Genomic DNA, 69,307 nt, shown 5'->3' with positions numbered 1-69,307 from the left:
TGCATTAAGTGCTTTTTCATTGTCATGTGATTTTCCCATGGTCTTCTCATCTGCATTTATTTCTTTCTATCTGTGTGTCATTTTTTGTGCATCGTGTCATACAGCCCATTTTCACCACATCACTGAACAGCTGCGTTCTGGATGTGACACTTGGGGTGACATCTTAATTACTGCAGGTAACCACCACTTGCAAGTGTGGCTACCTGTTGACTTGTGAAAGTGTAAGTCTAAAGATATTTGACCAATTTTATTTTTCCTTTTCAGTTTTTCAGTTTGCTTACACCTATGTCTTTGGAATCTACTCTGCCTTCATATTTATCCGAACAGGTATACATTCCTTATTGGTAAACTATACACACAGTGTATATGAGACATTGTTTGTACTGTACTCATTTCAACCATTGCAATCATCATATTGTTAACATCATGGACCATTCAGACATAATGTTTACATTGTTAATTACGAACACATAGTTTTGTATATCCCACCAGTTCCGTTTAAATTAAAGACTGCTTGCTCTTCTCAGGCCATCTGCTTGCACCAGTACTGTGTCATTCCTTCTGCAACTGCATGGGTTTCCCAGAGTTCGGAAGGGCCCTGAAGCACCCCCTGCGCCCTGTGCTCCTGTTCTGTTACCAGCTGGGGGTTGCACTCTTCCTGCTTTGCCTCCTCCCCCTGACTGACCCTTTCTTCTATGGTGTGACACCCATCTGCACATTATTCCTTAATCCCCGGGCCTTCTGCTCCTGACAAACATGAATGAAAGTAAAGTATGACTGGATTTGAGAGAATGAGATGTGAACTGTCCAGAAGATAAAACAGTCGATTAGTTACCTGATGGTTTTACCACCAGGTCATCAATAATCCATGTACAGGAAAGTACAAAAACACATTGGTACTTTTGTAGCTTTTGTATTTTGCTATGGTTGAGCAGTTACAAACATTTTTCTCTACCTAGGCAGCCCATTTCAATAGATGCAAGTCAAATTAGAGCTAGAAATGTCATTGAATTAGTCAGGGTAGTAGTCAGGGTAATGATGAAAGTACTTTTCTATCTTCATTTTACATCCAGAATAGTTATCTATTGGATGTTGACAGATACTGGCCTGTATCCCTCATATGACTTTTCAGTTAACAGTTATGTCTCTCTTCCTTTCAAATAATACGTTCACCATGAATCCAATTACAAATATATAATGTATATAAATAAAACTATGTGTTATTCATGTTAGTTGAAAGATATTTTCTTTAAATGTTTTTTATTTTTTTTGTCCACGCCTGTGAATGATGACCATGATATACAGAATCTCAGTTGTGATTCACAAACTCTCCTGGCATAAAAAACAATTCAGCTATGTTTTCTGTATTGAAATGATTTTACCACCAGGTCATCAATAATCCATGTACAGGGGAGGTAATCAGTCCCATTTTTTCCTATCCTAGATGTCAAATAGAGCTAGAAATGTCATTAATTGTCTAGTGTCCTGACATCTTCATTTTACATCCAGAATAGTTATCTATATGTTGACGAGTATCCCCATATGACTTTTCAGTTAACAGTTATGCTCCAAATAAGGTTCACCATGAATCCCAAATATATAATGTATATGAGTTGAAAGATATTTTCATTCTGTATTGAAATATTTTGCATGGGAGGTAATCAGTCCCACCTATCCTGATGATTAGTTAATGTCTTGCCTGACATTTACTGATATATGGCGAGCCTGAGAGCTCCAGGGAACCTGAGTTCATCAGAATCACGAATCCTGTACAGCAGGAAGTTCTTGACAGACCTTTTGACAGATCCCATCCGCCGTTTAAACTGAAGCAAATGTAACAACTGCAATAATCAACGCTGTTGTTGATATTCAAACCCTCCACAAAAATGCTTTAAGATTAAGCTGTCAAGATAGATTCTGAAGACTTCTCCCATGGTCCTCCAGTCCAGGTTGATGGGTTTATTTTGGAACAGAGGCTTTTGTTCCATTCCAAGAATTTGCCAACACCATAGTTTTGCCATTCTCTGATTCTTGCTATGTTTCAGTAAAGAACAGTGGTATTCCATTTGAATCACATTGATTCTAACAGGAATTTAATGTGCTGCATCTGTATCTGATCTCCCAATATCAAGTTGAACTTCTTTTCATGTCCACAGAAAATATAAAAAAGAGTGAACATTTATAAAGAATTGAGCACATAAAACAAAAACATTTCCTCTCAATATATATATATGAAAATAATGTCTTTTGCAATTTGGAACAGTACACCACAATGTACAAAGAGCCTCATACATGCCTGGTTTTGCCAGGTACATGTTTTTCTTGATAGAGAGGAATGTTATACTTAATGAAGATATTGTTTCAGCCCTCTCCCTGGGTGTCAGGCATGTGCTGTGCAGCTGTCAGTGGCAAGCCCGGTGGTGCCAAGGCCCCTCACTGAACCGGTGCTCATCAGAAATGATGATGTGGCAAAAAAACAGACCAAAGACAAACAGAAAAAAATCGGAGCTCTTCTCTCACCGGAGTTGAGGACACACCGAGAAATGGGCATGAGTGGTTTGAGGAAGCGAAAAACCTTTTAAGCTGGTGTCGCCTTTTTGTTGTGTGTGTCTCTGTGTGTATATGTGTGTGTGTGTGTGTGTGTGCGCACGCGCACGACCTGAGAATGCCTCCATCTCCATGAGCTTTGGCAAACAGCAGCTCCTGCGCCGGGCCCAGAGGCCAGGAGAGTGTAATTCCAGAGTCCTCTGGAGGCTCTCTGGAAACTACTAAATTCAGCACATCTCGAACTCGGAGCCGTGTCACGGGAGCTGTGGTGGGGGACGCGGGCTGCTCTGCTGCACGAGGTTTATTACCATCTCACTCCGTGTGCATTTGCCCCTGGACTGATCCACACTGACCCACTCCTACAGGGAGTTGAGACTTGATGCAGAGAGTCGCAGTCTCCTGGCTATATTATACGCCTACGTCTATTGACAGAAAGAGATTATTTAAACTGAAAACACACATCATCACGTCGATTGCATATTTAGATAAACAAGGGCTATAGGTTTTGCAAAAACAAATGGGACTTTAGAGCACTGCTGGGGTGTCTGATATCAGCCGTATGTGCCTTGTTTCTTCTCCTCAACCACACTAGACTCCGTACAGCTAGATCCATACCATGATGAAAAGATTACTCAGGAGCTTGGTTCCAAAATTTCGGACTTTCCTGGAGTGCAGGGGGACGTTGAAGCTTTCATGAGACATTTCTCTTTTCTGGACCTTTGCCGGCCAGTAATGTATTCCTCATTCCAGTCATGCTATACACATGCCATTTTATTGTACTCATGTGGATATGTCATTTCTTTGCAGTTCACACCGAATGGCAGTCTGTCGATATGTGCGAAATATGAAATATGAAAACTCCATACTTCATACAATGAAACTTTTTATGTGGACAGAGTTGGTTTTGCGATTACTATCAACTTTTTTTATGTACATTTACTGAAGAGGAGTCTGCTTCCCAAGTAACATATAGTCAGTGCACCACAGAGCAGCTATCTATGAGTCTTTGCCACCCACTTGGTCTTAATTAAAGGCATTTTTCTCCCCTTTGGACAACAATGAGTTGGGAGTTGCTGATGCACTCCCACCATATCATCCCTGCTGCAGCCTTTGATGATAAACCAGCTACAGAGTAGTCTTCAGATTAGATACCATGCAGTGCCGCATGTTGCAACTTTCTTCTGCTATGAAGTGCAAGGCGAATCTTAACTCAAAAATGCTGCTAGAAGTTTCCATCGGGATGGATCAAGGGTCAACATCTGCTTGAATGGATCTGGCTGAAAGTAATTAGCCCTCGGCTATACCAAAAGTCATGGACTCATGGAAATACTGAGGGAGATTGGGCACCATCAGTACTTTACATCATTGCTCCCACTGTATCCCCAAAATGTAACTCCCCCGAGCCCCCCATTCACTGCCTTCTTTTATTTCCAGACCCCGTAAATGTGAGAGGTCTTATCATCCTTTATTTCACTCATTTCTTGGTATGGAATGTATTCACAGTGAAATCATTACTCGTGGGTGTGATTTGTTTATCACTGTCACTGAGCACTCTGAACAAGGCCCACAGAGGAATGGTAAATCTTAGTTCATTTTAAACTACCCATTTGAAATATTACATAATATAATTTCACCCTTCTAAATGCAGGAGTTGTTGTCAACGCTTGTCGGATTGCCAAACAGTCTCTCATTCCCCCAGACCTCTATCCTCCATCCTCTCCTCGGATGAGTGGATTTTATTGGAGGTTTGGGGGATGATTAGATCTGTTTGTGTATGTCTGATCTGGTAGCTGTATATGCTCTTGCTTGTGTTGACAGACCCCAGCGTTGATTAAGGTAGTGCTATGCATAACACCCAAAACACCCCTCTAGAACATTCTGCAGGGACCTCCAGGGGGTGCAGAGAAATAAACAAAGAGCAGAGCCAGAAAAATTCCACCACATTCTCAAGTGGAAATATTCTCTGGCTTCGAGGATAAGGAGAGTTGTTGAGTCTAATGACTGTATGACCGTCTCTTGGATTTCCTTTTGGTAAGAGGATGTGAGTGTTGTTACAACTTTTTTTCTTTTTTCTTTGTACAAGCATTTCCTGAGCTTTCAAATGTAGTCTACATAATCCCAAATCACTCGCTTTAGTTGGTGAGGTTATTACACTATGTACACAAAATGAAAGTCCCTCTCAATGATAAACATTGTTGGTTTATGAAAGCACTCTTGTTGAATACTATACTTCAAATCTTTCTTTTCAGTATAACAGCACTTGGGATGAAAGAACCACAGTCCAATCCAGTGCTGGCCACATCTCATATGTCTCTGTACTTAACGTTGTGTAAGACACTGGTAGCCGTGACGTATGACACGACACTTCAACTAATTACAGTGTTTTGGAGCTTTACTGTGTGGAGACTCTATTTTATTTGAGCTTTTCTTCTGACCATGACCCAAACACCAACATTGGTGGAATAAATCACCAGAATTCGGCCAAATCTCGTGTGCAGACAAATTAATCTGGTGTCCATATTTCAACAAGGTATTTGTTGTGAAGAGCAAAAAGAAAAAAAGAAAGAAAGAAAATGAGACCTATAACATTATCCCTGCGGGAGCATTGCAAAGAGCTCTTTGGTCAGTAGGCAGGGAAGAAAAGGAAAGAAACTGTGGATAATTGAGCAGCACTCTCGGCTAAGAAGATGAAAAATCCATGGGAATGTGGGTATTTGGAATTAGTTAGCCGCATGGCTCTCTGGCTAATAGCTTCAGCATGTCTAATGACTCACACACAGTGGCCAGTGCCTTCTGCACGGGGGCCCGTGCGAGGCAGAGGGAGAGGGAGAGAGAGAGAGAGAGAGAGAGGAGAAGACAGGGTCGGGAGAGTGGCGCGCTGCTGGCACTTCCAACTAATAAACAAACGGTGTAACCTATTACATCTGTATAAATACTGTAAAATTAGACCAGAGTTTAGTCCTTGTTTCACAAAAACAAAACAAAAAATCCTAACTTTAGTCATGTCGTTCAAGCTTCAGTCAGTGTCAGCAATTTAGTGGGTTACAGGTGACAGATTACTTTGATTAGGTTTGTTTAAACCATGTCTATCACTGACAAGGCTTTTGCTAAGGAGGCATATCTATATAATTGAGTATAGGGAAAAACAATATCCACTAAATCATTCCGTGGACTTCAAATGGGTATGGTTTGAATTAACCTTGGTCCCTCAGCTGGTGGTCGAAATACTTCAGACGGTGAAAATTGTGTGGGGACAGACGTGTGGTATTGCATCACAGGTGAGGATTTATAACATAACGAAGCAAGCTGTTTCAAGGTGCTCGGTGAAGGTCGGAATCTAGTGGAATTTCAGATTAGGTTTTAAAAACATCCCTTCACTACATCAGATGAGCTTTTCACAGCCTACTCCAAAGCAAAAGGGTAACATCACGCAGAGAGGAAACATCCTTCATAGTAGGCTATCTACTTATGGGTCCACAGAGACCATTTCAAACGCTGGCTTAAACAAACAGGGAAAGCTTGCAACTAAGAGCAGCAGAGCTGTTTGAGAAAGAATGGCATTTTCCTCCTTTACTATCCCCAAATACAGTGAAACTAGTACATGAAGTACTAAGGCCAGCATACTATCCAGGGATGGAATGAGAGAAAATATGAAATGCCTGGTCTATGATGTGAGACATTACCCTTTCTCTTCAACCATGGAGGAAAAGCTAAGTCATTTTTCTCCCATCCCCAAGGCTTGCCATACATGCTGTTACTTCAGCACGTCGAGTGAAAAAAGGCCGGCGTATGTGCAATCCCCCCAACAACCCCCCACCTCCCCTCAAAAAAGTGCCCAGGTCCATAGAGAGATGGAGCACATGCTATGTGCATCAGTTCTAATGAGGGCAACATATGCTATAGACATTAGCCAAAAGAAGGGCAGAAGTAATAAAGAAACTGCTCTGAGAGGCCATCCCAGACTCTTCAGTACCTGGCCTGACCGCCAGAGTGAGAGAGTTTATAGATCAAGGTTCCAGGCGACCTGATTGAAAAGCCAGGCCGTGGTAGCAGAGGTGAAGAGAAAGAGAGCGATTAGGGAGGGAGAGAAGGAAATTTTAGCCCTCTGTCTGCAGTTAGAAAACTAGAGGAGGGAAAAAAAGTTTGATCTAAATGGATTTTTGGTTTTCACTTCTGGCACAGGGGCAAATTTATGATAGTCAGGAGTCTGCTCGATCATAGCAAAGACTCGGGCCATTGGTCCCTTTGTTCTCTCTGCAAAAAGAGGAAGCAGAATAGAATTCATTGGGGAATGACTTAAAAAAAACATATTTAATCACTTTAGAGTGGCATTTCACCTCAGATTAATTATTTTGTGTTTTCTATAATGGGTGATTTTTAAAATGAGCATTGTACACCATGAAAATAATTATTATGAACTTTAAGACATCACAATTTGAAAAGCTAACAACAATATGCAGAAGCACAAATCAAACCATCAAGCAAGGCTCCTGGCACGTTTGCGTCTCTGCTTGCAGAAAAAGAGACAGCGGGAGCATTTGTGAGGGTAAAAAGGTTGAGCTAGGTCAGGGAGGTTACCAAGAAGCCCTATTAAATCAAACCGTGGATGACTTTAAAAACATTCCACTCGCAGGGACACAGGATGTTGATATTTCCATTCACACCCTTAAAATTATAGTTTCCTATAGCATTCTTCATGAGATTCCCATGGGGCACCGAGCTACGCATGGCTTGAAAGAGGCATGAGTTCAGGGTTGGGGTCTATTTGTGTGAGAAGGAGGTCAAGGGCAGCTTGAGTAAAACAAAGTGACACTTCCATTAATAAACCAAATTTTAGTCAAATCTAAGACAAACAGCATATTTTCCTCTGAATTACCGTCATACCATGCTCTTTATAATATCAAAAAGTCAGAATGATTTAGACAAGGAAACAAATAGGGCATGCCATTGGCAGTGGGGTAGTATGTGTGTTTGCCAAGGCAGCTGTGGGTGGAGGAATCATAACAGATGAGAGAGTGGACAGTGGGAGTACCATCTGATAACATCTCCAGAATCTGCACGCTTGGGCCAGCTTCAAAACACTAGAGTTTATTTTTCTAAATCTGCAGTTCACGGTGTGAGTTGATCAGATATCTGCATTTCCTTTGTAGACACCCCTTGGGGCTGCTTTGGAGCTTTATAGCCATTATTTAGTCCAGCTGAAAACACAATGATGTAATGCAGGTATATAAGGCAGAGGAGGCCATGCAACATTGTCTGGACCAAAAGCTATTCTTCAGTGTCATCAGTCATTCTTCAGAACCGTTAAACACTAGCCTGGATGCCAGCTGAACTTAGCTCCGCCCACAACATTTGAGGTCGGGAAGTTCGGTCTGAACTTGTTCCGTTGTGGAGCAACTGTGCCCAGAGCGGTTCAGACTAGAAGAACTCCAGAACGGTTTTGTTCAGAGCTGAAAATGCAACTGTTTGACAGAGGACAGATAACATAACAAACTGTTCCAGCAAATCACTGATGAGGGAGGGAGGGGTAGGGAGTAGCGAGCCAGCGTTCTGTTTTGCTTGAACGTCAACAGAAGCGACATTAGAGCAAAGAGTGCCTTTAACGTAATAATATTGAATTACAATGGGATCTTATGCAACCTTAAAGGTGCTCTAAGTGATGCCGCACGTTTTTAGGCTAAAACATTTTATGTCACTTACTACAAACATCACCTAACCAACCGCTAGCTGTCTGTGTCCTGAATACACTGTAAAAAAACGCAATCTCTGTGGACAGCCCAGGCTCAAAAAACGGCAACAAAAACAACCTGGGCAAACCTAGCCCATGAAAACACAACAAACTGTTCCAGCATTCACAGACGAGATGCGCGTTTAGGAGAGTTTCAATTGCACGGGGAGCAGCACGAAAGGGAGGGGGAGGATGTAGCGAGCGAGCTCTTTGTTTTGTTTGAAAGTCAACAGAAGTGACGTTACCCAGCATCGCTTAGAGCTCCTTTAAATGTACATATGAAGGGTTCAGATGCAAAAGCCTCTAAATGCCACCTATGTCAAAAATGAGATAAAGATGGTGAGGGGATGCTCTCCACACATAGTATACGCTAATCAAATAATTTAACTTCTAAACCCACTAAATACCACTCTCTTCCTGGTCTGAAATATCGATTTATGGGTAAAAACCTATAGGAGCCTGAATTTAAATGCTCATTTAAAAGAAAAGTAGTCAGACGGATTTAGAGGGTTTTGCATCTGAACTCTTCATATGTGCCAAGGAAGGAGTGATGCTCCTGGAGTGATTTTAAGGCTGCCTCCAGAGATGAGCACTATGATGGAGTGCTGTTGAGTATGCACTCTGACGACCATACCAATTACCCCTCTTGTCCCTATAAAATGAGAAAGATGCTATGTCTGCCATTTTGAAAAGAAAGTTCAAGTTCAAGTTCAAGTTCAAGAAAGCTCTGTTAAACTAACCACACACATATAACTATGACATCACCAGGAAGTCCTCTTGACAGTGTAGTAGGACTCAAATAGATGCCATAAATGGTGCTTGATTTATATGTCTTAGACTCATGTCCCTCACAGAGGACAAAAATGAATTGCTGGGTCTTCGGAGGCTAGACAATGTCCCTGTCTCTGAAAGGTTTCTTTCTTTCTTTACTTTTGCATTTGGCTGCTTAATACAAGTATGTCCAAAAGACTGTATTTCTGCATTAATGTGTTGTGCAATGTAATTTTCAATTTTCATGTCCAAAATTCCCTAAAATATAAAAAAAACTGTAAAGCTCTACCTTAAGGTTCTGACGTGTTCCCCAAAAGCTATACCTTCGGTAAGTCATAAGTTTGTACTTTGCACTGTCATGCCCATTAAACAATCACTCATGCTCAAAACTGTGTGAAAGACAATAATCTGCCAGAAATGTAGATTTAAAGCATTAATGTAGTGAAGGTCTCCATAGGAAAGAAGACTCTGAGGAGATAGTTTGGGAAAGACATAGAAGAGTAAAAAAAAACTTTACAGTCTTCTTAACACGTTAAAAAACAACGTCATCGGAAAACCTGACCTTGATAGTTGTGGGTTGGGGAGAGGGTTTACAGACTTGAATACTTAGAAACAGTAGGACACACAAAACAATGTAGACACACTTTGGGGCTGCTTTGAGCCTTTAGAGACCTTGTTTAGTGCAGTTGCTGCAAACATGATGATGTAATGCAGGTAGAGAGGGGCATATCCGATCCGAAAGGTAGCTATCCAATAGTGCAGAACCAAGTAGCCTACATATTTTTGCAATGGGATCAGTCTGCCACAAGGCACGGTACTCAACATCCCTTTGAAAGAATTTCTGGCCTGTTTTATTAACTGCCATAAACACTGTTTCACAAGCGAACAAAAATAGAATTATAGATCACTGCTACAATAGAGGTGTTGTTTATGGAGCATTACTTGTGTTGCACTTAAGTAAATCTGCTGCTGCTTATCACAAGAATAGAGCAGTCAGCCGTTTTTCTCGTTAAGAACAATAGCCAGAGTGGCAGAGACATTACTCAAGCCTCTCCCTGCCAAAGTTCAATTCCAGTTGGAAAGTTGGGACAGAGGCTGAGTCACAGGCTAGAGTAATGTCTCTCGAAAATAACTGAATTCTGGGAAGTCGCATGCTATACCCCTTCTTCCTCCTCCTCTATATCAGCCATACCTAACCCTGACAAGACTAGGTCAATAAAAGGTTACTAAAAAGTGTGAGTGATAGTCTTCTGTAGTCATTTTGCTTGTCAGTCACTCTTTGTGTTGCGTGTCTTTGTGGAAAATGGCAGTCACAGGAGACTGGCTGGATCCATACTCCAAAGTCAAGAGGTATTCAAGGAAACGGAGTGTTATATAACACCTCTCCCCTCATTGGGTTCTGTGTGATACCTTCTCTGAATGCTTCTTTGTGTGCCCCCTCCCCCATAGCCATTTTTGGTTACAATTTACATTTCGATATCTGCCATAATAACAGCAAATCTTTCTACACAGCTGAAATCATGAGAAACACAGAATATGTCATGTTTTTTGTCCATCGAGGAAGTTAGGTTTGCTGAGTTTGAAAAGTTTGCTGTTTTGGCACTTAATATGAAACAAATACTCAATTCCCATGCTCTCCCTTGTGTTGTCTCCCGGCCTGGTAACTGTCTTGAGTTGGACACATATTTGACAAGATCACTGTCTAGATCACACTTCCTGATTCGTTGGTTCGTATCCTGATTCGTTGGATTTTACTATAGAAGGCAATAAATAGCCTTCATTCCCCACATCACAGATCACGCTCTTCCCTCAGTGCAATATTGTTTTCATCCAGTGGAAAAAAAAAACAGATTAAAACCACACCAGATTAAAATTTGTGACCACTTTTGCTTCATAGTCCATAGTTATCAAGGGTTGGGTACATTGGGTACATTTAAGTAATTACTGAAACGTCTTGCCGAAACCTCTCTCTGTGTTAAAATTCCTTTCACTTTATGGACTAGTCATTTATTTCTTTCGTCATGTTTTCCCTCTGGCTAACTGAAATGAGTTCTCCTCAAGGATGAAGGGCATCAACTCTCTACAGCTACAAACCAATCCTTTTGCTTCATCTCACCATTGTCTGTGACATGGCTTTCTGTACCAATAGCTGATTTAAGGTATGCATGATCAACTGGCTGAAGTTTAAAATGGGGTTTTACATGGTCGGGGGAAATATTTTCCACAAAGAAATTCCATGTCTACATATATTAATAATTCTTTCCATGCAAACCATCAAAACTGTTACTTAATCTCAATGGTGTCAATGCCAATCATGTGCTCCCATCAAAACTGTACCTCATTGTGGAAAACCTGATTCAGTCTGTGGAAAGATGCTAATTCAAACAGGGTTACATGACAGATGTGGCCGCAGTGTGGTCTTGTGTCAACATCTGGGAGACAAAAAAAAAAAAAAAACGCTTTCCCTGGAGGAGCCCATATACTATGTCCTCGGAGGATGAACATGCACACACACTCATAAAGAAGATTTGTTGCCACTTTTGTTTCTTCAAACGGTCAGTGTTGCCATTATCAGCTCAGCTGCAGAGCCAAACTTCAAACGGCATAAATACATCCCCATATGTGTTAGATATCGTAATAGAGATGTGTGTGTTTAATGTACCCTACATGATAGTTATGGTTGACAGATCCTTTCAGCTGCATTGGTGATAGTGCAGGCTGCAGAGCCATAGGATCTGTGTCTGTACGAGATTTGCTATTGTTTAAATTGGAAGAGGGTAGGTGCTGTTTTAAACAAGATACTTTGGGGGGCCTTACCAGGAATGCTTACTGCTGAGAGAGAGAGAGGGAGAGAGAGAGAGAGGAAGAGAGAAGGAAGAGGAGAGAGGAAGAACAACCCTACCCGAAGGTTGTTTTGGATTTACAGACTATGAAAGAACAAAAGCAGCTATTGCCTCTACATTCTGACAGTTGGGCAGCCTAGTCTACTGGTTTCTGGCATAGACACGCTTCCGGACTTACAAGCCACAGTCTCTGTGTTTCACAGAAAATAATGTAGGGTCAGGTGTGCTTTAAACATCAAGCCTCAGCTTAAAACATTCAGAGTAAATACAGAGATTGCTACACCATATACAATTCTATATCCTCTCAGCTGGAATATGTGGAATCAAAATGTATTTAGTCCACATTGTAGCAGGAGTGTAGAATGTATGGATTTCACTTTAAAAAATCCTTGAAAATAGGGTAGAAAGACCAAGGTAAAAACTGCTCTGTTATTTTTGCCTCAGCTACAGTTTCTTGTCTGACTGACCAAACCAGGATATGGGGCCAGATTTATTGTGCTTAGCGTGATCCTTAATTATACTGCTTCCGGTCCAGACTGTCTGATAACCAATACCTCTCCTCCAGCAGTATCTCTTACAGTGTCCAATTACATTTTCGCCTGTCAGTTTGAAATCCAAACCACATATTTCTCTCAGTCTTTTTCCATGGCAGGCACCAGACTGTTTTTATTACTCTTGATTTCCCTGTATCCCTGTATCCAAGCTGCCTTTGTTCTAAATGTATAAAACACATTTTCCTGAATGCAACTTCTCTCTCCCTCGGTTTTTGTGGGGGTGACTGTTACCTGGATTTTCTGCATTTTAGTTTTACACATGCATGAACACACACCCACCCACACTCACACAGACACACACACACACACATAGACACAGGCCCACACACTTTAGAGAAGAAATGCAGAGGACAGATAGCACTGCTCTGGTGTTGGTGGTATAGATGCTGTTGGCGTGGCTTGGTGGCGTGGGGGAGGGCAGTCTTTGGCAGGGTCACAAGCTATTTCCTTAAATGGACTTATGAAAACCATACGGCACTGGGGAAACCACTGGCCCAGACCCCCCCCCCATCCTCCCCCCTTCCCCAAAAAACCTTGACTTGCACACTGTTATTACCCGCCCCCCTCTTCCAAAAACAAACGTCTGTGCCCTCCCTCCCTGTCTTCCTTTCTCCTCCGGAGGAGAACCAGAGGAAAGTTCCATCTCAGTGCAGCAGCAGTGCTGACGGCTGCAGGGAGGATTGGTCGCGGCTGTTAGACTACTTTGCTGAGGAGGAAGCTCCTGTCTCTCCAGAAGAAAAATCCAAAAGCTAGAAAGGAGTGAGGAGAGCCGAGAGGACCAGCCAGGACATTTTGGCCATTCGGAAGGACGCTGTTATGGAAAAGAGGAGAATGCATTGTCCGGTGTGCCCCTGTCTGCTGCTGCTGGCACTGGTCAGTACCTGGTGCCCACTGGGGACTCAGAGCCAGGAGCTCCAGGAGCAGGATGCTATCTGCAATGACGAGGGCTGCTACGCCGTCTACTTCCAGCGCAAGACCTTCCGGGACTCCTGGCGGACCTGCAGGGAGAAAGGAGGCAACTTGGCCACGGTGAAGAAAACCGAGGAGGCTGAGCTGATCCACGAGCTGCTGTCGTCCACGGAGCGGCGTGGGCCGCGCGTCCGCATGCGCCTGTGGATCGGGCTCCAGCGGCAGCCGCGCCAGTGCTCGTCCACCAAGCCGCTGCGTGGCTTCACCTGGATCACGGGCGACCAGGACACCGAGTACACCAACTGGCAGCGCGAAGACCTGCCCAGCACCTGCGCCGCGCCGCGCTGCGTGGTCATGACGCACAACACCGCCGACAAGACCCGCAGCAACCGGGACAACTTCAAGTGGCTGGACGGCTCCTGCGCCCTGGCCGTGGACGGCTTCCTGTGCCGCTTCGCCTACCGCGGCATGTGCTCGGTGCTGGACCAGGAGGGCGGAAGACCGGCGCGCTACACCACGCCGTTCCACCTAATCAGCACCCTGCTGACCCACGTCCCATTCGGATCTATGGCCATACTGCCCTGCCCAGAGGGAACTAAGGAGGACCAGTCCGTCCTGTGCATGCTAAAGGATGACGGCACCGTGGGCTGGTCAAGGGATGCGCCACTTTGCTCGGACGGCCCCAAGAACTGGTGCGAGGTGGAGAATGGAGGCTGCGCGCACCTTTGCCTGAACACGGAAGACCACTACTACTGCGCATGCTCCGCCGGGTACGAGCTGGGGGAGGATAGCCAGAGCTGCCAGGCGATGGACGCTTGCCTTGGCAACCAGTGTGAGTTCCAGTGCGAGCTGACGGCCACCGGCCACCGCTGCACGTGCTCCAACGGCTACCTGCTGGCGCCCGACGGCAAGAGTTGCCTGGACATCGACGAGTGCGATCGGACTCCCTGCCCTCAGGTGTGCGTCAACGCGCCGGGCACCTTCGAGTGCCGCTGCCTGGATGGCTACCAGGCGGACGAGAACGGCGAGTGTGTTGATGTGGATGAGTGCAGGGAGGACAGCTGCGAGCAGGTGTGCGTAAACACACCTGGATCTTTCGAGTGCCAGTGTACCGACGGCTACACCAAGGTACCCGAGGATCCCGTCCGTTGCCAAGACATCGACGAGTGCCAAAACTCGGACAGCTGTCACCAAATATGCCGAAATTACATGGGAGGATTCGACTGCCACTGTGATGAGGGATACGAACTTGAGGATGACTATTACAGCTGCAGGCCATTGCCTGAGGATGCGGAAATGACGTCAACAATGATGCCCAGTGAGTCTCCGGCCAACACTATGGGCCCCGAGACGCCCGACCTCTCCTGGTCTCCCAGAATGCCTGACTGGTTGACTGACCCCACACCTTTGGAGTGGCTGACCGAGTTACCTAATCTCGAGTGGCTTCCCACTGACCTGGCCTGGTTCACAGAGAACCCATCAGAGGAGCTCTCACCAACCCAGGCGCCACACGCCACACATCAGGAAATCCTCACTCCTTCCTTTGACTTTGAGGAGGCCCTATTGGACACACCTTCACAGGTGGCAGAGAGCGACTCCATTGACTCCTATGGGGCGCCAGACGACGTGTCGTCCAGGATAAGGGAAGATGTGGTTTTGGAGTCTGAGGAGGCAGGCGACGGAGCCAGGGCGTCTCTCTCCCCACCGCGAGACGCAGCGGAGCCTGCTGCAGGGGCGGAGCAACGGCCCGAGGGGGGGAAACGGAAGCACGACAAGAGCTGGCTGCTGGTTGCGCTCCTGGTGCCGCTCTGCGTCTTCATCGTGGTGATGCTGGCGCTGGGGATCGTGTACTGCACCAGCTGCGCCGTGGAGCCGCGTGGCAAAGGGACAACAGACTGCTACCGATGGTTCACCGCCTCGAAACCTGCAGAAGCAAGCACAGCCAAGTCACGGGCCTGAGCAGAGAATAGCCCAGAGAGAGAGAGAGAAAGAGAGAGAGAGAGAGAGAGATGTGTTTGCACAGAAACAGTTCGATAAGATGGAGATGCAGGGTTTACACAAACAGTTTCACAAATGGGGCTTTGTTTTTTCCACTGACACTCTCACCTGAAAAAATCCTGTGGAAATCTGAGGAGAGGAAAAGGGTATGGCCCTGACTATCGTTCTTGTAGGCTATCTTTCTCATTAGTTTAATTAGAGAAAAGTACATTTGTGTGTCTGAAATGGGTTGAATTCTTTATTTTCTGTACAATGTACAGACGCCAAATCAGTGATTCTGCATCTCATTGGACAGACTATTGACAACAAAGCCCCCGTGTTTAGATGTAGTGGTTTAAATGGAAAAATAATGCAAAATTGACTGATTTATTGTGAAGTAAACTTTTGTAAGAATATCGCTTTGAAACAATACATTGTATGTGTATCTACATGTTGTTTATTTCTAAACCCTACCCTGCATCCTACCTACAAACAAAAATATCTACTGCAGAATAGTAGGTCTATCTTTCAAGAAGCACCACAATGATCAATGATGTCTTCATGTCCAGAGAAAAGATATTAATTCAAACAAAAAAGCAAATGTGAGACCTTTATAACTCTATTTTTCTGATTCAGTCCTTCCAGGCCTTGAGAGTTCCATATGGAACTTGAAATATGTATGGAGTATTGGCGCCCTCTATCAGCTATTGCGCTGTAATGCATGCAACAGTTATTTGGGTCAAGGGTATAAAGGTTTTAATAGTGAGTAAAACAAAATGGTCCTAGTCCTATACTTGTGTAAAAAATATCATGCTTCACACCCATAGCACTGAAACAAATTTTGTCATCAAAATCTTGTTGTGATTTAAAAAGAAATAACATTTGGTTAAAAAATGAAAACACACGTCTTTTGTTTTTCTTGTCAGTCTCTTAACAGGCAAGTGGAAAGAATTTTGTCACACCACACTGAATGTATGCAGTGATGTGAAGCAGTGAAGCATGACACTGAATGTTCCATCTGGAAACTCTGAGCATATATTTTTGAGATGAGAGGCTGACTTAAAGCTGGTGTAATTTATGCCTCTTTTTTGCTTTCAGTTGTTTTTTTTGATAGAAACAAAACCAGAGAAAATATATAGTAACTTGATAATTTGGTACGGCAGACGTGTAAATACAATGGCAAGCAAATCAAAGACCTCACTGATATCATGGTTTGGTTTGTAGGGTTTTATATGGGTGTGGGTCACCCGAGTTGACCTGAAATGCAAAAGTGAGCTTTAATGTCATTTCTCTTGGCATTTGCATGGTGATGAAACACTGCCATATATATTACTCAAACCATTCGTCTTGTTTAAGTTTTATTTGTGGTAATTTTGTTGTGGTCATATGTCTACTTCCGATGTTTCCTTTCTATACTCCAACAGCTGAATCTATTTAGTGCTCCCTGTGTTACTGCCAGCAGGGGGTTGCCATTTCATTATCAAAAGGAGTTGACATTTTTATGAGCTGGCTGGGTCAGGGAGCTGGCATGGCCTTCGGAGGCGTAACGCCGGCTGCCAGTAGACTCTACTGAGTCAGAGACTGGCAACTCTCTGGAGTGATCATACTTCACCATCATATTTGTGACGGATGGATTTACCTTTAAAGCAACATTATGCAACTATTTCGCCTTAATATAACAGCTTCAACATCAATTTGATTGTAAACTGACTCATAACAGAGAGAATTTCATCCCTGTCACCGCACTACTGGAACTGTAGAAATGACCCTTTTCACTTTAGTGTCATTTATTTTACATGCAGAGCCACCGACAGACTTTCATGGAGCCCTGCAAAATTATGTTAAAGGAGAACCAATAAAGGTGATAAGTGAAGATAAGGTAAATAATAACTCTTGCTTAATGGGACTTTAATAATGATTCTTGCCCAAATGCAGAGGCATTGTTGGAGGGGAAATAATGGCCTATGGTTGCTGTTCAGTGAGTAGGCTTGATCCTTCCTATCTTCACACCCTAAAAGCAGGATAGTGGTCCACATGTGACACTTTTGGCCATAACATCTCATGAGCAAACAAGTATTTTAGGGCTTAAGGCTAAATTTTAAGGCTTAAGGCTATTTAGACATTGAAATATGCGGTGATACCACACTCACAAACAACAAGGAGAATGACATCTTTCACAGTAATTTCCTGTGTATTAGCCGCATTGTGTATAAGCCGCAGTGTTTTATGGCTAATAGTTGGGAAATTATGGTAGTTGACGCGTGCATCACGCAGGCTAGGCCTTTCTACCAACAGATTTCACAATAAGGCAAAATCATTTACATACAGTAGGCATCATTTTTATTCTCTGCTTCTCTGAGGGCCACCATGTCACCTCAGGAATCTAGATCTAGCAGTCAAAAAAAGACAAGAAAAAGCCTACTCAATTGTGGAACTGACAGCAATGTTAGCAATATTATTAGTAGGCTTATGGTAGGCTACAATACCTTAATAAAACACAACTGAATGTGAACTGAGCCTATCTGACTGAGTCTGAACTGAATTATGCGGTGCACATATTTTTAAGCCTACATTTAATGTTAAAAATTCATATTCTAATTGTAGCCTATAATATTCAGAAATCCATGTGAAAAAGGTTTAAGTTTTAATTCTATTTCCTTTCATGTGTTCAACTCACCCGTTTTTGATCACTTGGATTATTCCTCAAATCCTGTAGCCTACTCATCGCTTGTACTCATCCAATATGGCAGCGACCAACGACAGTAATAACAGTATGGCAGGGACCAAAGCTATCAACTCTGGAGGGAAACAATCCCCTACCTCTGCCGAACAGGTAACTTATTAACTGAGATGTGAGCTCATGTCTTTGCACTGAGAAAAAGTTGCCTATCGTGGGCGGTTGCATGTTGTTTTAGCACTTGATGTCAGTGGCATCCCACTACTGCCTAGCCAGATAACGCTAGCTTAGCATGATTTTGCTTGTCCTTGTGATAAAATTCAATGTCTAATCATAACGTGCATTGTCTAATTCTAATGTCTGTTAGCATTAAATACAAGAAATTCCGAGGTAACTTAGTCACAGATTGAGATTGATCGGTCTTGTTCTGTGTAGAACAATATGACGTATCAATATAGGAAACCTCGTAGTCTTTTCTGCTTTCCATCAGCTGGTCGTTACCTTGTAAGACAGGTAGTGGCTGGTTTTCAACGACTTCGCCAGGAACAACGGAGCATGGCCACAAAAGCAGCGGAACTGGAGATGGAAACCAATGAACACAGGTAATTTTGAGAGATCTGTAGTCTCTCTCAAGCATGTCAATCATCAGCTTTTTTTCATCATCAGATGCATGGCTTTCGAATTAAATTAATTGTGCCTAGCGCATTTAATTTGCATTGCCTTACCTTGCATACGTTTAGATAACTGATGTAGGCCTAGGATTGCAGCCTAGAGAACTGGCATGTGGTTACACCCTATGGCCCCCTAGGCCAAATATCAAGAATAGGTTGCATATGCACTAAAAACTTTCACATGTACTTTTTCTTGCATATGTTCTTGAAATTCTTGCGCACACACTACTCTTTCTTGCACATGAACATGAAAAGCTTGCACATACACTACGTTTTCTCATACGAGCGCCTCATACACTTAATTACTGAAGTTACTTGCAATTTCTTTCTCCTTCCACCAGTCTTGTTATCGATGCTCTCAGAGAGGCAGATCCAAGTCGAAAGTGTTACCGGTTGATTGGGGGTGTCCTTGTGGAAAGAACAGTGCAGGAGGTCCTCCCTGCACTTGAGAGCAATAAAGAACAGGTAATAGGTCATTGTGCACCATTCAATTCCTGTAGATTATTGTAGCCCTAACTTGACAAATCTGCAGACATCATCTCAGATACTGACCTCAGTGACATGTAGACATCAGTTTGCGTCTTTGTGTAAGATAGCACTTACCACATAGGGAATGATACTTCAGCAGTTGATTTTTTTTAAAGAATTTCACCCACACATTTTTTGAATGCAAATTGTATTTGAGGTGTTCTGATTTCAAAAGTAAAATTTTATGAATATTTGCATTTATCAAGCTCACATAAATGTTTTCCCACAGATGCAAATAATCACAACTGTGTTATAATTATTTTATTGCTGATGTTTAACATGCAGGTCATTCTTTTTTTTAAATCTTTAACAGTGAGTTTTACAGAAAATGTACAGGAACTATACAGAAAATGAAAATGAAGGGATATACTTTCATATTAGAGTTTTAACTTATTTGCTGTCTGCAAATAAAAATCATCGGGGAGCTTTGACTCAGTTATTATGGCACTGATGTTCATAGTCTAGAGTAGACAGCTGGTTTGTGCTCTCTGGAGGATATGGTCATAAACAATGCTTTTTATATTATACATATATTTTCTATTATCTATTAACATGTGTTTGTGGCTTTCTCTCTGCCTAGATCTCCAAAATAGTTGAATCACTCAACACGCAGATGCAGGCGAAAAGGCAGGAGCTGAATGAGTATCGGGAACGCTTCAACATCCGAATAGTTGGAGAGGAAGAGGCGTCAAACAAAGCCACTGAGGAGAGGGAAGGTGCTGGAACAAAGGGTGGAGGCACAGGGGTCCTAGTGTCCTAGTTCTGAGCCTGACTAATGGACACGGTTCCACATTCCGAAGTAAAGGTGGTCTAGTTTACTCTACTCTTGAGCACTTTTTTAAATGCAGGTTTTGTGAATGACCAAAGTAGGTAATCGTAAGTTAAATGTGAGAAATAATGCGTTCCTATTTAATGCTGAAGGATGTTGTTGTAGGGTTATAGCTTGGAGGAGTTATGTATGCTTAGGAGTGTTTAATGTTTACGTGTAACACACACTCTAGCAGCTCCCTGTATTTAGGGAGTGCACAATGACTGTCCATAACTATGTAGAGTTTAAATTCACAATAAACCATGTTGCAATAAATTCTTTCTGGCTAGCCTTTTGTGTAGCATCTTCTATAACATTGTACAACACAGCAAAATTTGGTAACAGAAAAGAAGAAAGATATATCAGGCCTAGTTTATTAAGTAAACGATGGTCCTGTCACAATGTTGCTAAGGTGAACACATATGGTGTTCTTAAAGTATATTAACTATACATTCATCCCATTGAGATCCTGGTAGTAGCCTGATCAAGAACAGAAGTGATTTCTGTACCACTGAGCAGGTAAAAGGTAGGCCCAAGAGGAGCATTAACCTCACATTCACTATGGCTCAGCAATGGTAGGTTCAATGAAAATGAGTCCACTTGTCCCTCGGCATAGTCCTTGCGCTTACCAGGCCTTTGGAGGTTCCTGATGTGTCCAGAACGCCTCTGCATTGACGTTGGTGAGTTATGAGTACCAGTGTATATCTCTCGATCTGCACAGAGATTATAGATGTAGAAAGATCAGACAGATCCCGTGTTAACAAGTCCATTTGTTTTAACAATGCAGTATAGACGTTTTGTCTTATTTGAAATGATGTACCTCTGATTCTCTGCCATGTGGGGTAGGGATGTGAAGTGGATTGTCTGCTGTTTGGGGGATGTTTGTACTGCGAAGACTGAACTGATGTAATTTTCTGTACAAAGAATAAGAGAAGACTTAGACAATTCATGTAGTTAGTAAATGTATTCAGTGCTGTTACAGTATGTTCACATAATGACTCACCACTCTCTGGGGATTTTGTGGCGTGTGTTCTTGTGGTGCGTTTGATTCCTGTTGAACAATTGGACTTAGAGAGTCCCAGACTGGCTGCAGATTTCTGCTGTTTGTGATTTTGAATCAAAGAGTCAGGCAACATAAAATATTGCACAATACTTTCAATACATTTCAGGTTTTTTACATTTGTTTAGGAGTTGGTTTTGTTTGATTCCAAGTTCAGTTTTTTATAACCCTTCACATTATTTGCACTCTCTGTGACGAGGGGTGAATACATCTACAGAAAGATACATTTACAAACACGAGGTATCATTTTTGTATGCAATACTATTGTGTGATGCTAATATTTGAACTATGTAGACAAGTACCTCCGTGTGTGAGTATTGTCTGTTTTGAGAATTTTGTGCCTCTGTGTCCAGGATGAGTGGGGCTGAGGTTGTCCCTGGCTGACAGGGTAGGTTGCCGCAGGGTTAGAAGAACACAAAACACATTCTGAAGCATGTGGTTTCCCCCCATGGTAATGGTGAACATCCAGGCCATTCCCAGAAAGACCACAGTCTTTACTTGACTCCTGTCTGTGCCATGGGTAGTCCTGTATGGGCAAAAGGACTGAGTCCTCCCCATCCATGGGAATGTAAGGGGCCAGAGCATCCAGGTCCCTGTACCACTTGTCATCATGAAACACATGATGAGAGACCTGGATTAAAACAATCACAAAACTTCCAGGAATCAAACAAAGATGGGTTTTTTTTTTCAGTGGAAATCAGCAAATTTCAAGACAGCAACTACTACTCACGTAAGACACTGATGCTTTCTCACAAAGATGTTTGTTGAACACTGTAGGGCTGTCAGAGAGTCTAGTGTGGCCAGTAGTGTCTTCAGAAAACGGTAAACCACAAACATTTATTTTTTCATTGCTGCCAAGATTTTAGGTGATACTAGATTTGTTCTTATTTTAATTCCCTTACTGGAGAGCAGGGCTGATCCGTTGGCTCGGTTTGCTGTGTCCTGGCCAGCAGTGTGGGCCAGTACAGGAGACACCGTTGTTTCAGGGCAAAGTCCATGTGACTTGAGGGAATATTCCAGCTGCTCCAGAGAAAACACTACCTCTGGTAGCTCTGCATCGCTGTGGTCACACAGAGGAGAAGTGGTCAGAGAGATGAGAGTGGAGAGGAATATGCTCTCACAATTATTTTTCTGTTTTTAATCTTTGAAAATGCAAATGTCAAAAGATAGCTGCACTCTGCAACAGAGAGGGTTGCGCACGCTGAACAGGTGTTACAAAAATGACAAAAATACATGCACGTGTTACTTGCAAGTGCCAAGTTCAACTTTCCATGTCCTTATATACTGTATTTTCTAGGTCTTAATATAGAACCAGGGCTTAAAGCTGTCAGGTGTGGGCCGTTTGAGATTTAAAGCAGATCATTATATAATGGCTTCAAGTTTCTGATAACTTCAGGCACAGCAATTTGCCTTGTTTTAAGCCCTGTAAAACTGGTAGTGTTTCAGACATTTCAGATTCAGTCAACCAAAATTAGAAAGTGTAATTAATATTGTGTAGCCTATTTACTTATTTACATATTTACTTCAGCCTCTCACCTTAGCACGTAATTGATACAGAAGATGGTCTGTGGCTGTCTGGTTTGGTTGTTGTACACCACAGATGCTTCTGTCTCTACCCAAACATATCCTCCGTGCTTGTGGTGTAAGCGGTACTTCCCGGTGACCATCCGTCCTTTGGAAAGCACTGTCGTACACAAAACCTTATAAAGTCATTGTTCAAAACACTGTTAATATTGATTATGAATTTACTCCAGTAAGTAAAATGAATGCTGTAACATCACATTGATAAATAACATTCGATCTTCTGCATAAATTTAAATACAACTGAAACTCATGTCACATAGTAATGTTTATGTAATAAACAACTTTGCAACTTAGTACAAGTAAATGTAAAAAAAAGGACTTTTTAAGACTCACAGCAGATATGTGACTGCATAAGTTTCAAGCAGTCTATGGTATGGTAGTACTTATAGACAGACTGTCCAACGAGTTCTGTATTCTGGAAACCAGTCAACTCCCAAACTCTGCATTTAGGAATGACATGGCAAGTATATATTGCACATTTCATACACAAAGGCAATTCAACGTGCTTTACTGTACATGATTAACAGCAAAATATTGTAAAAGCATAAAATATCAGATAATAGTAAACTAAGTATAAGAAGGCAAATCATTACGGTTCAGTGTAGTTAAAAATATGATAAATTGAATAACACTAAATTAAAATTCACCAACCTGGAGTCACAGGAAGTGAATCTCATGTCTGGGCTGTGAATGCTCTGGAAAGTCTTGTGGTTCAGACCAGCAGGAATATGGTCAACACCTTGCACAGGTAGAGGTTGACACAGCAGCAGAAGGGAATGCGAGGCCAGGGGATGGGATGGCCCCTTAACCCCAGTGCAGTGCAACACCTGTGGTCAAGAGGGGGAAGGGTGTCTGAGGAGTGAAGGTAATGGACCTTACCCAAAGATTGTCTAGTTACCAAGATGAATCATAAAAGAATTCTTCCATAGGAATTCATTCACTGGACCTCCCGCTAGACTCCTAAAGGGGCGTGGCAGTTGCAAACCCTACTGTACATCACAGTGATACCAGAATTTACCCTCTTATGAATCGTCTCGCTTTATCAACCGTCTCTGCCTTAGAGATTCACTAGACGGCAGGGAGTGTTCAAGTCCAATTTGTTATTAGTATTGTTTCAGCAAGCATAAAAACTCAAAATAGGTGGATCTCAAAATATTTGAACATCATGGAAAAGTTCTTTTTTTACCCCACAATTTATTTCAAAAACTCTTTTTATTACACATAAAGTGAAATGTTTCAAGCCTTCAAGCCTAATATGATTACGATTTACAGGTCATGGAAATCAAAAATCCAGAATCTCAAAATATTGGAATAAAGAATTTATAATAAAGAATAAAGAAATGTCAACCTGAGGAAGAGCTCTAATCAAGTAATTTACTGTCAAAACACTGGCAATGGTTTCCTGAGTCTTTAATCTCTCAGTCTGGTCACGGCAATGGATTTTCCACAATATTCATTTTTTTAGATGCACCTGGCTGTACATAAAATACATAGAATAGTTTGCATAACCTGTGAACAGGTACCAAAACAGATAAATAGGTAATAGTATATCTGGTTGCACTCACCGTCCAGGATACTGCCCTCAGGCTTACTGTATTCTTAGTTCTCCAGAAAAGGCTGCACTTCTGCCTCCCTACACTTCCTAAAGTGAGCAGAATACAAACATGTAACTATTTTCCCAATCATGTATAGACCCTTTCAACAATAAAAACAAAAACAATGCTTGAACGTTCTATTTGGGCCCCAATCTACTTCCTCTGCATTAAGATAACATATGGAATGTTAAAAAGGAAGTCTTGTGGGGCCAACTATGATGCTGATAATGGAACTCTCTTGAAAGGGTCCATAAGAATGATATTTCATACAAATGTGTGAAAGTTTTTACAATGTCAGTTTATGAGAATGTTGAGTACTTTTGCACACCTCCTTTGGACAGGTGCGTTGGAGAAGTCACCGACATAAAAAAAATATTAATAATTGCCTGATGAAGGTCATCTGACCGAAACGTTGCAATATAAAGTTTTAACTGCAAATGAAGACAGTCTGCGGGAGCTTGCTACTTTTTTTGACAATGTCAATTTATGCCAGTGTGTGTAATCATATTTACCGGCCAATTTTGCAAGAACTTGTTTGACCTCGTTCTGGTCATATGGGTGCATGATGTCAAACAGGCTTCGGCCAATAAGGTCTACCTATATTTATAAAGAATCATTCATGAACATAGTTGATCTATCAACATTCAAAATAATAAATAAAATATAATACCTTAAAAAAACTATACAAAGAAAGTAGTCAGATGTGAACCTGGTTGATGGCAATGTATTTGTTGACATTCTCTGTGGTGTAGAGAACTCGGCCATCAAGGAAGGTCACAAGCAGAAATCCTTCAAGAGCTAAGTCTAGAAGTCCCTCCTCAAGACAAATAGACGGAATGGCTATAAACAATAAAAGACGTCAACATGTCATAATGTTGCAATGGTATTGAATAGCTCCCAGTTATCAGAGCAAGTCCTACCTCTTTTGTAATAGGGATAGATGGACTTGAGGGGAAGTGGCCTTGCTACATCTATGATGTCCTCAGTGTTTTGTGTTTGCTGGAAGGTTGATGGGCCCAGAAGGGCTCTCACATGCAGGTATCCAGCCGTAAGCCTGATGATACAGGCCTTGTTTAACTGAGCTCCAGTGTTTGGGGGTAAAGGAAGCAGGTCAGCCAACTCATTGAAGAGCTCCCTCTCTCTTTGCCTTCGACCCCGTGCTGCTATGCAAGACTGAGCTCTTTTCCATGCTGTGCTTGTTCTATGAAAGGTTAACAGAATAATCATACCTCTGCCTTGAAATACCACAATCTTTAGACTGTCAAACCCCATTGAATTTTAACAAGAAAAACTGATGACCCCAATAGAAATTTAAGAAACTTAAGCAGGGCGCTCAAGTTTTGAACTTGGCTTAAAGTGATTTGTGGGGTTGGAGTGATGACTGATGGCTGACTGGCGATAATATGCATTATACGTTTTTTTTTTAAGCTTTATTGTGCTATCCTTGACAAGAAGCCGATCTGTATGTCTTCTACCAAAGTATCAAATTAAGTCAATCAATCAAGTTAGTTCACACTCTGCAGTGTCACATATTTTTTTCTGTGAGAGGAAATAAAGATGCTGGTATTAAATGTGGATACTCAAGTTCAAGGAGAACCACTTGATGGGCAAAGGACTAGGTTCCATAACAAACACACCAGTCATCAGAGATTCACGTGAGACCAATCTAGGCACGTCATCGGCCTACCTAAATTTATGGCAAGACTGACTCATTGCTGGCTGGAGCGTCATGATTGCATCACGCCAGCTTATCTACACTGGCTGAGGGGATCTGGCTCTCTGAGATATTATAAGAACCTACTCTCTTCATTCAAACCACAGGAATGCATATTCTGTTTTTTAAACTATTTCATGTGTATTAAAAAGATTAACCTAGTCTTGTATTAAAAAAACATATTTGTATCTCCAATGATGCAACCATAATATAGACTGGATTAAAATGATTACAATAATTGTGTTAGTTATATTCAACTTTGATAATGTATTGACATGTATAAACAACTCAGAAATGAAAAATGTACAATATTCCAATTACTTTAGATTATTATTATATTATTATTATATTTAGATTATTAAGTATAATATTTAACCCCTATGGAATTATGAATAACAAAATTGAGTGTAAATTCTAAAGATCACTCTTTAATATTTATGAATACATTTTCAGACATACCTCTGTTTCTTTGGCTCACTCACTTTCTCGGTGTTCCCTTTCTCATTGTTGAGCTGTCTGTTCAAATAATCTGTCAGAGTGGCTTCAATATAATCTTCAATCATTATGGTCTCCAAACCTTACAGTCAGACAGTACATTTCCATCCTTACTCTGCACATGGCCCTTGGGTATAGAGCAACAAACGTAGTCCTAGATGACAGCCGAGCATAAGTGGGGGCGGTCGCTCCGGGCCCACGACCGCAAAGGGGGCCCACTTTTGGCCAAATCTATCTTGATTAATTGTTATATTTACCGATGCTTAGTTGTACTGATTGCTGGGGAAAAATAATAATGAAAAATGTTAGGCCTACTAAAGATGCCACTGGTCCGTAGAGTGCGCTCACAATGGGAGTTCGTCTGTCATGCTGCAAATTAAATAGCCCGCACTCTCCCTCTCGCTACTGTTGCGTTTTAAAAGCGAAACTGATGCCACAACCTACACTGTGCACTTGCCGCGACAACAGCAGTCACTATCAGGCGCGCCAGCAGGAATGAATGGTAAGCGCACCATCTACCCCTCCGCGCGCAACAAAACATTGAAAGGCTTAATAATATTTGTCCGTTTCCCGGTTTCGTCCGTGCATTGGTCACCTAAAAAGTAGCCTACTGTAGTACAAAATCCATATGCAATATTCAACAACAAAGTTGTCCAAATTAATAGGTCGTTATTATAATAACGACCTATTCATTTGGACAATTTTATACGGCCCTATTAAGGGTAAAGTTACCTTTAGTTTTGTTCTAGTTCACCGTTGTGTATGGCTTTAAACAGCGTTCGTGCTTTAACATCAGTAAACATTATTCAGTATAATACAGATGTAATGCTAACGTTTTGAGCATTTTGCCTACCTTGTTTATCTGAAATAACTCATCTAGTTTTGCTGCCTCCGTCCTTTGCTACCTCCACCCTTTCATTGTTTCCAAAAAAACGTTTTATATCCATGATAGCCTTGAAGTCTTGAGTTAGTGAATTAGCTTAACATTGTGTGTTGATAACAGGCAACCATAGTAAAAGAAAGCAACAAGTAGCCTAGCCTACAACGTCTGTAATTGCTGCGTGTATTTGTTAGGCTATTATTCCCTCTCCTGCTCAAACAAAAGGTGTGTACATTAAAGTTGATTTTGACAACGTGTTTACAAATTTGAAAGAAAATTGTAAATAGCCTATTGTCGAGCAGTTAATGGGATACTGCACAGTTGTGAAGCAGTTGGGAAGTTATGGTGGGCTAACTTTGTGTGAACACACACAGGGAAAATTCTCTCTCGTTGAGTTGCCTGATGGTAATAATAATAATAATAATAATAATAATAATAATAAAGCTTTATTTGTATAGCACCTTTCATACACAGAATGCAGCTCAAAGTGCTTTACATTTGAAGCATGTAACACAATAATAGTCAGTCAGTCATTATCAATCACTTTTCTTTGCTGTTTATGATATACTCAGCAACATATCAAAAATATAGAAAATGACGTCATAAGACTGGCAGCCTTAACCCTCTTACCCCCCACAAGCACGCCATATGGCAACTGTGGCAAGGAAAAACTCCCATATTCCAGGAAGAAACCTTGAGCAGAACCTGACTTAATAGGGGAGCCCATCTGCTTCTGGCTGGCTAAGCCTCCAATAGTAGCAGATGTAGAATAATCTGAAAATGTAGTCTACAGGATAAGATGAGTTAACTAAAAGCTTTCCTGTACAGGTATGTTTTCAGATCTTTTTAAAATATTTACTGAACTTCGCCTGCTTGATGTACAGAGGCAGGGTGTTCCATAGTTTGGGGGCATAATGGATAAACGCAGCTTCTCCACTTTGTTTGTGGAGCACTTTGGGGTGCGATTAAAAGATTAGAATTGGATGATCTAAGTTTCCTTTGTGGTTGATAAGATATTAAAAGCTCAGAGATATATGAAGGTGCTATGCCATTCAGAGCTTTGTAAGTAATTAACATAACCTTAAAATCAATTCTATAGGAAATAGGGAGCCAGTGCAGTTCAGCCAACACAGGGGTGATGTGTTCTCTCTTCTTAGTCTTAGTTAAAAGTCTAGCCGCAGAGTTCTGTATGAGTGCCAATTTCTTTAGATGTTTTTGGGAAGACCAGTGAAAAGTGCATTGCAGTAGTCTAACCTGCTAGTGATAAAGGCGTGAATTAGTTTTTCTGCATCTTGTTGAGTTAAAAGGGCCGCACTTTGGCAATGTTTCTCAAGTGGAAATAGGCTGTCTGAGTAACTTTACTGATATGGGGCTTAAAACTTAACTCTGCATCTAAGATGACACGAGGCTTGTTACTTTTGGTTTGACCTGGTGTGCCAAGTTCCCCAGATTACTGAGAATAATATCTCGCTTTAGTTTTGGTCCAACCAGAAGTACCTCTGTTTTGTCATCATTTAGTTTCAAAAGTTTTTGCTCATCCACTGATTAATGGAGGTTAGGCATGCAGTGAGGGAGCAAAGGCCATCTAGGTTAGTTGGCTCCACAGAAAGATACAATTGGGTATTATCTGCGTAGCTGTGGAAGTTTACATTATGCTGATTTATGGCGTTTCCCAATGGAAGCATATATAGAGAAAATAGCAGGGGACCAAGGCAGCTCCCTGGGCCACACCAAAAGGCAAGTCATGTGTTTTCAGATCCATGATCTCCTAGACTGATATAAAAATCTCTGCCAGTAATGTAGGTTTGAAACCAGTTTAGAGCATTATTATCAGAGACCCACCCACCCGCTAAAGGCGGTGAATTAGGATGCTATGATCAATGGTGTCAAATGCCGACTCAAATCCAGAAGAATAAGGATTGAGACTTTGTTTGAGTCGGTAGCTAGTCTGAGATCATTGACTATTTTTACTAAAGCCGTTTCTGTGCTGTGATTTGATCTAAAACCTGATTGGAATTTTTCAAGGATACTGTTTTCGTTGAGGAAGGTAATTAACTGATTACAAACAACTTTTTCAAGTACTTTGCTCAAAAACGATAGATTTGATATAGGCCTGTAGTTGGAAATATACCTGTTTCTAATGAGGTATTTATTACCTTGAGAAAAAAGGGAGCTAAGCCATCATATACTTTTTTGAGGAATGTAGTAGGGATTGGATCTAAAACACATGTTGAGGAGCCGGTTTGAGTTATAATTTTACCAAGCTCAGATTGAGTAATAGTGCTAAAGGACCTTAATTTTGGGGGGCTGTTTTTGGGTGTACTATCAAACATATTGTGTTACCAATAGCCTCCCTTATAGAAATGACTTTGTTTTTGAAGAAGTCTGCAAATTCTTTGCATCTTAGAGAGGATGCCTGACTGAGTGTATCAAAAGGTGTTTGATGCAATAGCCTATCAATGGTAGAGAACAACACCCTAGAGTTTCCACTGTTTTCAGCAATTACCTTAGAGAAGTGGTTCCTCCTCTCATTCGAATAGCTCTATTATAATTTGCAATTTTTTCTTTTAGAATGCACGGTGAACCTGTAACTTAGTTTTTCTCCATGTTCTCTCAGCTTTCCTACATGATCTTTTTAGATCATGGATATTTTCGTTCATCCAAGGTGTCAGTTTGCTACAGGGCCTTTTTTTAGTCTTTAAGGGTGCCACTCTGTCAAGCAGAGCGCCTAATTCACGATTGAGAGCCTCTACCATTTGATCAATGGGATGATGTAAAATATCTAAATTTATGGAGTCTATAAGAGCTATGAGCTGCTGTTCTGCTCTAATGTCCAAGAGTCGCGATTTGATTGCAATTTCGGGATGAATTTTTGGAGTATGTAGTACAATATTAAAAGATACACAATGATGATCAGACATATTTATATCAATTACTGATAAGTCTGTAACTTCTATCCCTCTGGAAATGACTAGATCGAGGGTGTTGCCAAGGTTGTGGGTGGGTCCTGTAACATGCTGCTTTAGCTCTAAACTGTCCAACACATTAAGGAACTTACTGGCTTTAGCATCAGTTGTCTTATTGACATGAATATTGAAGTCGCCATTTACAATTATCCGACATAAGTTCAGAAAACTGGTCGAGAAAGCCAGTCCATAGTTTAGGAGGGCGGTATAAGGTTAATAGAAGTACAGCTGGGTCAGCCTTCAGAGTGAGGGCAATATACTCAAAGGAAGCGAATTAAGCCAAAGTTGACTTCGTGTGCAACTATATTTGTTTGAGAGAATGGAGGCAATTCCACCACCTCGTTTGCCTTGTCTAATTGAGTGGAAGAAATTATAATTTGGGGACAAGTCTCAACAAGAACAGCCGGGCTGTCTGAAGTCAACCAGGTTTCAACAAGAAACAGAAAATCCAATTTTTTTTCACTAATAAAATCATTGATTGCAAAGGTTTTGGTAGTAAGTGCACCTATATTTAGTAAACCCATGTTAGCTGAAAATGCCTCTGGCTTTTGAGGAATATGCTGAGGTATGGAAAGAATATTTGTTAGGTTTCTAGTTTTAAATTTGTCTTTTCTTTTTACTATACGTTGGGTAGAAATCAACGTTGGAATAGAACTATAAGCATAAGTCATGCTATTGCATGACACAGCTTGATCTATGGTAGTAGTATTGTATGTTACCCTGCAGAAAACATTCTCAGACCCATCCACATGTATAATGCCATTCGAATCAATACCTGGGGGGCGTGAATCTGTAATATTTTCTACAGAATGTCAATGTCTCAGTGTGGACGCTATGTTGTCAGAGAGTAGCCTGGCTCCATGTTGGTTTGGGTGGAGACCATCACGCTTCAGCATACTGGGCCTCTCCCAGAACAAGCCCCAGTTGTTGACATAGGGGATGCTTAGGGAGCGCAGTAGCGTTTGAGCCAGGTGTGGAGATCGAACAGTCTGGACCATCTCTCAGCACCTTTTTCTGTAGGTAGGGAGAGGCCCAGAGATGACAAAGCGTTTTTTCTGTGCCCATCAGAGTGGTGATGAGAGTTTTGTAGTTTTCCTGCAGTGCTACTGACTGCTTATCTCTGATGTCGTTCGTGCCCATTAATGCATGATGTTGTTGACCTTGGTGTGGTGGGCCAGGATGCTTGGGAGTTTCTGCTGGATGTCAAGGACCTTGGCACCAGGGAAGCAGTAGACCTTGGAGGGACCGCTACATGATAGGGAATGCAGAGGTCTCTAACCATGGAACTGCCGATGACCAGGGTGGAGGTTGATGAGGTCGGGAGGAGGGGGGTCGGGCGCCGACTTTGAGGAGGGACCAGGATGGTTGTCGGGGCTGGAGGGGCTCCTCATCCCCCGGTCAGAATGGCATAGCGATTTTCCAGTCATTATAGGTTGGGCTAGGCCTGAGTGCGTCCGGACCGTCTGCCCGTGCTTGTGATGCTTGCTTCTACGCCATGGCTCAGGCTGGTGTGGAGTGGAGCTGGCCAGCAGAGCAGGCTTGGTTCTCAGCAGAGGGCGGGAGAGGCAACAGGGACAGAAGTTGCATTAGTGCATGGCATGGTTAAAGTATTGGAGGACAGAGTGAAATCAGGGCATCTGGCATTTGTGTGTGTAAGAGAGGTAACGTTACTTACGGAGAGAATGGTGTCGAGGAACTGTTCATCCTTCTCAATCTGATGGAGGGTCGCTATTCTGGCTTCGAGTTCCACTATCTTTTCGCTGAGAAGGACGCATGAGTCGCAGCCTGGTGCACAGCTGAGGGGAGGCATCGTGTCGCGGCGAAGGCTCGCCGGTGTTTTTTAAACGTTTGTTTGCTAGTTGGCTAGCAACAGTGCGTACGGCCTACACCTGCAGGCGCGCCTGATCACTACAGTTCGCATCGTCGCAGGCCTAAGCTGCCCCGATGCACAGACTAAACGGTAGTCTAGGTCATCAGGACATAAACCAAATGCCTCAGCCTCTAATAAGCACAATATAAAGTGGACTAAATAAAAACATGAATTTGGGATAAACACAGACAGTATAGGGGCCCACTAAAGATCGTCGCACCCCCTATAGTGAACCATTAGCTCCGCCCCTGCAGCCGAGTGTTTCGAATCCACATGGCCACTCCTTTTTGTGCGCGCCCATTGAACATGATCCAATTAAATTAGCCTAAACACATTATTGCCTGTACCCAGGGATGGATTACTGCACGGGCCTACCTGGCCCAGGCCCAGGGGCCCAAGGGGTCAGGGGGCCCTGAAGCCCAAGCCTTTGCATGGAACCATTGCCTCAATATCAACAAATCAGGATGTAGGCTATGAATCTGATTGAGTTTAGTATTGGCCATCCCCAAAATGCACCAGAAAACAGGAAATCACATCAAACAAATTAAACATTTTCTGGGGGAGGACCCCCAACCCCCTCCCACATATACAACAATAAGTGGGGGGCCCTTAATACATCTGGGCCCAGGGGCCCGAAAGTTCATAATCCGCCCATGCCTGTACCAAAAGACCAGGAACGAAATGTGCTTTTAAATTTGCTAGGCCTACCATCGCAAGTTTTGTTCGGATCTATCTCAAAGTCCAAATAAAAACAGTAGCAGCCTATTGCTGTGCTGAATTAAGCCCAAGTCAGAAAGTTGGATTTGGTGTGTGACAGCCGGCTAACTGGAGTTCCAGCATGCAGTAGGCTATGCGATTGAAATAGCACTGGATTTATCATGGAGGTATTATATATAACTGGAGAGTGACTAAGTCCCGCCCCCATTCATTTCAATGGCCCATGCTAGGCTCAAAGATTCATTGTTAAGGCGGAGCTCCGCCTTAACAATCTTTGCTAGGCTAGCTACTTCAGCCAAAAAAGCATGAAATTGACCGCAGCCATCTTTACGAAAATGGCGTTTCATGGGTGTTCGTTTCCGGCACCAGCTAGAATTAGCCTATTAGATTCCACGTTACAGACGGAGACAACGTAACGTACAACGGTATGTCGTTGATGAAGATTGGACATTCCCTCAGAGGAAAAGAAGTTGTTCGGGAACGCGCTTCACCTCGTTATAAGCGCAAATTCATTTAATTGGTTGGGATAACATTTTGGGAATGGTGGTAAAGGTTGCCCTGTCTCTGAAGTCCTAGGTTATTTAATGTGATGTTCATATGTGATAATAAATGATGCGAATCAATATTGTGTCACTTTAGGCTTCACAAATAATGATCCCTAAATAATATATTTGGACAGGTTGTAGGCCTATTACGCAATAGGCTATCCAACGAAAATGACTATTAATTAAGTAGACATGGTAAACGTGTGGATAGCTGGCATTTTTGCTGCACCCAGTGTGAATTTGCAGCTTGTTAAGCCTAGGCTACATTTGCAGGCAGACGAAATGAAGCCAAAGCAAGTTAAACTTCCGATAGAAGCGCACATCCCTCGGGTATTGTGGTTCGAGCAGGCATAGAGTCTGCAACTGTTGTTGGACATTTGGCTTTTGCCTCGACTGGCAGCCTGAACATTTAAATCAAATGCATAGATAGCCTAATCATGTCAATGTTGCAAGAAAGCAAACGAAATAAGTCATTGACATTTGTTTCGTTTTAAATCACTTGGGGAGACAGGTTATATGATCCAGACGTTGCGTTCTACAGAACTACAGCCTGTGCGTTTTAAAATAGTCTTCATACACAACGCAATGAGTAGGCTAATAATTGGATATAGGTCATTGCTATGCATCTGCCAAAGTGTATGGTCATAGTCAGTTACTTTAAGGTAATTACTTGGCACCCCGCATATACGGCAAATAATAGCCTAATATGACAACGTTAACATTTTTCTTTTATTTACCACAAAGTCCGGTAATACAGCCATGTAGGCATTAAGTCAAGTATCAGTAGCTTAATCCAAGTAGTTAGTTGTTTTATTTGTCGTCTTCCAGAAATGCAAACCAACATGGACGCGCGAGGACGCTCGTGCCCAACACTAAACTCGTGCATGAGTTGTCATCTACCAATCAGCATGTAAAAACTGGTGCCGGAAGTTGCAACCATGTAACGCCATGTTTTCAAAAATGTCGGCGGCCAAATTTTTATCATTATTTATTAATTTATTTATTTTTACATCTTAGTGTAGCCTAATCGCATACAAACACCAGACTTGGTGCCTTGGTTCCAATAAAACAACACAGCAAACACAGACAATCTCAAATCAGTCTCGCCTGGAGGAGGATACAGATTTCAAGTTCAAGCTCAAGTAGCCTAGTTTATTGTCATGTAGCCTAGGCCTAGGCTACTCATAAAAGGGGAGTAGGCTATGTTGTGTGTTTGGGTTATTTTAGATAGGCTATAGCCTAAGACTAGATTATTCTAGGCATATAGGCCTACTGTTCAAAATATTTAATTAAGGCCATCAAAAATATGTGATTTTTATATTCAATTTAGTTCAATATTAGTATAGAATAATATTCAATATTATTTGAATTCATACATGGGTAAGACTCAAAAGAGGAAGATAGCTGACAAAAAAGATGCTATAATTGGTCGAGATATAGGTCAGTTATTTTGCCTGTACACAATTGGTCAGGAGGTGGGACTTGGCTTTGAATGAACAGAGGAAGTGTCTGAAGCGTGAGACTGCAAATCGAAAGAAGCCGGCAGAGACCACAAGGTAGCTACCTAGAAAGTGAATTTCAAATGTTCATCAAGAGACTGAGCTATCTACTGCGAAAGAGTTTTAGTAGCACACCACTGGGACTGTACTCTCAGGTATAGTTCGTTTGCTAGCAGGACAACAATATCTGAGGCTACTAACATACTTAGCTTGACAGTGTAGCTAAGTGAGCTAGCCGGCTAGTAGCTAACTGGAAGTGAAACCATGCATCTGTGTACTGGTGAAGTTCAAAACAATAGATTCTACTACAAAATAATGTAACGTTAGTTCATCAGTTAAGTTAGCCTGTTGTCGATTCACTTAGACTCGGACAGTACCTGATTAGAACATAATTTAGTATAAACACGTCATAAATATTTAATCAAGGTTTGTACTAGCTTGCTAATCTATTTGCCTGGTGGCTAAGGTAAAAAACAAACACTTGCGGCAACCAGTTAGGCTGATACAGGATGTAGACTATATTTTGTTCTGTATGTCAGTCAGCCCTTTCCCTGTCATGTTTAACGTTGCTAATGTCAAGATATCACTTGCCTGCAAGTCTATACATTTAGTTCTTATGATTGAATAATTTGAATATAATTCCAATTCTCCCTGCAGGTTACCTATTCAATTCAGCGAAAGCAAGTACACTGCCTAAAGATGGTGGACTCTCAGTACTACCTTCCAAACAGCATTAGCATCTCCAAGCTGGACTGCAAGGAGGCTTTTGGACTGTTATCTGCGAAGGAGAAGCTCTATGCCCACTACATCTCTCGGGCGGCATGGTATGGTGGTCTTGTGGTTTTGCTGCAAACTTCCCCTGAGTCACCTACAATTTATGTGCTTTTGCAGAAGCTTTTCCGCAAACAGACCCAAGCGGAGCTGGAGAAGGTGGCCAGTGAAGCTGGACTAAGTCCAGAGGAATACCAGGTTGGTACATCTGTCGTCATGCACATAACGTTCCCAGGGCTTCTCGGTTTGGCTCCAGGACCAACCCCTGCTCTGGGAACCCTCTGCCTCTCCATCGCCCAAGTGCACATGAAGTACAGTGTTGCTGATGAGTTCAGTCAGGGGAAGGTGCAGGCACCTGGACTGAGATTCTCTGATCTAGATGAATACATTATCAAAAGAGAATAGTTTAGTGTATCTTTAAAATATATGCCATGTTGTTGTTATGCAGGAACAGTTTACGTGTAACACAGTTCAATGTTGTTATGTCAATGTGATTTTTTGCAACCAGGCTGTCCTGGTATATGCTGCAGGATTCTATGCCAATATGGGAAACTACAAATCGTTTGGAGACACCAAATTTATCCCCAACTTGCCAAAGGTAAGCAGTTCTTCCTTTTTATAATGTGTAGAACAGGACCATTTTGTACAATGTTAAGATTATTATTGTTCCAAATAAATCTTAAAATTGTATGAAACATTGCATTTTACATGATGGGAAGACAAGCTGATCCACTACTTTTGTGATCTTGTTGACATGCATAAAGGGGCATGCCTGTAATATACTTTTTTAATCAAATTGACCAGGAGAAGCTGAAGGCTTTGGTGTGGCAGAGTAAGGCCTTCAAGGAAAACCCTGCAGAGATGGAATCACTGTGGAACAGCTGCTCCAAACTCCTCTTCTCACTGGAGGACAGACAGAAGCAGCTTGGACTGGGTCAGGATGTGAGTCAGTGGATCTCCAGAGATCCAGTGGATCTCAAACAATTCAATTGCACAGGCATTGACACTGTCCAACTCCAAGACACAAAAAAAATGTTTGCCGTTATAGATACCACCAGTTCATGGCAGATATGGCAATATTTGTATGGCAATATACGGCTGTACATTGTTTGTGCATATCTAAATGGTCTTTATCATATCCCCAGGGGATCACCACATATTTCTCAGGAAATTGCTGTTTAGAGGATGCCAAACTGGCCCAGAAATTCCTGGATTCTCAGGTACATCCTTTCTGCTACCTATTTTCCAAGAGATTGTTGCTAATGTTGTTTCTATTCTCACCTTAACCTCCTACTCTATAATTCATGGCCATAGTTCTCCTACCAACAGCCTTGTATTAAAACAAATCACATACAGGCTGACATGATCTCACATTTGACTTTAACATTACCGGTACATTAAAACCACTAGTTGGGTCTGTCATACTTCTCTTATTATTATGCAAAACCTCTTACATATATACCTGTGCAAAATACATTAAGTGTAGATGTGTATCAATGATACTTAGGCATTATCTACAGTGGGGAGAATAAGTATTTGAACCCATGCTAAAGTTGACTAAAATGCTCATTGGGTTCAATGCAAATCAAACCAGCTAATAGGCTAACTGAAAAACACACCATGCCAATCTCTAGGTATGGTGAAGGGTATGTGATGTGGGGCTATTTTAATTCCAAAGGCCAAGGAAACTTTCAGGATGCATAGTATCCTGGATCCATGAAATAAGTGGCCTTTAAAAATAAAAATTCTGCCTGCCTCTATGGGAATTTAACATAGGGGTCAAATACTTACTGCCCCTGTAATTTAAGGAAGAACATTTATTTATTTATTTACGATACATTCTTCATTCACTAAGAAAATTGGTGTCCTTAAAGGTTGGATTTTTACTATTTGTTTTAATTAAGGCATTAAGATCAATTTCTAACAGATGTTTTTATATTTGTCTTTTTAGTCAACTTTAGCTCAAATACTAAAATAATACGGTTCAAATACTTATTCTCACCACTGTATGTGGGTAGTAAAGGCTTATATGTGTTTCTGTGTAGAATCTGAGTGCCTACAACACCAGACTGTTCAAGAGGGAGCCAGAGGCGGGGAAGCAGGCCTATGAGGTTAGACTGGCCTCTGCAGTGAAGATGGGTAAGCACTGCTCTGTGTTATTTGTTATTAGCTTTGACAGCAAAAATTATATGAGTTAGTCCAGTTAAGGAAGGCAGTTGGTCAAGCTTGGTCTCCTGTTTCCCTCTGCTGTAGATTGTGTTTCTGATGGGGAAGGCCAGACCCGCTGTGGCCGTTATGATTTCGAAGACGCCGTGTTCAATGTTCATAGAGGTGACTATGCTCCCCTTATGGAAAAAGTCAGCCAAAATTTGGAGAAAGCCAAGGTAAGTGTGCAAAACTTCTGTCTACCTTATCTGAATTTTCCATCCCTGTGCAAAGTTAAAGAAGCCCTATGCAGGTCTGGTTATTCCTTTGCTGTTTCTGGGTTTTTGCCTGATTTGGGCTCGCATTTTTCACGTCATAGCTCCCCCTGCAGCTTTGGTAGCAAGTGACTGCTACGCTAAACCCCCACTAGCTAGCGGGCTAGCCATCAAGAAACCAAGCTAAACACATACAGTGCTCACAATAAAACGGTCGAGCAAACACATTGCTTAAGAGACTATCAAACCACATTACAAAAACGAAGTTCACCGAAGGGTAGGCTTCTTACAATTTCAACGGCAACAAAGCCAAGTTGGAGTCCGTTTTGCAGTCTTCTTAGAAACCACGATCTGACTAATTTTTCGAGGCGCGATTGGATACTTCCGCCGAGTCACATCCGGATTTGTTCGGACCGGGACCAGAAAGTTGCATATTCGGTTTTTCCGCGGAGAAGCACTAGGGAGAGACGAAGCACCCACCAAACGACCCAAAAAGTGTTGTAGAACCACCAGGACGACTCTCAACCTGCATAATTAAGGTCATTTTTGCCAAAATTGTTGCATAGGGCTTCTTTAATTTTCAGAAATTGGTAGAAAGTCAAGTTTTACATTGTCACCTGATAGCCTCTTCTGAGGGATATGTTATAAAAGTTTTTAACAAGAAGTGTGGAATTAGAATACATCATCCATCATTATCAGCTTTATTGCCAGACTCAAGGCCCATTCAGAAGACACAGACATGACATACAACATACATTAAAAAGACAAGGATATACTGTACATATACATACACAGATAAATAGAAATACAGACACTGCACAAACCCAATCTGTTCCTGAAGTAGTAGGGTTAGGAATATAATGTTTCTTTGATTTGTGATGGGATAGCATAAATTATTAATTTATGTTTGGGGACTTTAAAGGTGCCATATGTAATGTCCGCCAAAAAAAATCAATTCATACTCCACATTCCATAAAAGATGGGGGGAGTATACCTCCAGAAAGTGAGTTTGTCTACCCTAGAGTAACAACCGAGACGCATGTATTGCAGTTTGGCTGGCTGTTATGTTGCCCGCATACCGCCTCCCATGGCCGAAACTGGTATTATGACACCTGTCTGGCTGTGGCTAGTAATTTAGCATGCTAATTCAGGTTGATATCTCTGCAGCACTATACCTTGTCATTTTTTTAATGACATCATTGCCCTTATTTCTTCTCATTTTTATGATGCGTGTAGCTCATTTTTTGGATATCTTTACCTCAATTCTTACACATGGCACCTTTTTAATGGGGGTATTAATATATCTGTGTTCATTTGTTTATTTTTACACAAATCCATGTGTTTGCAATGAGTGCCAGATGTGTGTATGGATAAAGAAACTCAGTGGATATTGTAGTATTATTTTACTTTGCGTCAAAGGCATCAAGTGAAGGCCCCATATCAGATTTTCCCTGAAGCTTGAATAAAACAATTTATTTTTCCTGATCTTGTTTTATAGGATTCCAAAGTGCCACTGAAATCCAGTTAATGATTATTCCAGTGATTTTATCGCTTAGCAAATTTGATACCCTGCCTACTGAAAATATGGTTCTATACTCGTTACTGCATGGCCATGTGAGATCCACTGTAGATTTAATGTGTATGTTCCCTTTGTAGACCTATGCGTCCAATGAGAATGAGGTTCGTATGCTGGAGGAGTATGTTAAAAGCTTCAATTTTGGATCAGTGGATGCACACAAAGAAGGTTCCCGTTTCTGGATTAAGGACAAGGGTCCTATTGTGGAGAGGTAACACTACCTACATGTAGACACTGAATTGCCTTTTCAGTCTTTTTTGAGGTTAGAATTGTAGACTCTACCGTTAAATGAAAGCCTAATGGGCTTAAGGCCAACACAAACCGGCACCAACGTGAGTGCGGCGCACTCCACTTTTGACCTTCAACTCCATTGTAATAAGTACAACTCCACACACCAGCGTTGCACTTTGACGCCGCCCTAGTGTATATATTACGATTCAGTTCTATTTTGTCGGCGCCGCTCCATTGAGATCTCTCAATCCATTGTTTTTCCCGCTGTTTGCCAGTGAATACGTCAGGGCTGATGTATGTGGAAAGTGACCGCGCTCCTGTTGGCACCATTGTGCACTGTGCTTTAGTATTTTAGTGTCGATGTTGAGAAAGTCTATGAGTTGGTCAGGCTAACGGTTGTCCATTCTATGTTTAGTTACATTGGTTTTATCGAGAGCTACAGAGATCCTTTTGGATCCAGAGGGGAGTTTGAAGGTAAAGAAGTAAAATATACTTTGGGTCTCTCTTCCGTTATAAACTTATCAATACTCCTCTCAGTCGGTGTGGGAGTCTTGAAGTAGGGGTTGTAATTCAATTTTCCTTGTGTGGACAGGGTTTGTTGCCGTGGTGAACAAGGCAATGAGCGCTCGCTTTGCCCAGCTGGTGAGCAAGGCCGAGGTGCTGCTCCCAGAGCTGCCGTGGCCAGCGGCCTTCGAAAAGGACCACTTCCTGCGGCCCGACTTCACTTCCCTGGATGTGCTAACATTCGCCGGCAGCGGCATTCCATCGGGCATCAACATCCCCAACTGTGAGATTATCTTAATTCCTGTTGCAGCAGACTGACATGCAAACAGCTCCCATTTTCTGTACTTGTGATTTTTTTGTGCCCTGGGACTTTAGTGATTAATGTCTGTTTCTCCTGCCAGATGATGACATCAGACAGTCAGAGGGTTTTAAAAACGTGTCTCTGGGAAACGTGTTAGCTGTGGGCAGCATCACTCGTAAAGAGGACCTCACCTTCCTCGAGGAGGACATCAAGGTATCTTTCTGCACTTCTCCTGATGACAATAAGATATTCGCCGCAGTGCTGAATGGATTTATTAGATACAGATGGCTAAGAGCTCTGCTGTGTTCAATCCTTTATCTTCTCTGCAGGATTTGTACCTCAAACTGGTGGGCCCTGCCTTTGAGGTGCAGGTGGGGCTACATGAACTCCTGGGTCACGGCAGTGGAAAACTCTTTGTTCAGGTGAGAGCAACATCTGTTCTGGCTTAAAAGTGCACTCTGCAATTTATAACTAATAGTTATCTTTATTTAGGCTGAACAGCCAAAGAAATCGCCCCCTTCTGTGTTCCTGGCAAAGTGTTGATTGAGAAACACTCCATGGACAGCTAAACGGATGTGAGGAGCAGATTTCACAAAATGTTTATTGGATTTGAAGTGGATCATAACATTAAATGATTTGCCATTCTTATGTGCTCTTAATCTCCGTAGATGTTGTGAAAGTACATAAACTGGAATGTGATGTTCGGACAGCAGTGTTTTTTGAGCACACTCACTTAATGAATAGCCAAGGACTGAAACGAAAGTGTATGAGATTTGAATTACAGACTGCTCCTGTCTCCAGATGGCATGTTGTGCTTTTGGGTGGCATCTATGTTTGTATGTAATTAGTAATCAAATTATTTCTGTTATTTGTTTGGCTTTAGGATTCAAAGGGAAACTTCAACTTCGATAAGGGCAGCATTTGCAACCCACTGACTGAACAGTTGGTAAGTTATTTTGTTGTGGTTGATGGTTTTACCCTTTGAGTGTGTGTGGTATTTTAGCACACAGTTTCATTTGTCTTTAGATTGTTATTTCTAATTAATGTAACCTCCCTGTCATGTAGGTGTCGAGCTGGTACCAGGAGGGTGAGACGTGGGACAGCAAGTTCTCCACCATCGCCTCCAGCTATGAGGAGTGCAGGGCCGAGTGTGTAGGCATCTACATGTGTCTCGGCAAAGAGGTGCTCAGGTGAGAGTGCACACCAACCAATTCCCGACAACAATGGGTTTAAACTACTGTGATAGCTGTAAGAGTTTCTTAAAATTTCACCAGATTTGAATTTTAAATGTTTGACCTATGTTAAAAATGATTGTCAGACAAATACGCACTTGTCGAGAGACGATGTGTCCAATATTATGCAATACAATATTAAGCACAGATTACCGAAGGCTCTTTCCTCCCCGCAACATCTTTTTGTGTTATAAGTATCAAAGTGTGAAGTTGGTCAGCTTTTAGTATTTTTTTTGTCTCTCACAATAAGTCTTGGTACAGCAGCTTTTTGTAAAAAGCCCTGCTCACATTCTTCAGTTGTGCTTTTCTGCAGCATCTTTGGGCACGAGGGAGAGGATGCTGAGGACGTGCTGTACATCAACTGGCTGAACATGGTGCGTGCCGGCCTGCTCGGACTCGAGTTCTACACCCCAGAGAGCAAAACCTGGAGACAGGTAAGGACTGCTGTGCAGTCAGGGCACCCAGTCACAGAGAAAAGGACTGTTACATTACATTACATTACATTTGGCTGACGCTTTTTAACCAAAGCGACTGTTACTGTGTGTAACCTGTAAGGCATAATGGATGACACGGCGTTCAGGTATCAGAACTCGATGCACGTTCAAGGTGGTAATGCGGCCACAACACAAAGCGGATTGTCCAGTTAATTGGTATTCTAAAGAGTGCATCTCAATAGGGAATTCAACCAAGCAGTGGGATAAGTAAGGTATGAGCTACACCAGGTGCGTAACTGAAGCGTTCCTTTCGTGACGCGTAAAATCCATTTTATAAGACTGGTCTATTTTTTTCGAACGTACGCGCCGCTATCACGTCTGGTGTAGCTACTTCCATTGATTATAGTAGCAGCTAATTGTTGCAGCAGACACTACACGAACAGAACGCTTCCGTCAGCCTGGTGTAGCTCATACCTAAGGGATAATGGATGACACAGTGGTCTGTTAACAGAAATGAATGCACAGTCGAGGTTGTAAAACGGCCCTGACGCGCAGCGTGCATTAATTTCTGTTCACAATGAGTTCGCCGAATTAATATACTAATAATATACTATACTAATTAAGTGTGATATGGACAAAAAAATGGATCTACTTCATAGGTGTTCAAATAACATATTTAGAATGCACTATTCTAAATTACGCAGGACAATGGGAAATTCAACCAAGCAGTGGAATAATATACAATAATTAAGCAGAAGATTCAAGAATTTTGTTACTTCTGAATTTTGTTTGAATTTTGCTTCTTATGCTGTCCTCTCTGTGTCAGGCCCACATGCGCGGTCGCTTTGTCATCCTGCGAGTGCTTCTGGAGGCTGGAGAGGGGCTGGTGACCCTTAAGGCCACCACTGGTGCTGACGGACGACCGGACATGGTCATCTCACTGGACCGTTCCAAGATCAAAACTGTGGGCAAAAATGCCATCCAGAAATTCCTGTGCAAGTTACAGGTATGTTGGTGGGGCGTTAGAACAAAAATGTTTGGATAATTGTAGTCAGAGCTGTATAGAGCGGCTCTGGTTGTACTTATCCAAAATCTTATGATCTCAACTAACCGGCAGGTTTACAAGACCATTGCAGATGTGGAAGGTGGCCGTGCTCTGTATGAGGGCTATTCTGAGGTGAACTCTGATGGCCCTCACGACTTCCTTCGCATCCGAGAGACAGTCCTGCTCCGAAAGGTGGCTCGGAAGCTGTTTGTCCAGGCCAACACTGTGGTCAAAGGTTCGTGTGGTCAACAAAACATTGTCTTCTGGAAATCAAACTCCAGTATATGGGATGAAAGTGTTTACTCACAGAATGTTACAGAATAAGGGACTAGAAAGGTACTTAAAAACCCACCAGGCTAGCCACATAACTACTTATCTTCAGAAGTGCTAAAGAAGTTGGAGTTAGTTTGGCAATGACACAGCCGTACCACTGTTCTCTTTTTATCCTTCAAAGTCAGAAGTCAAAACAATGAGGAATTGGGCAATACACATAATGCAAAGGATCTGTAAAACACTTAAGTATCATATTAAAGTGAATCCATCAAATAGGACTATATAACTATATTAATATTGCTGCTGCTACTACTACTACTACTAAGAATAATAATAATAATAATGCTCTTGCAGGGGAGAGTGTGGAGTTGGTGGAGTATGAAAACACAGCGGCGGGACTGGTTCAGTCGAACACTGACCGCTTCCAGGAGGATGCAGAAGAGCTGGAGCGCCACCTGCTGGAGCTGAGCTCTCAGGACGTGTCGTGCTGGTGCTGAGGAAGGCACAGCAGACCAGAGCCAACTAGGTGTGACTCCTCGGCCAATCTTGTTGCCCTCCTCAAATGTTTCATTTGATTGATTGTTCTTTTTTGTCGGATGCAAAGTGAGTTGATGAACTGTTGATAAATATACTGTAATGTACATCAAGGGAACCAAGGGTTTACAGTGGAGGTTCTACTGAAGTTTAGCAGTGCTGAAACCTTAGTGTGACCCCAATTTCTAATTTTTACAACCAAGCAATCATAATCGTCTGTAAATAATGAGAATGTGGTAACAGTGGGTGCCGTATATGTTTGAGATTGTATGAATAACCTTGCATAATGACCTCTGTGTAGCTCAAACGAGAGGCCTTGAGTGAAATGTGTGATAATGAGAGGGGCCATCTTGATTTTTGCGGTGAAATTTGACAGATTGGCTTTCAAAAGTGAAACAGTGGTAATCTTTAGGAAAAAGATGTGTCCTGGACGTTTTATTCTCTGCCAAACATCCCACTAGGGCATCTTTCTCAACCATGTCTATACATCTTGAAATAAACTAAAATGGAGACAAAGTACAAAACTCGGGTGTGAAACTGTATGCATATGACATAACGTTATTGGCACGGACATATATAGAGCTGAATATTTATTTCACAGAAAAAGAACAAGACAACAACCTGCCAACAACATTGGTGAGAACTCGGCAAAAAATAACATATCAAGTTATTCCAAAAACAAAGAAAGGAGGAGACAATCTCCAGGAAAAATCTCACAGGCTTAAAGTCTGCCAATTGCCAAGTGTTTCTGTGAGTCTCTGCAAGTGCCAGAAATATTTTAAGGTTAGTGAAGATAAAATCTGGCTTACTTTTCCTCGAGGATTGCAATAAACAGCCAACAGTCTCTGTCCACAGACATTTTCCCAGGTTTCAACAATCAGTAAAAATGGAAATCCAAGTCATTGGCTATAACTACACTAACTTGAGACAATATTGACATGTCCATGAAACAAATCTTCAGAATGTCCATAGTCCTTAAAATATAGTGGAATGATTTCATGAAACTGGCAAAGACTGCTGTCAGCTCCATCATAGAGAAGTGCTTGTTTTATGGTTCATGTGTACCTGCACATTCTAAAAACAAGGTCATCAACATTCATGATTTACAAGTTCTTGGCATTATCATAGTAGTATAATTGTGTGAAATGCTTTGGATGCATTAAAGTGATTTACAATACATTTATATTCTCCACCTAAGGACAACAATGGGAGAGGTTTGTGGTTGCCAGAGTTTAAAATGTCTGAACCAACATCGTATGAAGTAAACTCAAACGTAGCTGCAGTTATTTAAATGCAAGAAAACTGTTTTGCTTCCATCAGGTTACAGCTGGGTTTTTAAAGGAAATCCAGCGCCTTGTTTGTGCTGGTTTTGACTGCAGTCCTCTGGAAATTAAACCGTTTTTTCCCACATGCAGTCATGTCTGGTCCCATGAATGGAGAAGAGTATGAAATAAATATGGCTCATGTTTCCATTTATACATATTATACAGTCATGCCAGAAGATGGATTTTAAATATACCATTGTATTGTTATATTCAACATTTTATGACTATTATTTACAGTTGTTTTCCACCACTAATCATCTTTTAAAACACTTTATGCAATAACCAGTATTTATCCTAAATGAACATGGATGCCCCCTCATCTGAATCAATGCAAATAAGAGCAATCAAATATATAAGTGCATGGAACACAGCTACCAAACACGTACCAATGTATAACTGAATTCACCATCAATGGATAAAACTTGGGTATATTTTTTGCCAGAATTACACTGACTCCACTAGGTCCACAGCACCCCCTCTGGTCAGTTTGCGTGACCTTGCCTCAGGGTTCTGGAGCTGGTAAATAAGGGGAGACCTACTGCCACTCAAGGCCAAGAAGTCATCAATTTTAGAGTCAGGGGGAAGAGACTCAGGCTCCCCATCTTTTATCCAGAAGAGACTGTAGTCGTCTGGCTCACTGATGCCAAACTTGGCAGCACAGACTTGGGCCAAGACCTCCACGTTTACCCCTTTCTTCCACTGGAGGGTCTTCACCAAGCTACTCTCCTCATTCTGGAAGAGTACTTTCACAAACCTCTGCAACACAGAAAAAGACAGATGGGTGTCTCTGGAAGTGCCTCCCATCCTTGAGCCCCTGCCATGGTAACCATGGAGAGTGTGATCATCTCTCTATCATGGAACTAAGGTAGCACCCCTTCTCTAGCAAAAAAAACGTAAAATGAGTGCAATCACTCAATGTTGCGCAACCCACTTAATGTGAAGTCTAACCTGATGAAAATTTTTCCCTCTTTTGGAGTCGTTGCTGCGGCGGTGACTCCACTCTTTGAGTGACTCTCGGGCCTCTCGAGTCAGCCCACTGGCAGGAGGAGTCGTCAGCTCGCTCTGGATGAGGCATAAGCTGGCATAAACGCTGGTCAGATAGTACCCACCTTCAAGACAAAAGGCATTAGGTGAATGAGTGTGTGTGTGTTGGGGGTGGGCTCTCATGAAGTTTCTTCACAGATGAACACATACCTTCTCCAGTGAGCCATGGGGTGTCAAGCAGTTCCATCATGTACTCTACTTCTATCAGAAGCTCTGGTAGGTTACACTGTACAATCACATAGGAGAGAGCTGGCAGGAAGTCATCTGCACCAAACTCCTTCCCTAAAGAAGCATCATACACAACACATTTACATAAACATTCAGGGCTATGAAATCATTATAATATAGTTGTAAGAGTTTTAAGAACTCCATCAGACCACATGTTTTTGGGAACACTTACGTTTGTCTTTGTTCATGGCCTTGTAGATGAGTTTGCACACTTGTAGCAGCAGGAGCACTTTGTCAATGGGAGAGTAGGCGCGCTGTAGCATGATTAGCTTCTGCCGTACCTGCTCTATGCCCTGGGCATCTGGCACGTTGACCTGCACCCCGAAAAGCTCCAGAGGCGAGCTCTTCTTCGCCCTTTTGAGGCTCTCAGCCAGGCGCTGGGAGGAGCCATCTCTGTCGTGAAGTGCACGGAGGGCTCCGTCAATCTGTCCCTTCAGTGGTTTCAACACAGAGCGGAACATGGCCTTCTCCAGAGCCTGATCTGTGGGTGAAGGGTAGGCCACAAGAAAAAAATGACGCAACCTCATCACAATCTAACTTCTGTGCAGAGTCAACAAACAGCTGACAGTTACAGCACCACTGCTACTTCAACTATCCTGTCATCTCACACAATTTCACTTCCGCAAAATGTGTTTTTGTGCAGGAGAAAGTGGAAACCTACTTATGTTACCAACTACTACATCTACTGCTACCTACTGAATGAACAGGCACTGGCACACACATTAACTCAAGGGAAACAATCCCCTCACCACATTAGTCTCCATTTTCTGCCGACAGTACCTTTTTCATCCTCTGGCAGCAAGGTCTCAATGGGGGGCTCCAGTTCCCCGCAGTCCTGGAGGAATGCCTTGGCCTGAGAGAGGAAATGGCGGATGCCCTGCAGCATCTCCACGGCCGAGGTCACCTTAGGCAACTTGAGGCTCTCACGCTGCTGACGCAGGAAGTCCTGTACGAGGCCGCCGAAGGCCAGGCGCCGGTCGCGCGACAGCTCCTCCACCATGCGGGCCACGCGCTTCTCCGGCATGAAGAAGGAGACGAAGGCGGCGCTCATCTTGCGCAGGGCGGAGACGGGCTGGGGATGGGGCTGCGCAGTAGGGCTGGGGAGGGGGGCGGCCGGTGCGCTGGTGCCCCTGTGGAGAGGCGGCCGCTCGGCCTCCTCGGCCTCGTCCAGGCTGCTGAGGGAGCTGCTGCTCTCCAGCTCGCTAAGAGACGGAGCACACCTCTGCTCCAGCACCAGCCCTGCATCTTCACTCAACTCTTCATCCTCTTCCTCCTCATCCTCCTCTTCCTCCTCCCTTCTCTGATCACAGCTCTGTGCACATATAGAACTCAGGTTAGAACATTTAAAAAGAACAACTACATATAATACCTTATGCATGTCAAATACCACATTCAAAAGACATTAGTTTGTGACTGGTGGTATTTATCTGATTGCAGTTGGCATTTCAGCAGAAGACACTCGCTATCGCCATCTAACTGAGAACATAAATCATGTCCCATGCTTCATAAGAGTCCTGAAACTGTTAAAAAAATCCTGCATGGCTTGTCCATTGTAAATGTTTCAATAAGTGGGACACGACAGGTGCTAATTACTGCTCTGTTAATCATGCATTCAGATGGGCAACAGAACTCATCAAGTGGGAGGACAACATAACCATTCAGATGGTTACAGATAATATTCACATTCAAGCTCACACTCATATTCATATTCAAAGGTCTGATGCTTGAGCATTGCTTAGAACTAGAAACATAAAAAGAATGTATATCCTTTTTGAAAACAGCTTCTAGTATCATGTGATTAAACAGTATGTCAGCTGTCATACCCGTAGCAGAGCTTTTGGCATTTGATAGTCGTCCTCCTCTGCTGTTGGCGAGAGAGTGGGTGACACCAGAGCTCTCGTTTTCTTGGGTAGCAGCAAGCTGGGTGCCCGGTAGTCTGAGACCTCCTCTGGCGCTGCCGCGGTCTCCTTTGGTCTGTCTTTGGCCTCGTCCACCACGGCGGCCTTCTGCCGTGCGCCTTTGCCTTTCTTGGCTTTGGCCAGCAGCGGTGGCGGCGGCGGCGGGGCGACCGGAGGCGAGAGCAGACTGGAGTTCTCGGTGGACACGCGCACTTTGATGCTGCGCTTGAAGCGGTTGCGCCGGTGCAGGGCAGGCTCGTCCTGCAGGAAGAGGGGGTTGATGAAGCACAGGGCTCCCTGGCCCGTGCCGATGTCCAGCTCTCGGGGGCTCCGCGTGCGGATGGGACAGAACTGCTCGAACAGGGTGGGGTTCTCTATGGGCGTGATGCAGTCCTCGGGCTTGAGAGCTGGGGGCGGTGGGGCTAGGACCTCAGCAGTGGGCAGAGGACCATTACGAGGCCCCCTGAAGTTCAGCTGTGAGCTCCAGAACTCTATAAGTAATGTGGATTAATGAGCTACAAAAATGTCCGGCTTGCACTGCTCACGTTCAACATTGCCACATGTGGTTTCGCACTTAACAGGAAATCTTGTGCTTATACACTTCACATGGATCTAAATCCGAATCAGACTTAATTGGGAGTAGTTATTTGTTGAGCAATTAACAAAACATCTTTTTGCGCATGGCCTACAACCATGTAACAGCTCTGAACAAGTTTACCTTTATTTAACAACTGGTCAACACACACCTTCTGATGGTATTAGGTCAAATATGAATATTATATTATCACTAAAGTATGTTAGGCATGTTTTTACATTTGAATATCATTATCAGCAGTTGGTGAAGTAGCCGTTGCCTTCATACGTACCTACACCCATGTGGGAGATTGACTCAAGTTGCTTGTGTGATGAGGCTCTCGCTATGGCCTCTGGCAGTTCAAGAGTAAATGGCAGGACATCCCTAAAACAAACATGTCTCACAGTTACAAACCTGAAAAGAATTTGGGATCTACCAGGGGAAATCCTCATATTAGTCAGAAAAAAGGGGGTTCGACTAAAATGAGTGGAATGAGGGTTTATAATGCAATGTAGGTCCAATGTTATTACATAGAAGTTACTATCTCAAACCCTGCACACTAACCATCTTTTCACGGGCCCTATGTATGAAAAACACCTGGTCACAGACAATAAATGCAATAGTACCTATGGCTACATAAACAAAGAGCACTATCGTACCGACTGACGCAGTAGAAGGCAATGAGACGGCAGAGATCAGGGAAGCGTATGGCTGAGCTGTCCAGGGAGAAAGCTGTGGAAGGGCAAACAGGAGGCATGAACTCTGGCATGTAACATCAGCATCTCAAAATGAGTATGAATAACAAAGCAATAAACATCTTTCTTTTATGTGTCCACTCTTTGATGGAATTGAATGGAACTCACTGGAGTCCTCTTCACGAATCACAAACTGCTTTACAAAGGAGGGCACACTGTCATCGGCCAGCCGGACACAGAGCACCTTCTTCTGGGATGTGCTGGACTTGCGAACCAGGAATGTCTGTAAGTGTCATTTACACAAAGCTACATTTATGTCATTACAACAATGGTACAACTATTTTATTCCCTGAATACAAAGGAAAAGCATCACTATTGACACCATTGAAGACTGCACCACTGTTTGACATTAACTTTATCTCTGTTTAAAGATCATTCATTTCTAACCATGCTAATGCTACTTCCTATTCAAACATATGTTTTGATAGAACAAGACCTCTAAGTGTGCTAAAACGTTTGAACAGTAGTGGAGAGAATATTGAGTAAAGCACATAAGCGTGGCTCACCCCGGGAGGCTCCCGTTGCAGGACGTGAAGGGCAGTGGCAGAGTTGATGGACAGCTGTAGCCACACAGGGTGTGTGAGCAGCAGACGGTCCAGCACACTGATGCTCTTCAGGGACCCCCTCTGAGGACACACCTGCCTCTCCCCCACCGGCTGGGCCTCAGGGTAGTCATACACAGGGTCAGTCTGCATCTGGGGTGAACACATACTCACTCACTTCAGTCGCCAACGCTAACTAACATTTGGCCTTTTGCCGACAGGATAGTTGAGAGTGACAGGAGAGAGAGAGAGAGAGAGAGAGAGAGAGAGAGAGAGAGAGAGAGAGATGGGATGGGATCAGGAAAGGGCTTTTGCCTTAATGTAGACAGGAGAGTTGAGATAGTTGAGAGTGACAGACAGCAAATGTGTGACAGAGAGAGAGGAGGGGTGGGGTGGGATTAGGAAATGACCAATGGGTCAGAATCGAATCTGGTCCCCTGCGGGCACTTACACAACAGCTGCCCTAGTTACGCCTCATTGATGACAAACATTTACCATAGGCCAATTTCAAAACTCTAACAAAAATGAAGCTCTTAAGTTTGGTTGATATGACCAAATTCTTTCAAAGAATTTCTTCAGTTCTTGTATTTTCTCTGAGTCATAAATGTCTCCTCCATTCAGTTATTTATTTTTAAGACTCACTCATCCAACAGAATGTATCTCTTGCTTCCGATTGCTTTTCCTGGCGTTGGGAAACTTCCCCTCTACTTCTTTCTCTCCCCCATCTTCGACCATGTGAGTGTTATTTGTCATTTTCTGAGTAATACTTTACAGTGACTGTTAAGCCTTATTTTCCACCATCCATTCATTCAGTAGTTCTGGGGTTGCCACACCAAATACACATCCTATGTTTCCCAACAGCATGACAACATGGGCTTAGTGAGTCAAAAATAGAATGTCATAGTTGACACAAACTCAAAGTAAACTTGACTTGAAAACCATTTTCTTTCTTTCTTTTAGCATATCCTGCAGAAAATTCATTCTTCTAACTGAACAGTTCAAATGAGCATTGGATTAAATGGTAAGCCTGAACACCCACATCTTTCCTCTCTGGGCATTGGGGGTGTTGGCATGGAATCCGAATCAAACCCACAGCAGTCAAAAGTCATGCTTCCATGTGCATACAAACCCTGTTTTAATATGTTATGGGTGCTCTGTTTTGTAAACTGACTTTTTGACGTTTGACTTTCAGATAAAATTAGAAACAAATATAGATGCAAATAAATTAAATAATGTCAACATTTCCCTCTGTCTCTGTCAAGAATGAGATATGAAAGAAATGCATGATTGTGAAGTATAAAATTTGCATATTGACCATTACCTCTTATTATCTTTAAGTTGGGTGGCAGAAGATCATGTGTGGGCTGCCATGGATTGTTCTGCAGCAGCAGATGGCTGCTATGGCAACTAAAGCCCACACATTCTGCTGGGCTTTCCAGCCTACTGGCAACCCAGCCTCCAGGGTCCCAGTGTTTCAGGAAGGCCTTTACAACAGTAGCCTACCTCGAAACTTCCCTTATGGTGTTTAATTATACTTTACAACATGTTACTGGTAGTTTGCATCTCGAAAAACCCTGCAGCACACCAAAAGAAAAAGCCAACTATAATGACTATATTCAGCTTTGGCTAAAAATGTAATTATGGTGTTCAAACAGACAGTCCAATCTGTCTTGTATTAGGCTACATAGAAATGGCAGGCTGTTCCTTTCACACTTACATGAATGCCTGGATAAAAAAATGGTGCTTTGGGGATACTAGGATAATGAAGTTCAGTTCATATTTTTAAGACTTGATATTTCATAAACTGTTGCTTATATCCTTGAAGAGCAATGATATGGATACAGTATCAGACAGGGGAGACTTTGAACAGAATTTAGATTTTAAAAAGTGAGGATTATGCAATATGCACCAGGCTGACTAAGGAGTAGTGGCGACTGATGAGCTAGGTCCAGCACTGATGTGGACTATGCTGCATTACATCTTCTAATACCAGCTAGGACTGTAACAGGAACCGAAAAGAACCATTCTTTTTTTTTACCATACCAGCTTTTTTAATGATAAAGCTTTTAACTATCTGCATATGTCTTCAAATTGACTGCCATGAATCCCACTGCTCATAAAAAGTCAACTACAAACAAAATAACAGACATCAAAGGCAGTGCAACAGCTAATGTTGTCCGTGAGTTTGCAATAAAAGGAATAAGTGATGACAACCTGAAATTCACATAATTACATTTTATTTACCTGTCACTTTTCTCCAAAGTGAGGAATGACATTCAATCTTGCAAAAAGAGACCTTAATATAACATTACTACCTTACAAACAGCACAAGATGATGAGTATGCAGAACAGAGGATGAGAGTGGAGAGGTTTCAGAGCCCAGCATAAGAGTTGTCGAAGGAGATAGTAGTTGAAGGAAGTGCATGGTAAGTGCAGGTTAGTTACGCTGGTTTTGTGTTAGAAAAGGAGGTATGTGTCGGAAGAGTTGGGTCTTCAAGAGGACCCCCTGCTCTGGTAGCCATTGGTAGTCTGTTCCACAGTTTTAATAAAACTTGAATTTCAAGGGAAGGGTAATTAAAAAAAAAAGTACTGGAACAACAATTGTTTCAAGCTATGTTGTACCAGTCATTATAAGCTTAGACTCTAGACTTAATTAGGAAAATCACAGTATGCAGCCTGTAGTTACTGGTAAAACAGAGGAGTGGCTTGCACAGTACAAAGACTATTGGACAGCCCAGAACACAGAAGTAGGCAGGGGTTGGGCAGATGTGAAACCACTTGGGTTTCCACATGAACTTGGCAAGTCCAGGCTTGGTGAACGGAAAGGTTTAAGTATGCTCTTTGAGACCAGAGCTATTTTCTGCATTGCTGATTACACAGACAAAAGTAGTTGTGTGGTTTCAACAGCATGGTTGAATCATAAAATAAATCAACTGTTTAGAGATAGAGATAGAGTAGGTAGGAAAATATTTTCATATATGTTGTAGCCTATATCCTAAGACATCCTATCCTTTTAATGAAACAATTAGCCTATTGTAACACATCCTCTAACCTACATGCATTAATTGCATAGTTTATACCGAATCCCGAATCACAAGAAATAATCAATTTGGGATAAGTCTGTGAATAAGTCGATATCAAATAGTCATTTACGCTGTGGCTACAACATGTTAACAACACATAATCAGGGGCTCTAGTGAAAAAATGGCACGTCTCGATGGTTCTTAAATTAAATGTTTTAAAACTAATGGATAATATAGTAGCATATATCTTACACCAATTTAGTTATAGTGTCACACTCATGATGTCAGCTTGTTGAATTAAACTTTGAATACAGCCTAGGCTGTATCTATTCTGGCAACGTCAGATATTTCATTAGGCGTAGGCTATCCAGTTTATTTAACTGGCCTGTCCATTTATCACAAGGGAAACACTGTGTTGAGGTGATTTTTCTTTCGTCATAAATTGCTCGCTTGAAAAAATCATGTCCTGCAGGTATAGGTGAGGAGCCTATGTGCATTTAGTCTTTACCCTGGTGTCAGCCCGGCTGACATGAGGCTAGGCTACTTGACCTAACCTCCTGTTCCGTCTCCAACTTCCTTGATGGGAATCCATGCAAGGTTTTCCCAAAACAACTTGGGAGACATGTTTCACATTAAGAATAACAATCCAAAGCTGGCACAAAACAAGCTGCAGTGTATCCAAAACATAACTAAACCAAAGGTGTGTTTTCTTACCTTTCTGATAATCAGTCTTTATAGGTCGTTAAAAGTGCCGAAAGTTCTCCAGATGCCGTCGGATCCATAGGACTACAGGCTAAATTATGACCAATACTAGTACTAGTGAGTACATTTTTGTTCTTATTTTAATGAACATGCCGTCCGCGAAACTTCACGCGATTTTGATTGTATCATGGCTCAGTCTCGTCTTCCCGTGGGTATTGTGGTTAAACACGCTCATCGCTTTCGGTGGAGCGCTGGAATTACGGACGCGCATGCGTGTATTTCTGTTGACATTGACAATTTGACACGTCTGTGAAAAAATCTAGCCTACTACTGGCCTACTCATGTAATACATAAAACCTTTTAAGACAATCTAATGAATGGCATATTCCTTTACAGAACAACATAAATCAATCATCTAGTCAGTTTAAGACTTTTTTGGATCAAGGTTTAGGCTTATTCATTGCAACAATTCCAGGACAGATGCCTGCATTTCTATGTCCCATAAGACATGGAATAGTTTATTTCAAGGACCAAGGAAGGTAGGCTACAGGAACATGAAGGGATTAGCCGATTGACTTGAGTTTGTAGCCTAATAACAATAAGCTTACACAGTAGAGAGACAGGCCTATTCAAATAATTCCCTGTTTACATCTCTCAGTTGACAGAGAGTGTACATTTCCCATAATTTAAAGTTAGTGTAATTTACCAGGCCTTTTACATAATTTAAAAAGTAGGCCTAATAACTTCCAAAAGCATTTGGGAGTGTTGGTTAAAAATAATACACTATCTGACCAACATAGAAATTCCTGCATGCAGCATGAAGTTGGACAGAGATAGGCTGATAGCCTGTAGCACTGGAGAAGTTGGGCAAGGCATATGAGATTACACATTTTTCTTGAAGAGATTTATGATGTGTCTGATTTCTAAACTCTTCACCATCTTCAATAGCATTACTTACTTGCATTTCCTGAAGAGAATGGGTCTACAAGCAATTGCAAGGCAAATAAGTTGCAAAAACAACATTTAAAGTTAAAAAAGTACTGCAATTTATTAAAGAGAGTAAGACAGAGAGTGAGAGTGTGAGAGTTTGTAAAGACAAATGGGAGGAGATATAAATAGATAGGCTTCATATGAGTGAGTAAAAGACAGATAAAGACAAAGAAATGAAAGACATTGATAAATTAGAAGATAGAAAGAAATAGACAGACAGAGAGAAGATCTGATGAGATAGAGAGAAATGTGGAAACGGTCATAGGCCAATGGATGGCTTTAAGTCACCTTTTTACATGCCCGTAACATTCCACCCTACATTTGGTCATTTTTGCTAAATGTTTTATGAAGTGTAGAAAAATTTAGAAAAGAGAGAAATGAAGCTGAATTATTCTATTAGAAAAATGAGAATAATAACAAGCCTGGGAAGAACAGCACATGTCTTCCAAGCCCTGTAATAAGGAAAGCCTCAGAGAAGGCTCACAGAATAGCATTTTTCTACATAAGCACGGTAACATAAATAAAGCATGCCGTGTTACCATTATGAGTGCAACTCATGCAAGTGATCTACATCTTAACCATATCTTTTGATTAAAGGTGCTCATCTTGTGCAGTCTTCGCCAAAATTCGGGATTCCTATAGTCATTGTCTGCTTGCCAAAGAGAGATTGTCCACTCCATGGGACTGTCAAAGAAAATGGAGGTTCTGTAATATAAAGGTGGTAAAACAAATGCATTTGCTAAGAACCATAAACATAAAACATTAATATGTCAAAATAATGTATCAAATCAGCGATCATCCATTACTTGCATTACCCATGGCAAAGACATACCCAGTTGAGTAGATTAAATTATGTTTTTAGAGCTTTTCATTCTGTAGATTCTCGTAAGACTTTTTCATGTTCTTTTTCATGACTGCAGACTCGGTTCCTTGGAAGGCTATGAAGTGAGTCAACGTTTGCATTCTGGAGAGACAATAAAGTACAGAATCCTGACAAAACTGCAGTTGTCTTATTAGGAGAGGACTTTAAACCATTAGTAAATTGGAAAAGAAGACAAAACATTCATTTTTGTAAAGTTACCTGTGCCACAGCATAGCAAGAAACTAGATCAAAAGTACGTGCAAAGCCAATGACAAACATTAAGCCAATGGGATCCAAGAAGATTTGCCCATTTGGATCTATTGTCCCATTGGTATAAATCTTGGGAATCCGGATACTGACAGCCCCTCCTATCTCCTGCAGGAAGAATGTAGCCACAAGCCAGAGGGCATTGCAGACGAAGTAGACAAATGTGGCCTGTAGATGGTGATAGAGAGGAGCGCAACAAGACACAACTTTAAGAGATGGACATTATATTTCCACTGCAGACTGCAGGTGTCAGGTGTTGATAGAATTTATTTTGACGAATAGATGGATAGATAGATAGATAGATAGATAGATAGATAGATAGATAGATAGATAGATGAAATGAGATAAGGTAAACCTTGTTTCTAAGGTCTTTAAGGTCAGCTTCAATTTTCTTCTTCCTTGCCATATCCTTGTCCAGAGGCTTTAGATAGTGTTCCTGGAGGCCTTCCCAAAACTGCACTTCATCCTGGGATGAGTTAGTCAATTTCAATTCTTCATTTGGGAAATATGATTATACCAAGGGTCAAGTCTATCCTTGAGGTTAGTGAAACTTACTTTATCGAGATAATGTCTCTCCAGCTTCAGCTCCCTGGATTTCTTCACCAGCTGTGCAATCCAGTCTGACAAATGTCACATAAACAAGCATGATCAAGATAAGGAATGAATGTTGTATGGTGCACATAATACCTTAAAAAAAAGACAAAATACTTACGACTCCCTGGATCTTCTCTGTGGCTAAACAAACAAACAAACAAACAAACAAACAGGAAATATGTTTAATTCATGATTAAATATACTGATCTAGTACAGTAGTTATGAAATAACTGTTAGATCACAACAAACATTCTGTTTAAAATACCTTTTCCTCTCTTCTGGCTCTTGGTGACTGGCTGAAACAGGTTCTGTCTGCTGAGCACTGACAGGTAATACCTCCGTCTTTTCCTGGTCCTCGCCAACCTGGAGCCCCAGGTTCCAGCGGCAGCACTTGCACCTTCTCTCAAACTTGACACTCCTCTCAACGTGTTCCTAAGTGGAGGCAGCAGCAGCACTGGCGGCTGGCTTTGGTCCAGCGCTCTCCCTGGTCCCCCAGGACACGTTGTTCATGTTGACCATGGAGTAGATGGCCAGCAGGAGGTAGCCGCTGGGGATGCAGAGCATGTAGAGCAGTGTTTCTCAAAGTGTGGTCCGTAAGCTATCTCAAGTGGTCCGTGAGCAGATGTGGTAAAATATAATATAGATGAGTTGTTTGCAATGTGTAAATCCAAACACTTCCTATGTAAGCTACACCAATTTAAATCGTATGAATTCTCTGACACAATAAGCAAGGTGCAAAGACAATAGGCAAGGTGGTTCAGTGAGTAGGCCTATATTGTGTAATATACGGTTGAAGTAGATCAACTGTGTTTTTTTAGCTAGGTGGTCCATGAGGGTTTTTTTATTGGTTAAGTGGTCCTTGGTCTGAAAAAGTTTGAGAAACACTGATGTAGAGGAAGCCGTGGACGATGAGGTGGAACTGGGTGGGGTGAAACAGCGCGGTGATGAGGTACATGACACGATGCTGATGAAGAAGAGGCCGCTGGGAGTCATGAAAGTGCCCTCCAGAACCATGTCCCCTGCACACAGGAGAAAATAATATTGAATGTATATGTTTGTCATGTGTGTGTGTGTGTGTGTGTGTGTGTGTGTGTGTGTGTGTGTGTGTGTGTGTGTGTGTGTGTGTGTGTGTGTTTGTGTTTGTGTGTGCAAGCACTTATGTGAGTATGCAGAACACTTCATTTGTAAATAGACAGGTAGTTACACAGACATGATTGTGTATTCTGACATTAGTGTGTGTGTGTGTGTGTGTGTGTGTGTGTGTGTGTGTGTGTGTTTGTGTTTGTGTGTGCAAGCACTTATGTGAGTATGCAGAACACTTCATTTGTAAATAGACAGGTAGTTACACAGACATGATTGTGTATTCTGACATTAGTGTGTGTGTGTGTGTGCGTGCGTGTGTGTGTGTGTGTCCGTGTGTGTGAGTGTGTGTGTGTGTGAGTAAGTGTTAGTCTAAGAGTCTCACCAGAGAATGTTACGACCCTTACCAATGATTGAAAGAATGCTCGCAGTCATAAGGAAGGCATAGAATATGCTCATTAAGGCAGCAATGGTGATTTGGCTGTTGGTGCTGAGCTTGTAGCACAGAACCAAGTAGATGACTGGAGGCACAATAGCTAGTGCAAGTGCTAGATTAGGTGAAACCCCAAAGACAAAGGAGAAGCTTCCTGGAAGAAAAGAATTGGCAAGATGTTTTAGAATACATTTTTTATCGTCATTGTGTGCACATCACAGGTGCAGGAAAAAAAACACTCTGAAAACAGTCTGCACACTTTGCTCGATCCTTTTTGAGAGTTTTCATTTCATGAATCTCATGATGACCTCGGGTCAGAGCACACATTGGCACATAGCATACAGTACCATATTGTTTCAATGATTTAAGCTCTTAGACATTAGTGACCACATACACCTACATATCATATATATTAGACATGAACCACCAGCCCATGCAGTTTTCTAAGGCAGAGTATTTTCCCAGGTGGGCTCTCCAGCTCACCTGCGATCATCAGGCACACGGTGGCTGGGCCGAGGATGGAGGCGGCCATGTTGAGGATCTGGTAGAGGATGAAGAGGGTGGAGATGGATTGGTTCTTCATCACCGTCAACCTGCCGCTGCCCAGCAGGTCCAGACTGTTGGCCAGGTTGGAGGGTCCCCAGCGGCGCCGCTGGTTGTAAAACTCCTGGAACTCCTGTGGAGCCTTGGTGTAGGCCTCCGCCGCCGCACTGTACTCCACCCGCCAGCCCTGCTGCAGCCAGCGGTCCTCACCTGGTGGCACAGACCGGAAACGCACAGAAAAAATTAGAGCGAGAAATCTTGTTAAAAATTAAGCTTTAGTTTATGTCAAGTCACTTTTATGAGTTACTCTTCTTTTGTTTAGAAAGAACAAAGTGCAACTACACACACACACACACACACACACACACACACACACACACACACACACACACATACACAAACAAACACACACCTATTTTACCTTGATCATACTGTATGTAGTGACCTGCCTCTGTGGTTGTGTGGTGTATTTTTGTCGTCCATGAGTGCAGCCGCTCGGAAGAGGCTAAAGCAGCCAGGGCTACAGAGCACGCAGCCAAACACATGCTCCGACGTCTTCTGCAGCCAGTGGCCCACAGCATACTCAAACTTCTGGTACCACACCATCGGACCTGTGGTGGGAACACCCCAACTCAGTCTACTGGACACTTGAAGCAACACAGTGTCTCTGACATTGCCAATGTGCAGCTAGATCGCCTGATATTCCACTATGTAACAATGTCATGGGTAGGAGCATGACCCTAATGCTAAATGGATACTCACTATGTTTAAAATGGATGAATGGAGGATGTGGTCATCCAGACTTGGTGGACAAATCACAAGTGATAGTTCTGCACAGGAAGTTCATTTTTGGAGAGGGAGGTTTTTTGCTGTGAATGCTAATTGTCGTACATGTTTGCAATGCTAACGAATGACAATGTGATTGTCCAAATGATATACAGCTCCAGGTCTCTTGGCTGTCTGAGTGTCTGTGTGTCAACATGAGATCTTACCGGTGCCAGTGGGGTGAATCCTACCGCAAGCAGCCCCTACCTCGGGGTACATCTTGAGACGGTCCACCAAGAGCATCACAGAGGAGGGCTGGAAATCAGTGTCCCCATCCAAAGCCAGGAAATAGGTGTTCATTTTCTCCTTCTAATGGTTAAAAAGCATAACCGGCTCATCAGCACATAAACCACCTTTCACCAATTCTTCACACCACACAGCCACAAATATGGCACAGTTTATCAGTAAGTACTTACACAGCAGTAGCAACATTTAAAAAATCTAGTTTTTAAATGTACAAATATTACTGTCCGCCACTGTTGTGTGCAGGGCAAGGTGATATACCCCCCATCTGCCATCATCAAACTTTCAGCTTTATTGATGTTGCACATACAAACATAAAACTGAATAAAAATAGACAAATTGCAGTGAAGTGATTGCATGGTTTGTCCCCTACCTTCAGGTTTTCCTCCTCGGTGACCCTTTCCACACCACTCTCATAATCCTGATAAAAGATTCTGTGGAGTTTCTATCCCAGAAGATAGTACAGGTACATTATCTTTGGGAGACGTGAGAGGTGTAGCTGCTTACTCTGTTAAGCATAACAATGCTTAACATTCTGACTGACTGACTGAAATACTACACCTCCGCCCCCCACCACACACAAACACACACACACTTATAACTTAGTTGCAAACACATGTAATGGTCACACACTTTTGGTTTAAGAAATTACCTGAGACCATCTCTTCTTGTGCCTAATTCTTTGTCTGTCCTTAAAGTGAACTGTCAGTGTGTTGCCCTGTGGTAATGTGTACTGCAGTTGTCCACCATAGGGTGTAGGGATGAGTTTTTGATTTGCAATTGGCTTTTTCTCTCGAAACAATTTTTACTGGAAATCCTGTATGTGAAATATACTGAATGAGTAATACGATTCAAATAGCCTTTTAGTATCTTTAGTTTGACAACAGTGACCACAGCCACAGGTGGAATAAGTCTTACCTGTACACTTCCTGTGACTCAAAGCTCACGTCTTTGAAGACATTTGTCTTCGGCCTGTATTTGTCCAACCTTCAAAGAGCACATTGTGTGTTATATTTATTTACAAACAAAGTTTAGTTAGTCAGCAGGTTTCAGCCAAACCGTCATTGCTAAGGTTGAGATACCTGAACATTGAGGTGACCATTTTCATCATCTCATCAGAAGTCTCATGCCACATAGCACACGGGTAGATGGTCATTTCCTTTCCCCTGTCGGGAAAACAACATTTTCTTAATTAACATATAGGGCTAAATCAATTCACTTTTATTGAGATTTAATGAAAGTACTAATAAAAGCGGACGTGTACACATATTTGATATTTTCCTCTTTGATCTTGGGAATGTCAAATTTTGTGTTGAGAAGCAAAGACTGGTCGATGAAGGGTGCCTCATAGAAGCTTCGCACAAACAGGCCATGCGTCCTCTGGATGCGATTAATCCTCAGGAAGCTGATGTAGGTGGTGTACAGCACCAGCCCTAGCCACCAGCTGACCACAGAGCCGGCCAGGAGCCCATGGCCCAGAACATCCCCTTCATAGAACGTTGGCCGCGCACAAAGGCTATGGGTGATATCATAATGAAGTGCTTTGAGTGGTACTCAAACATGTGCAATCCAGTCTCCCTCACTCCTTGGACAATCACTAGTTTGCATACAGGCCTAACAGATCTACAGATGACGCCTTATCTATTACTCTCCATGCTGCCCTGAGCTAACCTGACTCTCGCCAGATGAATTTCGTTCCGCCTAGCTCCACTCACATCCATCTGGGATCGCTTCCGTTGAGAGTGATTTCGGCACCAGATTTTATGGTAGAGCCAATCAGGATGCAGAGTTTCATAGATGTGACGTAGCGTAGAAGCGACTGTGAGACTGTTCTCAGCGTCACGGGTTGACTTCGATGTGAGTGGTTGAAGTAGCACGTCAATAGATGACGGACAAGTGGCTTATCCAATCATATGCAAGGATTTTTGAGAAGGCCCAGCCTTCTGAAACACAACTCCAATGGATCGATCCCAGATGGATGAGTGGAGCTAGGCAGAACGAAATTCATCTGGCAAGAGTCAGGTTAGCCCTGAGCCATCTCGAACAGAGAAACAGCTATGTCAGGATGCTTTTTGTGGATTATAGCTCCACCTTTAACACAATCATCCCCGACATCCTGATAAACAAACTGTTGACCCTCGGACTCCCCTTGCAGCTGGATAAAAGACTTTTTGTCAAATCGCCCACAGACTGTCAGAATTGGCCCCCACCTCTCCTCCACCATCACACTTAGCACCGGCTTACTTCACGGCTGTGTGCTGAGCCCTCTCCTCTATTAAGTATAAGTATAAGTAAGTATAAGTATATATACTTTTTTTGATCCCGTGAGGGAAATTTGGTCTCTGCATTTAACCCAATCGGTGAATTAGTGAAACACAAACGGCACACAGTGAGGTGAAGCACACACTAATCCCGGCGCAGTGAGCTGCCTGCTTCAACGGCGGTGCTCAGGGAGCAGTGAGGGGTTAGGTGCCTTGCTCAAGGGCACTTCAGCCGCGGCCCACTGGTCGGGGCTCGAACCGGCAACCCTCCAGTTACAAGACCAGAGTGCTAACCAGTGGGCCACGGCTGCCCCAAAAGGTGCCCCAAAAGGTGTATTCACTAATACACCTCTGACTGTCTACCAACATTCCCCACTAACTCTATCATTAAGTTTGCAGACGACACTACTGTGGTAGGACTTATAGGGGACGAGTTCGCCTACAGACAGAAAGTGCAGAATCTGTCTGAGTGGTGCTCTGCCAATAACCTAAATACCAAAACAAAATAAGCATAATAGCTTCTTTCCAAATGTAATAGTTTCCCTAACAAATGTAGCTAGACAAACCCAGTCACTTACTGTCACCTCCTGCACTTCAAATACTTGTACTTATCTGATCACTGCTCTTTTACTGTTTTTTATTCTATTTGTATGTCTTTTACTGTTTTTACAATGTTTTGTAAAACCTTGAAGGGAAGCAAATTTATTTTGAGAAAAAGGAAAATCTCATAAAGAAATAAATATTTTTTACAAAAACACGTTGCTCACAAATATTGGCACCCCTGCTTGTAATACTTTCTTAAGCCTCCCTTTTGCCAATAAAACAGCTTGTAAATTTGGAGAATACAAAGCAAGGGATTTAAGACCATTCGTCTTTACAAAATCTCCCAAGATCGTCCAGATTCCTAGGTCCACACTTGTGCATTCTCCTCTTTGACTCACCCCACTGTTTTTCTATGGAGTTTAAATCAGGGGACTGAGATGGCTATGTCCGAAGCTTTGATTTTGTGTTCAGCAAACCATATTTTTGATATGGATGTTTGTTTTGGTTTATTGACCTGATGAATGATCCAATCATGACCAACTTTTAGTGTCTTGGTAGAGATTGACAGATTTCCTTTGAAAATGTTCTAGTTTTTCCTGGTTTTCATGATACCATGCACCTTAATTTGGTTCCCAAGGCCTTTGGGAATAAAAACAGCCCCACAACAGCACAGCCCCTCCACCATAATTCTCATTAGGCATGGGGCTCTTTTCAGTATAGCCATTCTTCTATGTACGGTAAACACACCTTAAGTGTTTCTAAAGAGCGCTATTTTCATTTCATCTGACACTTCCAGACAAAGTCACTTCAGAAACTCCCGCCGTTTACATTGGTAATTAAATGACATGCCCTCTAAATATTCTATTAGCAGTGAGGTCACTTTTGAAGATTTTTTGGGGGGACTTGGTAACCCCAAGATGATACCTTTGTCTGTAACTCTCCAACAGTGGTTCTTATGGAATGTTTTGCCTATCTTACCATCCTCATGTCATGACTCTGAAAGTTCACAGACACTCTGATCAATTTAAATAAATTGAAATTAGATAGGAAAATGCTTCTGTTAGGCTTTGTATATAATATTTTTTAGGGGTGCTAATAATTGTGAGCAACGTGTTTTAGTTAAAAATGTTTATTTCTTTAAGATTTTCATTTTTCTCAAAATAAATTGGCTTCCCTTCAAGGTTTGATTTTTCCTATTTGTCATTGTGAGATTACAATAAATCACCAACAGATTATTTTTTATACTGGTTTTTAGTCAATTTTAGCAGAGGTGCCAATAATTCTGGAGGGTCCGTCTCAAGTCATGTTAAGTCACCCTCGAGTGGCTCTTGATCGCAGAAAGGAAAGACTTTAATCAAATCAAAAAGAAAATTGTTAAATCTTTTAAATTAAATTATTCTCTTAACTTTTATTTATGTGTTTTTTTTTGCTTTTATGGCACATTGACTTGCCTCTGTGCATTAAAATTGCACTATTTAAATAAACTTGCCTTGCCTTGCACTGTTGGTTGATTTATCTGAGAAATCATAAATGCTGAATCAATACATGATGGTAAAAAAAATAATAATGATAATCTCAGATACCTGAAGTCTCTGTCCTCCTTCTCCATGTCTCTGCTTGAGCTGTTGAGCAGTCTGTCTGAGCTACGGTGGGGTCTCTGTGTGCTCTTATGTAAGTGGGCTGTTCCAGCTATTCTCAAAGAAAATCTCTGCTGGATAATCTCACATCCTTGGTTGTACAAATTGTACAAAGTTTATGACAGAAAAGCGTTTGACACATAGATCCTTAAAATGTTAACCTTTTGTGTGTGCGATGATGATCAGAAAATCCAGAGAATGCATTCATTTATTTTCATGCTCTAGGTTTTTTGCCAATACTTGTTTTGGACTTATTGTAGCATGTATTTCGTTTTGAGTTTTATTTGCATCATGCTGAAATCTTGGGGTGGCGAGATGACAACCTTTTCACAATAAATGTTATTATATTTTTTTACAGCAGCTGTATAATGTAGTAGGCTACAGCTTTAGTGTCGACATCACACACATTAATCTCTTACAGTATACTGCTGAACTCCACAGATATTACTGTTATGATAAAATTAACATTATATGGATTTATATGGACTATGGTATACAATAAGATTTGGATGAATTAGTTATGAACATTTTTATTCGAAACAAGGAAACAAATCAAGTGATCAGAGAAAAAGACTCAGTGTCAATGAATATGGAAAATGAGATGCTCTTTTCCATAATCAGTTTTCTGTACATGAACACCTATAATGAGTCATAGGTGAAAGTCACCATTTTCTGTGTATATCCAAGATATATACTATATATCATATGTAAATGTAATTTAGGACTATAGCTGCAATATGCAGAGTTGCATACTGTATTAAGGGATTGTTGCTCTATATATGAATGCACCTGAATTTAGTGGTGGATAGACTATGAGATAACAGGCCAATATCATTTTGAACACAGCCAAATGGCATTTGGTATTATCGGGAACATTACCTGGATTAACCCTTGTAAGGTGTTCATATTTTTGTTACACAGCCAATGTTCCCGGGTCTGGTGGACCCACCATTAGGCTTTTAAATCAATAGTCATAACAATTTATGTAAAAATACTTAACAGATGTTTACAAGATTTTTTATCATTATTGGTGCTTATTTCTTAGAACTTAATCAGAACAGGTGAAAGTACTTGAAATGTAACAATTTTGTAACTTTGTGTGGGAATAGCAGGCGCAGAAAGACATTTCCGCACACATACAGGCACACAGACAGACAGACAGACACACACACACACATACACACAGCAGGCCCAGCAGGCCCAGTTAAGGTACATAGCACCTACAATTATTACACTATGTAATAGTTATGTGTAGGGGGGTGTACTGTGTGCAGTCATTGAAAATAAGTTATTTTTTATGTTCTTCACATAATGAGCCAAGGCCAATGAGTTTGAGTTAGGAAAAATAATAAATAGCATATTTTTTTCTTTTAGCAAACATTGAACACTTTACAAGGGTAAAGAGGATTTTCCCTGCAATGCAAGGTGCAGGGAAAGAATTTGGATTTGTTCCGCTAAATTTGTTTGCTAAAACAAAACTCCCCCCTCACACAATAGAACTGTTAGTCACAGGTTGGGCTTATGTGATCTTCTGGTAAAGGGCTAGGTGTGTCAATAAGCTGTCTCCCAAGTATTGAGTTCAAAAAGAAGAGATTTATGTCAGGAATCTCACTCTCACAAGTCTGTGTGAAACTAAGGAAACAGCCTAACAACATAATAACATCAAAACCATGGCTGACAAGAAAGGTGTTGCATATCAGGGAACATATGTAATGGGTCACACCTTAAGTACTTCATTCTAAAATAACAGCAAGGATCAACTATAAATAGATATGGTTATACTTATACGGTGGTTGCTACTATATATAATATGACAGATAAATTCTTGCACCAATATTGGCAGAAATGAAATGAAGAACTGAAGGCCCAACTCTTCCAAGGATACCTCCTATCCTAAACGTCACTTCTAACAACCTAACACACACTTACCATGCACTGCCTTATCTTCCCTTCCTCTCCTCTTTATCACACTTTAGTAGAGAATCTGATACCACTGTTTAGCCTTCTGGAAGTGTCATGGGCCTAATTAAATGAAACACATGAAGGAAGGTGCCTGCTTGATAACCCCATGCAGTGAAATGCCCTTGAAGCCTGTTTTGTTTGTTGTTTTTGTTTGTGATTAGTTAGTGATTTTGGTTTAGACTGTAAATAGGCTTTAGATTGGTCCCTGTGTGAAACCCCCTACCTATAGCACAAGGAATAGAATATCTCTCCTGTGTGTATTTGAAATTACTTTTTATTGTTTACTTTTATTTTACTGTTTTTATTTATTTATTCATGTATTTATCTTTAATTGAAATGGAATTAATCACCACCTTTGCAATTTGCCACTATAGGCTATTGTTTAGGAGCACATGAACCATAGGCCCTTATGTGTAAAATTATGTAACTGCAAACATTTTTTCCGATTGGCATGCTGCATAGCGTATATGTATTTGTATTGCATTTTGAAAATATGTATGAATTTATGGCTTTTATTTGCACGAATTTCTAAACGATTCATAAAGCGTTCCTTCTAACCGGAAATGCTACTTCAGCTTGTACATTGTCGCTAGATGGTGGATATATTGCACCGCCTCGGGTAAGATTGGAGGCCGCCATAGAGTGAATTTTCGATCCTTCCAGAATGTATTTTCATTCTTAATAGTATTTTTAAATTGTTCGTAAAGTATTGTTGTGTGATCGAGGCATATGTGTTACTCTTTTGATGTTAATAACTGTTTCCTTGGTCATTGATGATGCGGTTCCTAAGCTAGCATTAACATTAGCTAGCAAGCCGCGCCGAAATTCTTTGTAGCATTTATAGCTAACGTTAACTGTTTTACTTGCCTTGGTAGTTTAGCTAGCTAGACCTCCTGATTAATGTTTGTCTAGTTTGGCAACTGAAAACGATGTTAGCTTACATTATTCGGAGTACAACTGATTTTAGGCCTAGAAACCACTAATACATAACCCTACATAGCCCTGTCTTAATAGGCAATGTATGCTTGCACGTAACATTACAATACGTACAGGGACACGTCTAACCTTAGCAACCTTAACGTTAAACGTTTTAAAACAAGACGTTTGCAGCCAGGTTTCCTGACGTAATACATCCTTAGTTTACTTCGCTATAGTTATATTTGAACTGGTAAGATTAGACAGAGACGTATCATTTTAAAACGGTGAGTAAATCGCGATTAAAAGAAAATCTTCCAACTAAACTTGATAACTAGCCGACCTTAACTGTTAGCTGCTAACCATGTCGTGTTGGTAAACGTTAACCGCAAAAGTCAACGTTAACTTAGCAGTCGGCTAACGTTAACATATCTCTCTAAGGTACTGTTACATAGAAACGACAACCATCCTGTTTACAGTTTTAGTAAATGTTTTGACTAAAGACACAACGACGGTGTGGTTAAAGATAACTGAATGATGTACATGTTTTAAATAAATTACGTCGCGCTAACGAATGTCAAGTTAGCAACAACGGGTTAGCCAACATTAGCTAGCCTAGTTTTTGCGCATGTTGTCCTGAACGACGGAAGCGACGTGTTGAATGGTGGACATGTGGCGTTGTAATGAGTTGGCGCTATATTTTTTGGTTTGAACAGTTACATTTGGCATGGACACATTTTTTGTCAAGCGTGTGTGATTACTGACTTTTACTTTCTTCCCTTCAGGTGTGCTGTGGTGTAGATGCGATGGATAGGAACAACGCGGTGAAACTTTTTGTGGGTAATCTTGCGTTGGACACCTCCCAAGAGGATCTGATGACTTTATTTGCTCCATATGGCCAAGTTGTAGGCTGTAGTGTTCTTAGGCAGTTTGCCTTTGTGCATCTGCAGGGAGATGGGGCGGCAGACCGCGCAATACGCGATTTAAATGGCCGTGAGTTCAAAGGCCGAAACCTAGTGGTGGAGGAATCGCGAGGGAGACCCCTAAATTCAACCAAGGTGTTTGTGGGCAACCTGAGCGCCATGTGCACTGCGGAGGACCTACAGGAACTTTTCCAGACCTTCGGCAAAGTAATAGAATGCGACAAAGTTAAAGGTAAGCCATTGTCTGATTTGCTGCTTTTCTTGAATAGAGCTATGTAATGGGGAGGATTGGTAATAAACACGTTTTAATATATGTGAGTTAGGCTATGTATACTATGGAAATGTATAGAGAATTGGAAAAATGCATAGTTCTAAACTTCAATCCAAAAAGTTTAGATCGATATTGACAAGTTCGATGATAAATAAAGAAAACTATCTCCGTAATGTGATTATGGTTGTATTGTTTCAAACCACACAAGCTATTGATATTGACTGTAGTGATACTAATCTTGTCTTGCTTCACAGCCAGACTGTCATCGTCAGCAGGCTATGCCTTTGTTCATATGGAGCGCAGGGAAGATGCTCTGACTGCCATCGAAGCTCTCCATGGAACGACATATAAGGGACGCCCACTCTCTGTGGAGCTCTCCAAGATCCAGCCCAGCAAGCCAGTTACTACCTGCATGATCCCCTGTGTCACCTGTGGAAAGCTGGGCCACTATGCAGGTGACTGCCCAGCCGGGAAGGCCTCCATGGAGCACCACCAGAGTCAGGCTGCTGTTCTGGCGGCGGCGGCAGCAGCTGCAGCTGGCCTTCCCCTCCAGGTGCAGCAGAGTGTGCACAACTCTTTCTACAACACCACAAGCTTCGATCCGACGT

The 69,307-nt window shown here is 42.0% G+C and overlaps 7 protein-coding genes across 22 annotated transcripts in view; 4 read left to right on the top strand and 3 right to left on the bottom strand.

The window, feature by feature from the left end:
* Nucleotides 1-12,988: 12,988 nt before the first annotated feature.
* Nucleotides 12,989-16,229, top strand: cd248b (CD248 molecule, endosialin b). Of its 3 annotated transcripts, none has more exons than XM_048269227.1 (2): nt 12,989-14,964; nt 14,995-16,229. In XM_048269227.1, the coding sequence occupies exons 1-2, from the start codon at nt 13,260-13,262 to the stop codon at nt 15,309-15,311; spliced, it is 2,022 nt and encodes a 673-aa protein (XP_048125184.1). In that variant the 5' UTR covers nt 12,989-13,259; the 3' UTR covers nt 15,312-16,229. The 3 variants fall into 3 exon arrangements, with proteins under 3 accessions (XP_048125184.1, XP_048125177.1, XP_048125168.1); XM_048269220.1 differs by having other exon boundaries at nt 12,989-14,967; nt 14,998-16,229; XM_048269211.1 differs by having other exon boundaries at nt 12,989-16,229.
* Nucleotides 16,230-17,724: 1,495 nt separating this feature from the next.
* On the top strand, nt 17,725-20,302 carry LOC125311318 (prefoldin subunit 2-like). The gene is made up of 4 exons (XM_048269242.1): nt 17,725-18,162; nt 18,520-18,608; nt 19,019-19,142; nt 19,786-20,302. Exons 1-4 carry the CDS (start codon nt 18,073-18,075, stop codon nt 19,963-19,965), a joined length of 483 nt encoding a protein of 160 aa, XP_048125199.1. The 5' UTR covers nt 17,725-18,072; the 3' UTR covers nt 19,966-20,302.
* A 63-nt stretch (nt 20,303-20,365) lies between these two features.
* hif1al2 (hypoxia inducible factor 1 subunit alpha, like 2) lies at nt 20,366-26,640 on the bottom strand. 3 transcript variants are annotated; one of them, XM_048269185.1, is made up of 14 exons: nt 26,426-26,640; nt 25,173-25,453; nt 24,962-25,092; nt 24,765-24,849; nt 24,223-24,299; nt 23,309-23,484; nt 22,991-23,097; nt 22,610-22,757; nt 21,976-22,133; nt 21,804-21,883; nt 21,376-21,704; nt 21,017-21,113; nt 20,834-20,927; nt 20,366-20,726 (listed from the first exon to the last, which is right to left on the bottom strand). In XM_048269185.1, exons 1-14 carry the CDS (start codon nt 26,527-26,529, stop codon nt 20,467-20,469), a joined length of 2,127 nt encoding a protein of 708 aa, XP_048125142.1. In that variant the 5' UTR covers nt 26,530-26,640; the 3' UTR covers nt 20,366-20,466. The 3 variants fall into 3 exon arrangements, with proteins under 3 accessions (XP_048125142.1, XP_048125146.1, XP_048125154.1); XM_048269189.1 differs by having other exon boundaries at nt 21,017-21,110; XM_048269197.1 differs by having other exon boundaries at nt 26,449-26,635.
* Nucleotides 26,641-26,864: 224 nt separating this feature from the next.
* Nucleotides 26,865-44,251, top strand: dpp3 (dipeptidyl-peptidase 3). 4 transcript variants are annotated; one of them, XM_048269176.1, is made up of 19 exons: nt 26,948-26,963; nt 34,912-34,995; nt 35,596-35,907; nt 36,218-36,307; nt 36,514-36,651; nt 36,855-36,929; nt 37,755-37,848; nt 37,963-38,093; nt 39,786-39,916; nt 40,352-40,410; nt 40,529-40,723; nt 40,842-40,954; nt 41,071-41,163; nt 41,625-41,687; nt 41,807-41,931; nt 42,287-42,407; nt 43,234-43,413; nt 43,525-43,687; nt 44,080-44,251. In XM_048269176.1, exons 3-19 carry the CDS (start codon nt 35,638-35,640, stop codon nt 44,220-44,222), a joined length of 2,184 nt encoding a protein of 727 aa, XP_048125133.1. In that variant the 5' UTR covers nt 26,948-26,963; nt 34,912-34,995; nt 35,596-35,637; the 3' UTR covers nt 44,223-44,251. The 4 variants fall into 4 exon arrangements, with proteins under 4 accessions (XP_048125118.1, XP_048125133.1, XP_048125126.1 ...); XM_048269161.1 differs by lacking the exon at nt 34,912-34,995 and having other exon boundaries at nt 26,865-26,963; XM_048269169.1 differs by lacking the exon at nt 26,948-26,963 and having other exon boundaries at nt 34,825-34,995.
* A 583-nt stretch (nt 44,252-44,834) lies between these two features.
* Nucleotides 44,835-54,600, bottom strand: rin1a (Ras and Rab interactor 1a). Of its 2 annotated transcripts, XM_048269138.1 has the most exons (11): nt 54,363-54,600; nt 50,590-50,778; nt 50,192-50,306; nt 49,988-50,060; nt 49,621-49,712; nt 48,680-49,245; nt 47,637-48,168; nt 47,029-47,337; nt 46,779-46,910; nt 46,533-46,693; nt 44,835-46,340 (listed from the first exon to the last, which is right to left on the bottom strand). In XM_048269138.1, the coding sequence occupies exons 2-11, from the start codon at nt 50,776-50,778 to the stop codon at nt 46,029-46,031; spliced, it is 2,481 nt and encodes an 826-aa protein (XP_048125095.1). In that variant the 5' UTR covers nt 54,363-54,600; the 3' UTR covers nt 44,835-46,028. The 2 variants fall into 2 exon arrangements, with proteins under 2 accessions (XP_048125095.1, XP_048125087.1); XM_048269130.1 differs by lacking the exon at nt 54,363-54,600 and having other exon boundaries at nt 50,590-50,860.
* Nucleotides 54,601-55,943: 1,343 nt separating this feature from the next.
* Nucleotides 55,944-64,600, bottom strand: LOC125310153 (chitin synthase chs-1-like). The gene is given in 18 exon segments (XM_048267328.1): nt 55,944-56,045; nt 56,173-56,304; nt 56,422-56,637; nt 56,825-56,935; nt 57,025-57,089; nt 57,182-57,204; nt 57,329-57,627; nt 57,953-58,023; nt 58,026-58,082; nt 58,551-58,730; nt 59,060-59,329; nt 59,541-59,593; nt 59,595-59,730; nt 60,112-60,253; nt 60,561-60,621; nt 61,106-61,174; nt 61,446-61,631; nt 64,575-64,600. Coding segments are annotated over 17 exon segments (2,061 nt in total). The 3' UTR covers nt 55,944-56,045; nt 56,173-56,208.
* Nucleotides 64,601-67,147: 2,547 nt separating this feature from the next.
* Nucleotides 67,148-69,307, top strand: part of rbm14a (RNA binding motif protein 14a) — an 8,460-nt gene continuing 6,300 nt past the window's right edge. For 5 of the 8 annotated variants that reach the window (XR_007196365.1, XR_007196364.1, XM_048268539.1 and 2 more), the window contains exons 1-3: nt 67,148-67,209; nt 68,291-68,660; nt 68,954-69,307. The exon at nt 68,954-69,307 is cut by the window's right edge and continues 556 nt beyond it. Coding sequence is in view for 6 of the 8 variants with exons in the window: in XM_048268539.1 (XP_048124496.1) it covers nt 68,312-68,660; nt 68,954-69,307 (703 nt within the window). In the remaining 2 variants the exon portion in view is untranslated. Of the gene's footprint in view, nt 67,210-67,773; nt 67,793-68,290; nt 68,661-68,953 lie in introns of those variants that run through there. The other 3 variants (XM_048268551.1, XM_048268560.1, XM_048268568.1) reach the window with 3 other exon arrangements.

The sequence above is a fragment of the Alosa alosa genome, chromosome 2, assembly GCF_017589495.1.
Source record: "Alosa alosa isolate M-15738 ecotype Scorff River chromosome 2, AALO_Geno_1.1, whole genome shotgun sequence".
Lineage (NCBI taxonomy): Eukaryota > Metazoa > Chordata > Actinopteri > Clupeiformes > Clupeidae > Alosa > Alosa alosa.
This window is presented reverse-complemented; position numbering and strand designations above follow the sequence as displayed.

Excerpts from the sequence above, each read along its gene's own strand:
- cd248b (XM_048269211.1), top strand. The coding sequence starts at position 13,260 with ATGGAAAAGAGGAGAATGCATTGTCCGGTGTGCCCCTGTCTGCTGCTG.
- hif1al2 (XM_048269185.1), bottom strand. The coding sequence starts at position 26,529 with ATGATTGAAGATTATATTGAAGCCACTCTGACAGATTATTTGAACAGA. Across the intron at positions 25,093-25,172 it reads CTATCCCTATTACAAAAGAG|CCATTCCGTCTATTTGTCTT; the intron begins GTAGGACTTGCT and ends TATTGTTTATAG. Across the intron at positions 20,727-20,833 it reads CACATGGCAGAGAATCAGAG|ATCGAGAGATATACACTGGT; the intron begins GTACATCATTTC and ends ATCTCTGTGCAG.
- dpp3 (XM_048269152.1), top strand. The coding sequence starts at position 35,022 with ATGTTCATCAAGAGACTGAGCTATCTACTGCGAAAGAGTTTTAGTAGC. Across the intron at positions 36,308-36,513 it reads TTATCCCCAACTTGCCAAAG|GAGAAGCTGAAGGCTTTGGT; the intron begins GTAAGCAGTTCT and ends CAAATTGACCAG. Across the intron at positions 42,408-43,233 it reads AGAGCAAAACCTGGAGACAG|GCCCACATGCGCGGTCGCTT; the intron begins GTAAGGACTGCT and ends TCTCTGTGTCAG.
- LOC125311318 (XM_048269242.1), top strand. The coding sequence starts at position 18,073 with ATGGCAGCGACCAACGACAGTAATAACAGTATGGCAGGGACCAAAGCT. Across the intron at positions 18,163-18,519 it reads CCCCTACCTCTGCCGAACAG|GTAGTGGCTGGTTTTCAACG; the intron begins GTAACTTATTAA and ends CTTGTAAGACAG. Across the intron at positions 19,143-19,785 it reads TTGAGAGCAATAAAGAACAG|ATCTCCAAAATAGTTGAATC; the intron begins GTAATAGGTCAT and ends CTCTCTGCCTAG.
- rin1a (XM_048269130.1), bottom strand. The coding sequence starts at position 50,793 with ATGTGTTCACCCCAGATGCAGACTGACCCTGTGTATGACTACCCTGAG. Across the intron at positions 49,713-49,987 it reads GCCTTCTACTGCGTCAGTCG|GGATGTCCTGCCATTTACTC; the intron begins GTACGATAGTGC and ends TGTTTGTTTTAG. Across the intron at positions 46,694-46,778 it reads CCCATGGCTCACTGGAGAAG|GTGGGTACTATCTGACCAGC; the intron begins GTATGTGTTCAT and ends TTTGTCTTGAAG.